Genomic DNA, 72,089 nt, shown 5'->3' on the forward strand with positions numbered 1-72,089 from the left:
TGACATCGTGAAGAAGGTGACGGAGACGTTGAACACCAGTGAAGAACCTATTGCTCATGAGGATGTTGTAGTCAACAAAAATTTGATGGTGGTAACGCCATCAGTTGAATGTCCCCGTTGACGTTAAACATGGACATATGTATGTTAGTTGACAATTTGGCATGTGAGGTGGATAGTTCTGAAAAGGTTGACAAAGTATTTACAATGTCCGATGTCACTGTTGTTAGCTTTCAAAAAGAGCTAATTTTATGTCCTTAATCCTACTTATTTGAATAATCCTTATGCTTTGATTGTCTTATTTATAGGTAAATGATCCCAGAGAGCAAGTGTGTTGTTGGGATGAAAACTAAGCTAAAATGTAGCAAAACCAGGAGTTGGATGCAACATATTGAATAAACACGCCAAAATGACCAAACTGCCCTTGAAGGCAGTGTTGCAACCCTCCCTTGACCATTGCATCATGCTAAAAAGCAGTAGGCATCGCATTCTGGACAAGTAGTCAATGTCGCAAAGCCCCTCCCCCTCCGATGCTCTAGCTCGGCGCTATTAGACAGTAGCTATCGAACAGGGCAACGTTACAATGCTGCGAATTTTAACAAACAATTGCTTCCGCGCACTCGCAACTGAGTATCGAAGTAGCGTTGCATCGCCTCCCTAACGCTTGAGGTTTTATTCAACTGTAGTGTTGAAATGCTCTTTGTAGCGTTGTGATGCTGCAATCGTTCTACAAATAGAAAGCTTTGCTTGCAACTGGATGTGTGAAGGAAAATACAAAAAATGAGGACGATTTGGGTGACGATTGGGATGATTTTTGGGCTATTTCTCACCAGATTCATCATTCTTCCATCCTCATTCTTTGATTCTTTCATGTATCTATGCAAGGCTAGGTAAATTCTTCCTTGGATTTAGTTGTATGTCCAATTTCTTTAAGATTTCTAGTTAATTGTACTGAATTATGTGAGCTCTTTGGGTTGATTTGGCTTAAATTTAATGGAATTTTATTGAATTGACCTGAAAAATTGATTGTATTAAAATTCTTGCTTGCAAAATCTTCATGTCGCTATGCATAATTGACGATTTAGCTTCACAAACTAGGATTGCATGTGTTGGCTAAGATTGTTTCTAATCTTATGCATGTTTACCCTAGTTTAATCTTACCCAAATCAATCGTGCTATAAGATTAGGATTTCCAACTTGTAGTACGTCTCAACATGTGGACCCTTTCGTAATGCAATTTAATTTTAACTTGGATTTTACTGAGAAAGAAGAGTTTTAAGTTAAATTAGGGCCAATTTGGTTTAATATCGAATTTGGTTAATTGGGCTATTAGTATCTATAATAGGTTGTGGAGTTCATAGATTAAGTGTTGTTAATTAGTATCTAATAATTGAAATTGACATACATACTATTCCCAAGCTCCCTCTTATTATTTAACTCTAACCCAATCGTTTACTCACTATCATTCGAACTTTTTTTCTTTACATGTTACTTTTTTAAATTATGTTTTCACAAAACAAATCAAAACCCCCGTCACATGAATTCTTTAATCGACCTAGCTAGTCAATAGTTTTCCTATGGATTCAACCCCATCCTTACTGCTTTTATTGCATTTTTTGTATAAGTCTTAGGATCGGTGATTATATTTCTTTATTTAGGGTCACTGATTGTATGAGACAACGTTTCTTTCTTCTTTTTTTTTATTTGTTTAGCGTCATTGCCAAAGAAATTTGATAACTAGCATAGGGAAATTTTAGGATTCTTAATAAAAACAAAAGGAAAAAAAAGAGTACTATTATTCTCTTTTGGTTTATGACCCACTTTTCTGGGAGTGCAAAGCTTGCTTTTTTTGTAGATATTTCTCAAGAGGAGAGGTGAATCTGAAGGGAATGCATAAGAGAGAGTCTGGAAGAAGAAAACCATCGAGTTACTAACAATTCAATAGAAGTCATGGTGATAAAGGTTCAGGAGAAAACTCTACGGGAGCTAGCTGAACCAGACATGGATCAATAACCTCTGTGCATATTCTTTCCTCTAACTGCCATGCCATTCAAACTCAAGCCCAGTTTGATTAACCTGTTGCTAATCTTCAAGGCAATTTCAGGAGAGAACCCCCACAAATATATAAAAGACTTTTGTATGGTTTGCGTAATTATGTGACCCCATGAGGTTACTGTGTAAAAAGAGGAAAGAGCTTCTTAAATAGAAGAAACACCCAATTATAAATAAGGGAATAATAAAAAATAGAAAATAAAATACAACAAATCTAAAACAATAAATACAATAAAAAATTTCACAACAAAGGAAATAATCAACACTCCTCCTCAAGCTAGTTTGAAGATATCATTCATGGCCAACTATCAATCAACTTGTTGAATTGTCACTTTGGAAGACCTTTAGTTAACACATCTGCAACTTGCTCTATTGTCGGAAGAAAGGGAATGCATATTATTCCATTATTAATCTTCTCCTTTATGAAGTGTTTATCAACCTAAATATGTTTCGTTCTATCATGAAGGAATGGATTGTGTACGATGGAAATTGCTGACTTGTTACTACAATAATTGCGCATGGGCATTGTCTGAGAGAATTTCAATTCTTCCAATAGTCTTTTTATCCATATATCCTCACAAATACCATGAGCTAATGCCCTAAATTCTACTTCAACACTATTTCTCGCAACCACACTTTGTTTTTTACTTCTCCAAGTAACTAGATTGCCTCCAACAAAAGAGCAATAACCCGAAATGGATCTTCTATCAGTCATACTGCCTGCCCAATCAGCATCAGTATAAACTTCAACATGTAGGTGATTATGCTTCTTAAATAGTATACCTTTTCCTGGAGTACCTTTCAAATATCTCAAGATTCTATAAACTACTTCAAAGTGTACTGACTCGGGAGCATGCATGAATTGACTCACCATACTAGCTGCAAAAGTGATACCAGAACGTGTGTAAGAGAGGTATATGAGTCTCCCCACAAGTCTCTGGTAATTTTCTTTTTCTTTTACCTATTTTTCTGTTGCAGCTACTAATTTTAAATTCTGCTTGATAGGAGTTTTAGCTATTTTGCAACCAAGTAAACCTATGTCATTAAGTAGGTTAAGAATATACTTCCTTTGGTTGACAAGAATGTCACCTTTAGACCTGGCAAATTCCATGCCAAGGAAATATTTTAAGGTTCCCAAGTCCTTGATTTGAAAATCATTTGGAAGGTTTTTCTTTAAGATATTCAGTCTTGTCTTATCATTACCTGTAAGTATAATATCATCAACATACACTATCCGAACAACCACCTTACCACTTCTCGTATGTTTATAAAACATAGTATGATCAGCTTGACTTTGACTGAATCCATAGCTCTCGACTACTTTTTTCAAATCGTCCAAACCATGCTCTCGGAGATTTTTTAAGCTCATATAATGATTATTTAACTTGCACACTTTGTTAACCTGGAGGTCCACCTCAAAACCAGGTGGCAAGTCCACAAATACCTCTTTTTTAAGATCCCCATTGAGAAAAGCGTTCTTAACATCAAATTGATAAAGAAGCTAATCAAAATTAACCGCGACAGATAATAGAATTCTAATAGAATTAATTTTAGCTACTGTAGCAAATATTTCTCGATAATTAATTCCATAGGTCTGAGAGAACCCCTTGGCAACCAATCTGGCCTTGTACCTTTCAATACTACCATCAGCTTTACATTTTATAGTGAACACTCATTTGCATCGCACTGTTTTCTTATTTTTTGGTAGTTTGACTATGTCCCATGTACAATTTTGTTTCAGTGCATTAATCTCTTCCATCACTGTTAATTTCCAATTCAAATCATTTAGAACCTCGTGTATATTCTTTGGAACAAATAGGTTGGTTATTCTAAATGTGAAGACTTTATGATAGTCAGACAATCTATTATAATAAAGATAGTTTGCAATGGGATATTTGGTACATTTACATGTACCTTTCCTATGGGAAATTGGAATATCAAGATCAAAGACCTCAGGTAAAGGATTAGAAGGAGATGAAGAACTAGAAGAAGGAGTAGAGTGTCTAATTCTTGGATCTTCATAATCATTCATCGAAGTATTTGATTGGTCCTGTGATAAGCAATTGGAACATTCATAAAAAACATAAGGGCACAAGCAACTTCAAGCAAGTGTCTATTTTTTCGCTCAGCAATGTCATTCTGCTGTGGCGTGTCATGAACGTAGCTTGATGAAAAATATATTTTTCTTGCAAAAAAATTAATTAATTGGTCATTGAAGTATTTAGTATCATTATTAGAGTGAAGAATTCAAATTTTAGTTTGAAATTGAGTCTCAATCATATTGTAAAACCAAACAAAAACCTCTTTTACCTTTGACTTTTTTGTTAACAAATAAAGCCAAGTTAAATGAGTGTGATCATCTATAAAGGTAACAAACCAACGGTTACTACTATGAGTCAATACTTTAGACGGACCCAAATATCAGTATGAATTAAGGAAAAAGGTGATGAGGCCTTATAAGGTTTATTAAATAAATGGATCGATGATATTTAGCAAAAATGTAACTTTCACACTGAAAAATGAAACAATCACATCCTTTAAATAAATTGAAAAACATATACTTTAAGTAGAAGAAATTTAGATGTCATAATCTACGATGCTAAAGCATTACAGTTTCTTTAACAGATGAGAACTGATACTACTCAAGCCTTGAACTTTTTTATGACTAATTGAAATGTCATCAAAGTAATAGAGATCATCAATCATCCTAGTACGTCCAATCATCCTTTCCCCCTCCTGAGTCCTGATACTAAAGGATACAATGAGTTTCACAAAAGATAACACGACAGTCAGCATCCCTAGAGATCTTACCAATAGATAATAAATTACAAGCTAATTTTGGAACATGAAAAACATAACGTAATGTAAGTTTTGTAGTCAAAGGGATAGTTCCTTTTCCTGCAATGGGGGTGAAGCTACCATTGGAAATGCAAATTTTTTCATTGCAATACACAAGAGAATATGATTCAAATAAACAAGAGGAACTAGCCATATGATTAGAGGCTCTGGAATCTATAATCCACGGAGATGAATTAAGGCAAGAGAGTGCTTGAGGACAAATACCTTATTTTGCCAAGGAAATACTAGGATTACCAAATGATGAAGTGGTCTTTAGTAGCTTCAGGATTTGATCAATTTGCTCTTACTAAACGGGCTGGAGTCAACAACATTAGTATTAAAGGTATGCAGATGAGAATTTTGCTCACCTTGCTTAGAACTTTTCCAATTCGTAGGTTTTCCATGAAGTTTCCAACAAGTTTCACGCATATGTTGAGGTTTATTGCAATGGTCGCACCAAACACGAGGCTTTTCATGTAGTTTTTTGGATTGATCAGAAGCTTTCATTGCAATATTCTCAGTCACCAACGCAGAGCGTCCAACTAAATCAATAGTTTTTTTTGCAAATCATAACATTCCTACAACTTTCTTCCTTGCGAACTTCAGAAAAAACATCATTAATAGTTGGAATAGTAGTTTTTCTAAGTATTCTACCCCTAACTTCATCAAACTCAATGTTGAGGCCAACAAGAAACTTGTAAATACGACCATCTTCAACAATTTTCCTATAGTGCTTTTGGTCCTCTGTGGACTTCCACTCATACGTGTCAAAAAGGTCAAGATCGTGCTAAATCCGTTTTAGGGAGTGAAAGTATTGTGTAACTAAATTGGTTCCTTGTCGTATATCACCCAATTTCAGGTTCAACTCGAACACTTGTGATTGGTTGCCCATATCATAATATATTTGAGTTACACTATACTATAATTCCTTGGCCGTAGAGAAACACATGTAGTTACAGCCGATGTCTTCAACCATGGAATTGACAAGCCAAGTCATAACCATGGAATTTTTAGCGTCCCACCCAGCGAATGAAGGGTCATTTGGACTAGAGGCATTTTTTCTCCTGTGATGTAGCCAATCTTCACTTGATCACGAATATACATCCAAACACTTTGATACCAACGAAGAAAATTTTTTCCATTAAGTTGAATGGTGGTTATTTAGACTGTGGGATTGGTTAAATAGATAATATTGTCGCAAACATTAGCAATGAGTACCTTAGTGTTTGACATATTACTAAAAAACCCCAAAGAGAAAAAATGGTAGATCTGGAAAGAAAAAACCAAAAGAATTAGAGAGAAAAAAAAACAGTGATGGCGGTAGGAGGCGGGGGCCGACGGTTGAACACAAAGGTGAACGACAGAACGCGGCGACAATGGCTGCATACTTGACCAGCCGGCATAGACGAAGGCGAACGATGAAGCAAAGGCGCCTGACGGTTGATTGCTCCTAAAAAATATGGTGATGTCTGACAAATTGACTACGAGGCGTCGATAGTGATGTGACATCTAAAAAGCTCTGAGGGGTTAACGACAGCGACAAATGAGGAAGAGCTCGATAGCAGTGGCGACAGTGGTGGCACACAACTATGGTTTTTAGGTTTAACAAAAAAAAAGGGTTTTTCTTTTTAGGGTTTCAGTATAATTTAATGCTTTGGTACTATGTGTAAAAAATATTTTTCACTCTAATTTCTCTTAGGAGGAAAGGGCTTCTTAAATAGAAGAAACACCCAATTATAAATAAGGAAAGAATAAAAATTAGCAAATAAAATACAGCAATTCTAAAACAATAAATACAATAAAGAGTTTCACAACAAAGGAAATAATCAACAGTTACAAAAGAACAATTAAACCCTAGAGCCTTTCCTTTCTCATTATAGAATGGCGTTAAGGATTGGTTGTACTACTTAGCCCCTAGTTCAATAACTATCTGAAATGAACTGAGTTAAAGGATCTCTCTAATAATTTGAAGTACGTGTACCTGGGCGAAGGAAACACCTTTCCTGTGATAATCACCAGAGAACTAACGCCGACCCAAGAGTGCTCTTTAGTAGAGACTTTGAAAACTTATAAAAAAAAAGCCATTGGGTGGACCCTTGATGACATTGTAGGGATAAACCCTTCTCTCTACATGCATAGAATAACCTTGGAGGACGAAGCCAAAGCCACAATTCAACATCAAAGAAGGCTTAATCCCATAATGAAGGAAGTTGTGCTTAAGGAAATCATCAAGTTCAACAAGATCGACATTATTTACCCAGTTCTTGACAGTAAGTGGGTAAGTCCGATCACGAGGTACCAAAGAAAATCGATATGACAATTGTGGAAAACAATAAAGGTGAGATGGTGCCAATGCGCGTTCAAAACAGATGGAGGATGTGCATCGACTTTCGAAAGCTTACTGAGGTAACGAAAAAGATCATTTTCCTATTCCTTTTCTTGCCATTGAACATATCACTGTCCCAACTCATTTTCGTAATTGCTAAATCTGATGGGTTACATGGCATGGTGACGATTCGATTAATATAGAGAAAATAATAAAGGACACTTGATCTTCCCATTAAAGGATAGAGATCCTCCCATTCAATGAGCCCTGTCTCGAAATGATTAGTTTTTTTATACTCAAATTAACTTCTAATCGGTTCTTAACACTTAGAATGCGAACACTTAGAATGACTATTAGCTACGAATAGTCAATAACACTTAGAATCAAAAGGTTTCCAGAGTAAGCTCAATAATATTTTCAAATTTTATGGAATGACGTCATTAAAAAGGTCTATAAATGCGAACTTCATGTTGTATTATAATTTTTTTTCCTTTGTGTAAAATGAATTAACCATTTTCAATGTAAAATCATAGGAAAAACCTTATACATTCGGTTTGGCAGTAAGTGGAACATTTATGAGACCACCTACATTGGGGGAATAGTGAAGGGTATACTCATTCTGATAAACTCAACATACTACGAGCTTGTAGTTTGAATATACAATGTGTCGAACATAGACCCAAATATTTATGACCTTGATATTGCCTTGAAGGAAAACTTCACTCAACCTTCCCACTGGTGTATATCAAGGATGACGACAACATGGAGTTCATATTGGTGCATGAACACCTGACGAATTTACAAGTATGTATTATAGTGAAACTTAAAGAATACCACAATAATAACACCAATGATGATGACGCGGATGGAAATGACAATGCTGATGACTTTGCGTACACATACGAGGAAAGATATAGCCTATACATGGAAGAAACATTCTGATTGGGTGACAAAAACAGAAATAATTCATGAGATGCTCACATTCAACATACAGAAAATAATACACACCATTATTAGGGTGATACACGCAGTTGGGAATTAGCATACAACTATACAATATATGAACCTACATACGAAGCCGAGACTTCAAATAGAGCCACAAAACGTGTCACACATACAAATGCGCCATCAAGCAAACTGTATGATAACCATCCCACCGTCATACTGCTCTCACATTCTAACGTTCCATCCATTTCACAGTCGGGACCAGGAATAGACGAGAATAGATTTTTAATTTCTAATAGTGCGTTGAAAGATGAACTGTCGATGTATGCCATCAAAGAAAATTTTGAATGTCGTGCGTTAAATTCATCTAAGAAATTGCTAGTTGTTGCCTGTAAAGTGGGAAGGTTGTAATTGGAGTTTACATGCAATTAAAATTGGTACAAGCAAAATATTTAAAATCTCCAAGTGCTGTAACGTTCATACATGCTCCTGATCGCTAATAAGTCATAATCACAAGCATGCAGGCGCGTCTGTCGTTGGTCGGTTGATAGTGGACAAAGTTAAAGGTTTCGGTCGAGTATACAAACCAAAACACATTATGGATGACTCTAGAAGAGAATATGGGGTCAACATTAGCTACGATAAGGCATGACATGCACGTAAGATACGTATGCAATACGTATGGGCTCACTGGAGGAATCATATGCTATGTTACATGCATACGGTGAGGCCTTGAAGATAGCGAACCTAGGTACCGTATTCGAGATTCAACTAAAAGATACGGTATATTTTAAATACTTGTTCATGGCATTACGTCCTTCAATACATGGGTATACAAGCTGTCATCCTATTGTTGTAGTTAACGACTCACTGTTGAAGGGTAAATATAAAGGATGTATGTTGGTCACTATATCTTTCGATGGTGATAACGGACTATACCCACTCGCATATGGAATAGTAAACAAATAATTTAATGCATCATGGACATACTTCATGACCCAACTATGTCGGTGCGTAGAAGACGACCCAAATATGATTATTATTTCTTACCAACATCAAAGCATCTCCAACGCAGGTGAGAAGGCCTTCCCAAGTAACTTCCACGCATTGTGTACATATCACTTGAGGAACAATCTACTAAAAAATTTTAAGGATAGTTCGATCATCCTAGTTTTCCTAGATATGGCAAGAGCATTTAGAGAATCCAAATTTAATAGGTATTAAGAAAAACTCCGTGTATTCGAGGATGAGGTTGTTACACAATACCTAAAGAAAGTTGGCTTAGAGCGATGGACCCATGTCTATCAGATTTCGAAATGATACGACAACATGACAAGCAATGGTGTAGAGTGCTTCAACTCATTTACCATTAAAGCCAAAAAAACTGCCAATTATACCATTGCTTGAATTTGTCAAAGAGAAACTCCAAGAATGGTTCTTCCAACGAAGAAACGAGTGATTCATCTGCACGTCTCAATATTTGGACTATGCATAAAAACATGTAGCTAATGAGTTCGAGAAAGGTCGATGGTACCAAGTAAGCCCAATTAATTGTTATAAATCCATCGTGAAGGATGGTCAATTGGACAGGATAGTCGACATGAACGTTTGTCAGTGCACATGCAAAGCGTTCAACGATTTGGAAATTTCTTACTCTCATGAAATAGTCGCTGCAAGGTCAAGGAACGTTAACCCATATACTCTTTCTACTAAAGCATATAGCATGAAGTCCCTGATCCTATCCTATGCAGAACCAATATTCTCAGTTGGACATGTATCTAAATGGAATAAACCATTAGGATCCGTGGAGTGTGTGATCCTGTCACTAAAGATAGCAATATGTGTTGGTAGGCCATGTATGAATAAGATTCCATCTGCCGGAGAACACCGCCCAACCCAAAAGTGTAGTAGGTGTGGCCAGTCAGGACACAATAGGTTAACATACACCTAGCCTTTAACTTATAATACAAATACCGACCAACGAGGATAGAGGTAACAATCGTACAATAGTATATCCAAATTTCTTAAAATCGCGCTTTTGCATAAAATCGGGTCAGGGCTTTGCAAGTTTCATTGGGCTAAATGGGGTATCCCTATCACGATCAGAAGAAACTTCCAGCTTGAACAAATTTAATTATTGAGTTGTGTTAGAAATTGGGCCAGGGCTTCACTAAATGTGTCAGGCTCGCGTAATCATCCCTATCGCGAATGACGGTGTTAAAATGTGAAGTTTGTAAAGTGTCATCATGCTAGGGACGATCCACCGTCGGGTTGGGCATATCAACCCAAACACGAGGTCATCTTGAATAAGAAAAATGCCATATGAAATCAATGGAAGATTATAAAACATACTTTTGTGAGAGGGAGTTAAAAATCAAAAGTGCATTGAAGGAAGGTCATCCATATAAAATCTCCTAAGTTTATATGCGAGAAAAGCTTGACATAAATTTTAAAGACAAACATTTTCATCAATTTTCTTGTACTTTCATTTCGAAAACATAAATTCAAAAAAAGGGAAAAAAAGGGGGAAAAAAAAGAAAGAAAGAAGCATAAAACAGATGGACCTTGACATCTTTAATCAATAGATCAATGATTCTAATCTTCAAGAATCACGTACTCAATAATCCTATCATTTATTCCATAATCTAGTTCAATTCTAGGATGAATGCCCAACATGAGCATAGCTGGTATGATTATGTCCAAAAAAAAAAAAATTGTGAGCTGAATGATTTTTTCAGGGAAAAAAAAAGAGAAAAGAATAGATAAAAAGACTATCCAAAATTCCATGATTGGGCTATGGGCCTAAATGGCCCAATTAGGCATCACCTATTCGGCCCAAAAACAAATAAAACAAGAAATTGAAGGAGGTGCTCCTCTGAAATTGCATATTTCCTCTTTTATTTTCTTTCCCGTCATTTCGAACAGCCTCCAGTCTCTGCGATAGCTTTCAATTTTGCAGTTTCGACGAAAAAAGGAAAGTCATGGAGAAAATGGTGATTCTTAGATCACTATTGCGTTCTGTTCGCGCCAGATCTTACGCCATCGCCGGAGTCACATACCGGAATTTACTGCAAAGTAACCATCAGGCTGCTCGAAGTTTCTTCTATCTGTCATCCCATCGTTCTTCTTTCTCAGATTCTCCACAGAAAGTTTCTTCTGGTACGTCTCCTAATTAGTTATTTTGTAATAGATTTAAATCTCTTTCTACTGATTAATTTTGGAAAGAAGCGGAATTTCCGCTGATGTTATTTGCCGTTCTTTATTCAACTTAATTAATGCTAACTATTAAGTTTTCTTCTCAGTTGATTGCCGATATGCTTGTGTGTTATTGGTGATTAGTTAAATGTATGGTTCTTCTTCCATGAAGTACACATACAGTTGTAGCTCTCCAATTTAAAATTTTGCTTGCTGTATTTGTAGAGTAAATTGTTACATTCTTTTCTGTATTAGAATTTATCGTCAAGTCAATTGTGTGATGAGTCTTCATAGTGCGCGTAATGTTTGGTAAGTTTTTTTGTGAAATGGCAAATTTCTCCTTATTGTTAGTTTAAGCAATGCCTATGTCCCAAAAAATTGTAACAAAATCAATCCCATATTGGAGACCAAGGAATATGAACTAAATTTTTAGAATTCATTTACCTTTGTATTTTATTGTTTCAGCTCGCCACGGTGATCTGAAGTGTATGAACAATGTAGATAAACTCAATTAAATTCTTATTTCAGTATTATAATGTTTGCATATTCCTGTCTCTTCTGGTAAATTTCTGCAGATTGTGGCTATCTATCTGGGGTAGGGCACGCTAGATTTTTTAGTGTTGATGTGGTTAGTATGCCTACAATTGGAGATTCCAATCTTCGGAATGCTTTCAAGGATTTGATGGCTGCAAGTTGGGATAAGCTTCCTGAGTCACTTGTCTATGATGTAAAGGCTGCTTTAACTGGAAGCACTGATGACAAGGCTGGAAAGGAAATTGTGGAAAATGTTTTCCGAGCAGCTGAAGCCGCCGAGGAGTTTGGTGGTATACTTATCAGCATGAAAATGGAAATTGATGATAGCATTGGTCTTAGTGGGGAGGTATTGGAATCATAGATTTATCAATTTTAAATATTTTTTTTGCCAGTTGTTTATAAAGTAAAAACTTCTGAGTCAATCTGCAGGATGTTAAGCCTGTATCCGATGAGCTTAAGAATGCACTACGTACAGTTCACGATCGCTATGTAACCTACTTGGATTCATTTGGTCCTGAGGAAAACTATCTGCGGAAGAAAGTGGAAACAGAGTTAGGAACAAAGATGATATACTTGAAAATGAGATGCAGTGGCCTTGGATCTGAGTGGGGAAAGGTAAAGCCTCTCTGCTATGTAGTTTGTTAGTTTCTCAAACATTTAAGTGGGTGAATTAAATATGGACCATTAGGCAATTTCTGCAGTAGAATTGCCGTCTTAGAATCCTTACACCATTGCATTATGAAAGAGTGGAGTCTTTTGATCAACCTATGTTAATTTTAAACTGAAAAGGAAGCTTATATGTGAACACTGGGCTAGGAGTTCGGTGACTCATCCTTTTTTATTTTGCTAAGCACTGTAGATTAATACATGTTCAGCTACAATAATTTTATCATATCCTTGCTTTGGAAAGTGTCCACACTTCTGTTATTCTAATAAAGGAATTTGATCATTTGTTTTGTTAACCATGTCTTCTTTTTTTGTTTTACAACAGGTATCTGTCCTGGGAACATCTGGTCTATCGGGGTCATATGTTGAGCAAAGAGCATAAATTTGGCACCTTTGAAAGTTTGTGTGTAACTGCGAGCTTCCTTTAGTTTGGGTGTATGTTCTTCAATGTTTTGTTGTCTATCTTCTCTCAAAACCTATTAACGTGGAGTTAATGGCAATTGAATAAGATCTCACATCGACAAATGAGTTTTCAGAATTTAACATCCTTACTTGTTTGCCAATTATTGAGTTCCTTTTACCTTTAATTATCCATTTATGAGAAGTTCCTTTTACAAGTTTATATCATCCATTTCTAGTTTTCTGCATTTATGTGTTCTTATATTGTTCTGTGTGATCTGCTGAGGGGCCAACCTTCACTATGACTATCGCTACTGTAACTGCGTATTAGCGGTAAATAGCTTAGAGGGTTAAAAAAAACATATGTTTATGAAGTAAATAAGAGTTGAAAGTTGGATTTAATCAGATCAATAGCTTGATGAATTTTGTTACCAAGAGGAGCTATGTTGGACTCTTCAATCCCAACATTGCTGCAGGCTGAAGCAAAATACAAAAATAGAACGTAGCACTGAATTCGGACATCAATATGTCTTTACAATTTTGGTGCCTTTATTCCATGACCAAGATTCAGATGGCGACTTGGGCAGAGGTGGAAGTAACACTGCCTTCCTGCAAAGACCGAATGGCCATCCTTCACAATGAAAAACTTCCTGCAAGATGGTGCGCCTCTTGAGATCTTCATCTAGAAAATTAAGACCATTTAAGCTTGAACATCGGGAAAAGTTGGCCTCCACAGAAAAGAATGCTTCATTTGTTGCTGCAGTTGAACAACATGTGAGAAAACTCTGAACAGAGTAGAACTCATCTCCTGTGTTATCTTCATTTCCAGATTCATCCATCTTCTCTATCTCCATTGAAGTAACATATAATTCTTTGGTTGCAGGTGAGAAAACCCAGGAAAAGCTGTCCGACAGGTTAGTTTTTCGCTTCAACTTTTCCATTGCTCGACTTCTGATTTCTGATACAATTTCCTGAGAAGTAGATCGAAAACTTAGAAACAGATTTCATATAATAAGAAATAGAAAACAAAAGGATACTATGTCCGTTGATATGCCAAGATAAGTTGGTGAGTACTTCCTCTTGATCATCAAAGTCACTTGTAGAATATTCGTCCTTGTCGTTAGAATTCGGTAGTTGTTTGCTAAAAGTATGGCAGTTGCAGAATGCATCCTTCAACGCACCTGCTAGAAAGCATTTCCTGGAAGGATTTGGTGGGTCTTCTTGATAAAAGACGCCCATATTGGAGAAGCAAGATTTTCTGGTTGGTTTATGAGCCAGTGAACTATATAAAGAATTAATTGCCCCTTACTGCTTGACTTTAGGGTTCAAAATGGCTCTATTTTTGACAGTGCCTTCACATCTTATTGAAAATAACGTTCTTTAATCCTTAGGTGTAAAGACAAAGTTAGAAGAGAGCACAAGACACTCCAACTAATGATGTTGAACTGCACTAGAGATTCCAGCACAAAGCTCACGCTGTATTCACATTCCATTACTTTGAAAATTAATTGGCATGCGATAAGCTAATCTAACACCTACTTTTCTAGGTGCTTGGATTCTCACTTAATGCTCAAGATTTGAGAAAATTGATACTTTGGCAAATTGCAAAATCCATCTCTAAAGTATGGTTGTAGTTGCAATTATATCCTCAAACTATTCATTGTAAAAATTGGGTCTTCAAACTTTTATTAGTGTTAATATTGGACCTTTAAACTTAAAATAGTTGTAGAAATTGGATACCAAATGATAAAAATTGAACTCTCAAACTTATACACTCATTATGAGTTCTACAATTATGTAAGTTTGAAGGTTCAATTTTAACACTTCATAAGTTTGAGGATATAATTGCAACTACCACTATATTTTAGGGTGATTTTTGCAATTTGTCGTTGATACTTTTAAACCAACCATTATCTCTTACTTTTGGCAACTTGACCAGAGTTGCACTTCCACCATTAAAGCTCATGGGAGGAGAAGAGAGCGAAAGACAAACAGGTGATCTTTTAAAAGTTTGGTCTCAATCAGGTATGCTGTCCACATACAAAGTTCGCCCGTTTTAAATGAAGAAGTTGATCAGTCTGCTTCTTTTCTTAAATGCCCTATTTACTACCTTGAGGATCCTTTTGAGTTTAAATCAGTTCCACCTGATTTCTTTTTCTTCTTTTAATCAAAATTGGTATTGAACCAAAGTCTCTATGAAAAGAGAACTGAAAATTGATATCGAGGCTATTACTATCAAGAGGGGAAAAAACCATACTTAACCAATTTTTTTTTTTTTTTTTTTCGAAATCGAGCTCATTATATCTCTTCCCGAATTGGGTCTGCACTTCCACCATTGGATTAGAAATGGTGTTAGTGGTGGGTGGTGCGCAATAAAGGTGAGACTCACTTTTTAGAAATTAATTTTTGTTAAAATATTATTTTGGTTCTTATACTTGAAATTTGTTCAATTTTAGTTCGTAATATTTTTAATTGTCTAATTTTAATTCATATACTTTCAATAAATTTTAAATAGTCTTCAATGCTAGTTTATTATTTTTTATCTATAACATTTTTGCTATAAATTTTGAAAACATATTCACATTTTTTTCATGAAAATATTATTATATTTCAAACAAAATAAATAAATAAATAAATAAAAATTAAATTCTGGAGAACTAAATTTAAGATTTATTTAAAATGACTAAAATTAAACCATTGAAAGTATAAAGACTAAAATTAAACAAATTTGAAAATATGGGATCAAAATGGTACTTTAACCTAATTTTTATAACATTTTATGTTGTCCATTTGGTTTGTAATTTTGAACATGTTTGAGAGTGATTCTAAAATAGTAAGAATCACTATTGTCATTTTTAAACTTACCATCAAACATGCTTTTAATTGTTTAAACTCAATTTTGATGTTATGAAATTACATATAAAAGTGTAAAAATTAGATATTAAATTAATTTTAAGTGATTAAATACATAATTGGGTAGTTTTAAACATGATACAAAGTGATTTTGACAATTTCAAAATCATTAATATCTTTCGTTATGTTTATTGATGTCGATCGAAATCATGAAGGCACAACTGGAGGAGAAATTAGAGGGTTATAGTTTGACTTTTTAAGCTTTAACAGTGTCATAAAATTGATTGCTAGCCATCCAATTTGACTTGTTCTTCATATTGCCTGTTATGCGAGGCAAAGCATATTCATCCGGCTGCTTAAAGGCAAAGATGATACTGCCGAGAAATTATTCCTACAAGATGGGATTGAGACCCCTCATCTTAAATAAGTTGTGAAGTATTTATTAAAATATTACTTCCATTTTCACGTTTAGTTCGGTACAAAAGCATTTTATCTGATTAATTATCTCATAATTTTTTAGAAAAATGCTGTTTGTTTGTTACGAGTGGTTTTTCGTTATCTTGTCCATTATCTTTGTATACCAACTATTTTTCCAATGTTAGACGAAAAATACAGATATTTCAATTTTTTTAGACATGATGAAAATAATGATAAAATGTCAACGTAGGATTTTTGTTTTAGGGATTTTTAAAAATAGAAAAATAAAGGAAATAATTTACACAAAATAACAAAATTTTGATCTTCTTTCATAGAGACTAATAGAAGTCTATCAGTGATAGAAACTGATAGTCGTTGATAAATGCTGATAGAAGTCTATCAGTGTCTATCAATATTTTTTTTTGCTATTTCTATAAATAGTTTGACATTTTTTTATCTGTGAAAATTTTCTTATTGTTTTTTAAATAATTTATAATAAAATATAATAGATATTTAAGTTAAAAGTATAAAAATTTTACAACTTTTTGAATAAGTTAAAATGTCTGTTAAGTAAATTACATTCACATTTGTAATGTTTCATCAATCCTTTTTTCTTTTCCAATAGAATGGTAATGCGGACTCAATATTTAGGTTGGTGTCAAACTCATGAACATACAGAAATATCAACATATCGACAAAAATTAAAATCCTCGGAGGTTGAGTGGAGAGAACCTCGAGCTAGAAGGAACAGTGTTCCAATGGTAATGATTATAACAATAAGATTAATTATAATTATAAGATTAAAATTACAAAAGAACTTTGTATGGTTAGAACATTACCACGAGACATTGTACTGCACACTATTACAAAAAGAATAAAAAGACCTCTTTAATTTGATCCATCCAAAGATGCTTAAGAAAACCCTAACCTCATATTCTATAGAATCTTCAAAACTCGCCTTTAAGGCACCAACCTCCCAAGGGCTCTCTTAGCTAATCCTTTACCCGTCTAGGAAGGCATCTAACAAATTCAAAAAATGATTACCTCCTTTAACCAATTTTCCTCAAAATGAAAGATTACCACCAACAGCAAAAGGGACAGTAAAGGAGAAAATGATCAAGGATCCATCCCCTCCCTCTTGTAACAAAAGCAACAATCCAAGGGTGCAAAGGACCGGTTTGGGAATTTTCTTGGCAGTTCGTCACGTGTTTTCTCGTGATGTTGACATTAAAGACATGTTTATTTATCGTCCCTTTGGGGACATCCGAAAAAAGACATGTTTATTTCATAAATATTGTCATAAAATTTCAGACAAATATTTAATATCATAAATTTCACTTTTTAAAACTCAAGATATTATTATCCAGAAAATTTTAAAGCCCATCCGACAAGAGTTTTTTAATAGCCTCCATACTTGTAGAATTTTTATATCTAGAGATTAATAGAACCTAATTAATTAATAAATCAATATCAATTAATCATTAAGATTATTCTTAATTATTATTAATATTATTTAGATTTAATAAAACTTAACTAATATAATTACCATTGATATTTTATGTTATCCTAACTATTTAATATAAAAATTTATTGTAATTATTAACATTCTAATTAATTTATATTTATTTATTTTATTTTTAGTAATTAAATAAAATGATTTAAATAATATTTTAAAAAATATTCATTTATTAATACTTTAAGTGATTAAATAATTAATCAATATAAAAATATGTTGAATAATTAAATTTTAGTTTTGATACATGATTAAATTATTATTTATTTTTGGTTTTTTTATATAAAATTGATAAATCACACACATTCTTTTAACTTCCAAATATTAATTATCAAACACATCCAAACCCGGACATTAATTATCTCATACATTTAAAACTCTTCGTCACTCATAAAAGAAAAGAAAACAAAAAATTTCAGACATTTAATATCTATACCCATGAAATAATATCTACAATCCAAACCACCCCTAACGCGAACAAATCAAATCATTTAATTGATATGCTACCTTGAGAATGAACTAACCAAGGCTCCGAGGGAGAAGGGGGGAAATCTCTCTTCCCATCTTTATATTACACAGCACCACAAATTGCTAGCAGTCAGTTCAGAGAAGGAAGCTGTAATGCATTTTTCCCCATCTCAATGGTATCAAAAGCAGGTAGAATTGTTACATCAAAACACACTCTGGTTATACTTCTCTCAAATCTTGATTAATTCAGTCGATAGACAAAATCTTCAAGCTGATGTCTTTCAGATGCCTATAATACCCCACAATCCACAAGTCCAAAATTGAACCAAATAGCCTAGGAAAGTTGTTCAACTTCACTCAACAAAGTTGCATAATTGCATTAAAGAAGTTAGAACAGCTCACTGAAGTGGTTGGGGTAGCAGCTTCTTAAGTCTCCATGTGTGCACTTCTATGCCCTACATGTGTCAACATCTCAGCCTCAATCCTCAAGTACAAACATATAACTAAAATAACTAAGAACTTTTACCCTATCAAACCTGTTTTTTTCTCTGTTTTGACGAATGTTTGTGGTCAATCCTACCCCAACAAACACAAATGCTTCTTCCACCTCACAGAGTTTGTCCAACTCTTCATTTGGACATCCCCTGGGAACTGTTCTATCTTAACCCAAGGAAACTCTACCCAAGAAAGAGCACAACACACTCGAGCTCTCTAAAACATCGAAATCATTCAAGAAAGAAATGCCAAGGTTCTTAAAGAAGTCAGTGTGATTTTAATCATTCAAATTCATCAATCAATCGAAACACTTGAATTCGAATCAATTAGCAAACGAACCTTCAAAGAGCAAGAACCACAAGGTAAAACAACGGAAGCAGGTAAAGCATCCAGAGTCCTTAAAGAAACCTTACTTCCATTCCTCAACAATGGATATCCCATTTCATCCAACTCCCCCGAATCAATAAAGAAGTAATCCCCACAACGGCACTGATAAAAAAGTTCTACAACTTCACCTTTATCTTCCACAACCATATCCTCTAAACTTATGCTCTCTGCACCAATTGCATCCCCTTTGGCAGCTTGGAGCTCTCTGTCATAAGATGCACGGGACATTGAGCTGCCAAGGACTTCCCAAGCCTTCTGCACCTTGAAGTATCTTTCCAACGCAATGTCGTCTGGATGAGATTTATGGCACATAGCTTGTAACTTATCAGGGTGGAAATTAAGGAGAGCAGACCGATAGCTGGCTCGAATTTCGTCGTAGCTAGCATCTTCTTTCAAAGACAGTACATCATAATAAGTTTCACCAATGGAGCCACTGCTTGAACTCATTGTGGGATAGAATCAATTTCCAACAACCTTGAGATATATGCAATGGAAACTATAAGCTAATTACAGTGGTGCCTGTTAAAAAGGGGTAAATTGTAAAGATACTGAAAGTGCTAATTGCACGCTTAATGGAAAAGATGATATCAAATTCCTAGAACAAATGAAATAGTTACCAGAATCCCAAAAGTATGAGATATTAAGGTATTGTGGGGAAGTTTCCTTCTAGTTTGTCCTTATAGATAGCTTACTTTTCTTGAGTTACTGAACTCATAAGATTACAGGGCTGTCAACGATTTCAAAACACACAATTTCAATCTCTACAAACCACAGAACCGCAGCGTAGCGCAATAAAACATACAGCTACAGGATATTCAACTGAAGCTCTTCCATTACATAAAAAACATCATTTAGCACAAGCTTCGGTTCTATGTTTTTTTGCTAAACCGATATCTAAACCAATAATCTCTATTGTAAGAATGAACAACCAAAAGAATGTCCAAAGTCCTTGATTAGAAAAAGTTAATTCACAAATCGAACCGATCTTCCCGTTCGTTTGAGCTTACAGACGTTCATCCATTGTAAGGAATGAAACTCAAAAGATATATATGTAATGTAGAAAATACCTGAGACCAACGAAGGGGAGAAGATCGGCGAAGAAAGGATGCGGCACTGAGCACGACGGAGATGGCGGCGGCGGGATGGTGCGACGCAACGGGAACAGGCGTGAAAATCGAGAGGCATAAAGACGGAGGGATTGTAATCTTTTTTCTTTTATTTATTTTTGTTTAAATCAAGTGCGTTTGGGCCGTTGGATTGGCAAGGTGGGCTGCTGAAAGGTGGGCTTGGTTATATTACAGAAGTTTAGGCCCGTTTGATACAATTCCCATTTTTTTTTTAATTTATGTTTTGTTTCTGATAAATACATTTGAATTCAAAAGCTAAATTTCAAAAGTTAAATTATATTCTCATAAAATAAGTTTTTTTTTTTTTTTTTTAAAATTAAACTAAGCAAGAAACTTAGAGGTAAAACAAGTGTTTTAAGCTTAACTTTCAAAAATAGAAAATCAATAAGAAAATGATCATTAAAGAGTACTTAAAAATAGAGACTCAATTATTACAAATATGAAACTATAAAGATTAAAATGTAACAAATAAAAGTTCAAAGATTGAATTGTTATCTTCTTTTAAAAGTATTTATTTAAATAAAAAAGTTGTTAAAAGAGATATCCCCTTATTGAGTTGTCATTTTATAAATTTGAAATTCCATTGTTTTAGTTTTACCCTTCTCATGTAGAGATCAATAGTAAAAGTATTTAGCTCAACTGACATCTTTATATATTGAGAACCAAGAGGTCCGTGGTTCAAAACCTCCACCCTCAATTTGTAATAAAAAAAATAATTTTCATAGAAGAGAACAATGGAAATAACCAAATCTAATAGTACGACCGAGTATTCATACAGGCTGTTAAATCGACAGTGAGAACATATTAGTTGGCAGTTTTCAACCATGGTTGGTTTGGGATGTTACTAAGTTGGTTAGATCAAGTTAATATGTAGGATAAATTATCTTGAAGTTGTCATTTATTTTAGAATAACGAAAAAATAATAATAATTTGAAATTTTAATTACGTATGAATTCCCATTGGTTTGAAGAGCTATAGACTTCCTAGATAGAAGAGAAAAAGGTTGCTAGCTCCACACATTTTCATTAAAGAAAAGTAAACCGTTAGTAAAGGTAGTTGTAATTGCAATAGATAGTACTTTTAGAGTTAATAATTAAGCGTACAACAACCTTTTCAAAGAATTACAAATATAGCAAAATCTATCGGTGATAGACTCCAATTGGCAACATGATCTATCATTGATACTCTGAGTTGAATCTAAATTTTGTTATATTTATAAATTATTTTATATTGTGCTATATTTGCTAATACTTTGAATTTGATTGCTATATTTATAATTCTCTTATAATTATCAGCAAATATTCATAAAAATTCTTCATAGGAAGGCAGAGAGAGAGTAAGCTCAGAGCTCAGAAACTGTCATCCTGAGCGTAATGAATAAAATTTAAAAAGTTAATAGTCAACAAAATGGCCTTTCCTTTTCATGTTACTTCTAAGATCAATCTCATCTCAGCGCCAGACTTGTAATCTGAAGTCATGGGCACCAGGATTGCCAACCCGTGTTAAATCTTACATGAGATGTAAGACAGATATGATTCAAACAGATTCAATCAAATGCTAGTCACCCTAAACACCTAACAACCCTCAAAATTTTCATTCGTGCAACTCTATGAACAGCAAAGCCATAAACATTTTGGTAGTAATTCCTTGCCTGATTTGTTGTACAATTACGCACTGACAACACCAGAGACCCAAGGGACAACCAGCGGCGCAGTCGGGTGTGAGTTTCTGTAAGATTGCGGATAGTTGGTCTTGAAATTCAGTTTGGGATTTTCTGCCTGCATTTGGATTTGAAGATGAGAAAAGTTAGACTCAAGTGAGCCTACAAAAGAGATTAACAACCACAAAATCAATTTCGTGCTTACATATTTCAGCCAGCATTCCATATGTTTATGTTCGTAGATATCAGGAGAGTGGCATCCAGTCTCAGATGGACAGTAAACCCAGATGTTGCATTTCCTATCACCTGGTTGCGCACGTTTTGCATGATCCAAGCATGCCTGACAGCAATCGGCTGCACTTTCTTTATGATGAGTTAGACCCCATCTTACCGCAGCACCATCGTAATCTGTGTGGAGCTCAGCATGACATTCAGGTGGAACTGGTCTGCCAGGTAAAATCTCATCATCTACATAGAGAGGGGGAACGGAGACCTTAGTGAAATATAAACTGAGATTTCGCTAGAAGAAATTGAATCATCTGGTGCATAGAATGTTGCTATTAAAAGTTGCAAAAATTTACCGAATTCATCTATGCCCTCAGGCTTATCATCATGTTCCGTGTGGAAGATCTCTGCAGGTATCCACAGACCAATTGCTTCAGACAGCACTGCCCAATCAGTCTCCAAGGCTTTTACTAGAATCCCTACCAGAAGAGGAAAAATGGGCAACTAAGATACAGCATCATATATATGATTTTCTAACACAATACTGCCAAAAAGAAGAGCAAACATACACTACTAATATAAAGATTCCATACCAGCATCTTCAAAAGAAAGAGTTGAATTTTCAACCATTTGCTCTGTGATCAACTTATTTGCTTCTTCCAGTTTTTCCTTTCTCCAGCTTTCTACTGCTTCTGATCATATAAGAAATGGAAGATTATAACAACTTACAAGAAATATCATGCACCGTTAAATATTGCAGCAACGATCGTGTAAATGGGGTATAGAATATTCAACACATTTTTAATGTATATGAAGTCAGAGGCACTTGGACATATCGGCAACTAAAGACTAAATTTGTGATACCAACAGGGTTATTAAAGTAAATAAGAAGCTAAACCCATTTAAAATATTACCATCCCCTTCTTGTTTTTCTCATTGTTACTGTTGTTTTTTTAAAAGGATTATTATCGTCGTTGTTATTGTTATAAGCTTACAATATAGGAATTGTTATTTTATATTTCTAGATAGCATATAGGTGGGTGACATTCAATATGACCTGTATGTTAAATTTAATCGACCGGTAACTGGTAACAGGAGAATGATCTCAGTGAAAGAACACAGGAAAAAACAGAACCATCGCTTTCTATTGGCTCTAGCACTTGAGTGATCCCTTTCTATGGTCTAAGGCACAGAAAGACCGCATCCCCCACCAAAGCAAAGGGGTGGGCTAAAAAGCTTTTCTTAAAAAAAAAAAAAAAAGAACAATTGAATATATTAGAGAATGATAATCCAGTTTTCCTACTTGAATCATCAAACACTTCTAGCCTTGGGTTAAAAGACTGGAAAAAACTGGTTTCCTAAGAGATTTGTAGCTTCTTTTCAGAGTGCTCCATAGTTCGCAGTTTTTCTAGGAGGCTTCAACTGTTCAGTCATCAAAATTCCAGAAAGGACTTCATTTATCAATTCTTGTGTCACCCTCTTAAGAGAGAGTAGCATGATTTTATGGATAAATGATCCAAACGGCCATTTCTAGTTAAACCTAGTTGAAAAGGAACAGTAGCACTTTCAATGGAAAAGAGGTTTCTTCTGATGTAGTACGGGGACCTTCTCGGGTTCTTTTTTCTCTCTTCAGTATTTCTAAAAGTTCTTGTGTAGTCATTATATATATATGATTGAGGGCCAACTGGAGAGCTCTTTAGTAATTCCTAGACTGGCTAGATTGAGGAGTTTGTCTCCTTTTGTATTTCCGTTCTTCCTATGAAAGTATAGGTTTTTGCTTCTTTTCAAGGGAATGCAAAATCATGATAATAACCTAACGGTTGATCTGAATGAAATTGGTTGTATGCACCATGGACTTCAAAAGTCATGACCATATTATGTAGCCCTTTACATGTCATGTTAAGCGCCAAAGTGACAACACTGTGGCTATAATGAATCTAGTATATTCAATTCCACAAGTAACAGTGTTAGATCAATAGCAACTCTATGACAAATTGAACGGTAAATGAGTTTCTAGTCAACTAGTTTACTACATACTCAATCCTAGGAATATCATCTTATGATTTTAGATACAATACACACAGTTATATAAGAAGAGAAAAATTTATGAATTCTCTGTCTCTCTGAAGTGACGCAGCTGCTATATAGCCTCTTTGGCTCCGACTCTACGTCACACTGTCATACACTCAAATCACCTGACAAAATAAACTGCATCTCCTAGCTGTAAACCTGTGGTACGATAGAATGAGAGGGAAACACATGCTTGAAACATCATAACCATGATACAGAATGCATCGGGCATGGCCCAAGGTGACAATACTTGAAAATTTGAGTTATCAGTATATCAAATATCAAGTTCCTTTTGTGAAAAGATGAATGAAAAAAAACAGTTAGTCTATGATCCCTTGAAACCTAAGTGAAACTTGAAAGATTAACCAATATGAATGCTTAAAGTAATTCCTATCCAATATTTTTGCTCTCTGACAATGAGAATGCTTGGAAACAGAAACCAGCGAGAAGAATAGTTGAGAATAGTTAGATTTTAACTGGGCGATAATAATAGTAGCTAAGGAACAAAGGTATGAAGAAGTGATAAGTAAAGCAAGGAAATCATAAGATTGTACTGACCTCTCTGATCAGTACTATTTGAGCTAGCATTCAAGCTTCTCAACTTCAGAAGAATTTCCTCGGTTATCTTCTGTTTCAATGGACGAGGTAATTCATCCATCGTCTGTTCTTGGGAGAATTCTTTAAGCTCCTTGACCTTTACGCCAGAAGAATAATCTTCACTAAACAAATTTAAAGCCGTAATGCCCAGAAATGGTGCTTAAACCAGAAATCGTTCTCCTAAAACAGATCTGTCTCATACATAGTATATTGAACATACAGCCAATTTAATCAGTCTTACCAATTTAATGAGCTCTACCGGCTCCGAGGCCCTCCGAATCCGAATAAACTCCTCCATTTTTCTAATCTGATCCGGAGTGTACTTTACAACTGGCTCAGAAGAAAGAAAATATACCGAATAAATACATACAACCAAATCGAGAATAAAATGAAATCATAATGTCAAAAAAACGCAAAGATATTAAACAGGATTTTTCAATAATCTGCACATCAAACGCGAATCAAGAAAACAAAAAGGAAATGCAACTAGCCCAGACACTAACCACTTCGTGAATCATTATCCGTATAGAGGTAGAGGGAAGCATATAGAGATCGAAAAACATAGAGAGCAACGATAATGTTGATAGAGCAAATGATGAGAGTGGTTTTCTTGTACGAGCACGCCCATTTACCTCTTCCTTGATAACCCCACTCTACCCTCGCCATATCCCTTCTTCTCCACCTTCATCCCACCACCATATCTCCTCTCTCAATATATTAATACCTCGCACCAGAAACAAAACAGGAAAATGAAAGCAAAATTTCAACGCCTCTCCTCCACTCTCTCACCCTCGAAGCAGATCGATCCGATGGATGTTCACGCCAAATCCGTAAATCGCTTTTTCGGAAATCAGTAACGAGCGGAATCGCTCTGACAATTATATTTGTTTTCCTGATAACACAGAACTAACCAATACAATAATTGAATTCGGTCAAGATTTTCCGCGCTATTGTGCGCCGTATCTTGTCGCCGCTTTGCCGCTGCAGGTGATTTCAACAATGCAATTGGACAGAGAGCTCGGTCGCGTCCGGCGATTCCGACGATGGTGGTGGAGCTAACGTGCACCGGAGGTTTTGTAAGCTAACTGACAAATTTCACATAGCCGTCCGAAGCCGACATTTTGTTAAAGTGAGCCGGAGCATCAAAGCTTTCCTCTTGTCGATGGTTAAATGCCTAACCAACTGTGGCACTATTTCTTTTTTGGGACATAAAAATGAAAACAGAGATGAATTAAATTATAATCTCGCTTTCTTAGACTTGATTGAAAATGATTACCTACTAAATTGTACTTTGTTAAAAACGACGCCGTGTTATTATTCAGTTGGAGATTAATTATGAACGGAACCTCTCAGTTTTTCGCTTTCTTAAACTCTAACTTTGGTCGCTAATAGATTTGTATGTCATGTGAATTAAACAATACTCATTTTGATGATTAATTCATAAATATTTATGTATGTGTATAATCACTTCTTAATTTTTAAGAGTATTTAATAAGTTTCACTTTCTCGTATCTAATAGATCTCTAAATTTCAAAAATATCAATAGCTTTTATGAAGTTTAAGTCATGATCTAATACATTCCAGCATAATTTAACATTTTAAAAATATAAATGCTATATATATTAGGATCTTAAAATTTTAAATTGTGTCTAATAGGTAATAGATTCATAGATTTACGATGTACATACTAGAAAGTTTGAACTTTGAAAGTTTAGTGCCTATTTAACTTCTATTTTAACCATTAATATAAATTTTGTGATTTATACTAAGTTATTTAAACTAAAGTTGTCCAATCATGCGACAATTTTGTTGCATTTTCATTTAATTTTAAAAAGTAAAGCGTTTTTGGTATGCAATTTAAATTATGTTTTATATTTTTAAATTTACTATAGTGAATTTATGTTCGATAGATAATTTGGATTATGTTTTTAAAACAAATAATGACAATTATAAAAATAATATCACTATGTCTTTAATTTATCCATATTTTCAATTTGAAATTTTATAATGCATAATTATGTTAAAAAAGATAAAAATGTTAATAAAAATGATATTTTATAACGTAAGCTCGATTCATATTGCACAATGTATCATTAACCATATGATATTACAAAATAATAATTGTATGATTTTTTCAACACAAAGCATGCTCATAAATTAATAATTAATAGTTCATATTTACTCTACTATTTAATGAGTAACTAGTTATGGTGTTTATAAGTATATTATCTATTCATATCCAATCTTGATCAAGGGAAAACACATCTAACCTCCAAGTGAAAACAACGGTAAATTTGTAATTTAAAGAAGAGAATGAAGGGAACTGTGAGGTCTGCAGCGGAAGCGGGATCGTTCCCAATTTTTAACTTTTAACAGAACTAAACATAGAGAAGAATAATTATGCATTTTATGATTCTACAGCATGCTTATCACAGAAGGAATTAGGGAAGAAATTTGCTTACCTTTGAAGAATAACTTCGCATAAATCCTTCTCGAACCGGTCACAAACTCTCCTCAAAACTCGATCTTCCAAAATATTCCAGCAAAACCAAGTGGCCACCACCAAGAAGTCAACCTCTGTATTCTTTACAGGGAATGAGAATCAAAGGAGGTGTTGTTGGGTTTTATGTCCTAAAACTTGTGGTTTGTAAACAATAAAACTTATTCTGAAAATTCAATAAGTTGTTATTGAATATATGTATTGCTTATTTTGTCTTAGAAATCCAATAAACTAAAAGACCCATGACTATTATATGAGTACTTGAACTTTATTTGGAAACATAAAAGTGATCAGGTTCAAGTAAAAAGTCAAAATGATCTATAGTATATGAATGAGGATGGGTGCCTTATTGTAGAAACACTATTGAATGCGGCCTACTTTGTAGTTGTTACAAAGAGTTGTAAAGTGCTACAACTGATGTGATCCTAATCAACACATGTTATGACACGAGGAGTGGGGGCGTCCTGTGCAATGGGTTTGTACAAGATCGGACCACGAAATCAGTCACTCTTACTTTATAACGTTGTTTATTGTTTAAAACTGATTATTTCAAAGCGATGACCTAGGTAGCTTGACCTTAATCCTGAACTAACTATGAACTCCTATTTATTCAGGATTATCCTTAGATTTACATAGGTGAGAGTTGGCTCAACAACCCCGGCTCAATAAACCTACATTTCAAGGGTAAGACCGGGTAGATAGCTGGGGACATAGGGTGCAAGATGGAACTCACTCTTACCCACTTTCAAGGATAGCAGAGAGGCTATTCCCTTAAGTGCTGACTTCAGGTCTTGAACAAGGGGCCCTACCCTCTCTTGGCTCGAGAGGGACTCGGTTTATTGATTGGATCACAAATCAATTGTTCATTAGAGGATTAATGGGACTTAAGGAACAAGAGGTAATCTATGAAGGAACTCTTATTCAAGAGTACCTACAAGCGGAAGTGGATCTTTCCAATTCATTATGACAGAATTACCACATATACATTCAAACATACTAATATGCATTCATAATGCTAAAGAGATCAAGAGATCATACTAGTTGAAGATTTCTTCTTCACAGCGACTCTAAAACCCAACCATCTACCTAGAACAATCACCACTCGAACAGAAGGAAACAGAGATGACACCACCACTCAGAGCCCTTAGTATTCTTGGAGTGAGAATCCAAAGTGTGGGTTTTGTTCGGATTTTGTAGAAGGAAAGAGGAAGAGAGACCGTACACAACGATCAAGCAAGTGGGAGATGAGGTCACCTATCGCATAGACAAGATGCTTGATCATTTAGGTGAAGTATACGATCGTGTAGGAAAGGGTGAGCGATCATCTAAACGATCGTGTAGGAAAAATTAAGCGATCGTCTATACGATCGTTTAGTAAATATCAGGAGCTAAACGATCGCTTAGGAAAAGGTAAATGACTGTTTAGTAAATAGCACGCGAAGGTGTAATCGGTAAGCGATCGCTTAGCAATATCATATATGTAAGCGATCGTGCAGGTACTATCGTATAGGCATTGATTTTCTAAGCGATGACACATTCTTTAACACAATGTCCGTGCATCTCATGCTTAACACACCGTAAGCTATTTATGCATCTCAAAATGATCTTTCAATACATTCATCCGTTATTAGAACATAAGAGACGTCGTTCCATTGTTGGGATTGGTGTCCTAATTCTCCCGGAGTCTCGTTGTTTTGTAAAGATACACATTGTTTAATGAATAAAATAAATGTTATTTAATTTTGGCATTTACTCATATCCAATAAACAAAGCTCCTTGGTTACCTTATGTGAACTTAAGCATGTATATGTGATATACAAGTGGATCATGCCTTAAGTGATAACCTACGACCCGCTTTGTAGAGGTTTGCAAGTGTTGTAAACTACTATAGATGGTAGATCCTAACCATTCATATAGAGACGTGCGAGTGGGGGTGTCCTATACAAAAAGTTTGTATAAGACTTGGACCACGAAATGACTAAACTCTGTATATAATGCGGTTGATACTAGAGACTTGCATCTCACCTAAACGACCATAGGTGACACGACCTCAATCATGAATGTTTTGTGAACTTCTGCCTTTGAAGACGGTCCTTTGATTAGTATGGGTGAAAGTGATCAGATTGCCAACTCAACATGGCTACCTTTTTGGGGACTTGTCTGATCTGGGAGTTGGAAACTCAATCCACAAGATGGAATTCACTCCTTTCCCAATGCAGGGATAAGTAGAGAGATTGCTCCCTTAAAGGCTGATTCCGGGGCTTGAACATAGTAGCCACAGCTTCCCTTTAGAAGAGAAGACTCAGTCATAGTAGGACTATGACTTATGTTCATTAGAGGGATCAGTGGTACTTAAGGAGACAGATGTAACTACAGGGGCGTAACGGTTGTTGACCCAACTGTACTTACGAGCGATCTATGAAGGGTTGTCACACTGTTGATTGGTTAAGATGGACACATAATATATCTGTGGTAAGGAGAGTTCAGTTGTCGATCTTTAGTAGAGTGCCTAGCAGTTAACGGATGATGGATCCTGTGACTAAAGAGTTTAGTCAGTTATTTACGTACCGTTGGGGCTTCGAGCTACAGGTCTATAAGGTCCCCTTAGTAGCTCAATGGATTCAGTTGAGGATCAGTTTTTGGTGTTGATTTGAAATGTTCAAATTGACAAGAGGTATTTTGATTATATATGATATAATCGGTATGATGTATGAGATACATCTAGTGGAGGATTGATGTAAATGAGATTTACATTAAGTACCATGGAATAGAAAAAGAACTATGGTTTATATGTTTCATAAGATGAAATATTAAAACTATAGGTTATAAATATAGTATGATAAGTTGGTTATCATTTATATCTATAATAATATTAATTAGTGGGTGGTTATTAGATTCATGGTAACCGTGAGTTTAAAAGGAAAATGGTTTTCCTAATTTTAGTAAGTTTTTACAAACTGTTGAAAAGTTTTCATAAAAAGTTTTGAGATTTCTCTCGGCGAAAAAGGGATCTCACGGTAGTCGTCAAGTAAATACAGATTTATTAAATGACAGCCAGGACGAGCTAAATGATAGTACAATATTTACCAAACGAACTTTTACTAGACGATTGCTTGTCCAAAGTAAACGATCATGTAGTGTTTGTAGGCGACAGACCGAGCTAAACGATGAGCTAAACCATCGCATAGCTTTTGCTAGACGATCGCTTAGTTTTATCTAAACGATTGGGCATCGACCTATACGATAAGTCTCCGCCATCTCTCACTTGCCCAGTCGTGTACATGATCGGTGTTTCCTCATTCGTCTACCTCATACCAAGTCTGAACAAAGCCCACCCTCTAGATTCTCACACCGAGAATACCGAGGTAGCCTTGTTGGTGGGTCTTACTCAATTCGACACTATCGAAGTTCTGTGGAGGCCGTTCGTGCTGTTGCTGAGGAGTTCGTGGCCGAGGTGATCATTGAGGACGAGCGCGAAGTATTCGTACTGTGTTGCGGTCGTGTAGATCGAGCATTTGAGGTTGCTACTGTTCGAGCGGTCATGCACAAAGGAGCGTGGAGACGCATCTTCAAATGTTCGTAGAGTTTGCTCTTTGTTCATTTGGGTTATTCATGTTGTAGTTTTTGTTTGTTTATATAACCATTTGTTTTGAAGTCGACTGTAAATGTAATGTTCATTCATGATTGTGATTTGGAATAATCTTATTTCCGCTGCTCATGGAAATCTCGAATTCGATTTCCTTCATTCATTTCCTCTATAACCGTCCAATGAATGTGATCTCATCATATTCATAACATATAAATTAATATCATATATTAATTATAATATTTTCCTCCACTAGATATAAATCATATTTATATCTAATTTCCTCCAAATTAATGTATCTCATATATAAAGTTAATTATATCATATTTAATTAACTCGTTCAATTATATCACATATAATCGAACACTCTCTTGTCAATTTGAACATTTCAAACTGACCCAAAAACTGACTCTCAACTTGTAACCAAGCTTCCAAAGAGACCTTATGAACCTATGGCTTAAAGCTCCAACGGTACGTGAATAGCTGACTAAACTCTTTAGTCACGATATCCACCATCCGTTAACTGTCAGACATTCCACTAAAGACCGAAAATTGAACTCTTCTTGCCATAGATATATTTCTATGTCCATTGGATATAACCAATCATCAGTACGATGACCCTTCACATATACTCGTAATTACAGCAGACCAATTCACAAGAGCTAAAGATGTATTTCAGAGCCTCATGCTTGAGCTGTCCAGACGACTGTCCGAATATTCCCCACAGGGACTCCATGATCTCACGAGCTGAGACCATGGACTCGTGTTTCTTGGCCAACACGTCATTAAGACTGACTAAGATATAGGCTCGGGCCTTCTCGTTTGCCCATTTTCAATGCTTGTACGCCGTCTGAACATTTCGAGTAGCGTCTTAAGGTGGAATAGGAGGACATTCCTCCATAAGGACAAACATCAGATCCTCAATGATGAGTGTCGTCGTGAACATATGTTTCCAACATGAATAGTTTTGGCCATTCAGTTTTTCGGTGCTAAGTAAATTGATAGTGCTAAAGCCATTAAAAACTGTTGCTAAAAAAAGCGAATAACCTTTTATAAGACTTTGCAAAAAACCAAAATTTTTAACTAATTAGTTTTAGCAAAACAGATTCCAAGTACCCTAAGTGAAAAGATTTTTATTTTGCAATGATGCCTCAGCGAGGCAGGACAAACGTCACTGGTGGGGTGATCAGATGTCCCTTCACTGGGATGAGACATTTTCAACTATTAGGCAGAAACAACTCTTGGAACTAAACCTAATAGCCACCATTTATTCGGTCCAGAATAGTTAACCCTTAACAATCCTGCTGTAAGTGTAACCCCTCGTTTTCAGCCCCTAAGTCCCGCCCTAATGCACCCACCATAGGGAAAAAGTAGATTAGGACAAGAAACTAAGTAACCTTATCCTCTTATAGGAGATTAAATAAAGAAACGCGCAAAACAACCATTCTTTAGGGGGACACACCCAGGGTGCCACGAGGCGATGTGCAGAAACTTTATTCAATTCAACGAGAGAGAACGAGGGATATGCTGTCACACTTGATATTGACTTACCCAAACACCATCCATTAGGGGGACACGCCAAAGGTGCCTCGAGGCTGAGGGTAGATATCACGGTGTGGACTATGAGGGAGAAACGCGATAGGTGAAAATGAAGCATCAAATGCCTCAAGTACCTCCCACTGAATGTTCTACCTAAGGGTTTATTAACCTAGACTATCCGACTACTAATAATAATCTAATTCATTTATTAAGTTTTCTTAAAAACAACTTTTGTATTTGAAATTAAAAAAAAAAAATCCAAGTAGTCACATTAAACTCTTTAATGGACTAGCCTTAATTTGCATGCATGCATCAAATCTATCTAAATTACCTTTCTAGGTAGGGGTGTTCTGTTGCCGTCATCTTAAATACCCCAACCTAGACAGAACCCGCCTTAGACAAAAGGTCTATTATAGATAAATTTGCTACAATATTAATCTTTTGCTAATTATTTTAGTTCTAATTTCATTTTATAACCATTTATAAAATAAACAACTAAAACACTCATGCCACATAACGAAGTATTTATAACGCTTATAAATATTACGTTAAATAAATAAAGCATACATAAATATAACCCTATATTATGCGATACATGAGCATGCACTTATGTAAATTAAATCATGCTTCGCTAAATCATAACACTTATAAGAAAGAGAATAAGCATGATCTAACGTGAGATTTTTCTATATATGCATATCAAATGACAAAAAATATATATATATACATCACATGTATAAAACCATGGATTAATGGACCAGGAACCAAAACAAAACAAAAATGAGAAAACAATCTATTTACATAATTCAGTTGAGCACACCGGTTCACAAGCGAATCAGGTCTTGAACCACTGGGCGAAGCTCCCATCGTTTAGTAAACGCCTTTAGGTAAACGATCATGTAGCGCACACTAGACGATAGCGTAAAAGCTAAACGATCGCATAGACAATAATGAGGCCGTGAAGCCTGATCGTCTAGACGATCGCTTAGCACGTGAAAGGTAAACGATTTACCATTCAATTACTCCGCGATCGTATAGTCAGTAACTAAGTGATAAGGCTTGCTGAGCTATACGATCGTCTAATGCGCGCGACGTTAAACGACAACCGAGCATCCGATACTCAGCGATCGTCTACCTCATCGTCTACACGACACGACCAACACTTACTCGTCTTCTGATAACTTGTAGAAATACAAGTTATTTATACTGTTTATTTAAATATTGCTGCAAAAAGAAAGAAAAGTTGTGTCGATAGTATAGAAATTGGCTAAGAAATGCAAAAATTATAAAATGTCGTAAATACACCCACTAACACCATTGCGATGGTAGAATAGAATGTTTCAGTTTCTGTTTTGCAAGAAATTAGTCACCACATGCGTTCATGGCTCAAAGATAAAGTGAACAACGCATCTACGTCGCATTGCGCCTATCAATCAAGAACGAAGAGATGATCAACGCAATGATGGCACATGCGACAATCGATCAAGAGCTCTAGCGATCAACGCAATTTCAACTGCATGCGATAATAAAAAATAACACCGCATGCGGCGATCGATCGAAGATGTGAAGAGCAACGCATTTGCGGAAGATTCTAACAAGTGTACAACTTTCAGTTGTGCATTTCTGACGGGTTGATTGCGTAACAGAAGGAATTTTCCATTCCGCCATTTCAGGAACTACCATAACTATATAGTGGGAAGCACAAATTCAAAGAGCCAAGACCTCGCCTATAAATAGCATCTTCAAATTCGCTGAAAAGATATACAGATACAGATACTGGTACATACATGAATACATAGAGATGTGCATATACTGATTCGGAGAGAGAGGCTGATTTGAAGCGACTGTCCAGAGTAGATTGGGGAGAACCACAAGACAAGGCCGAGTCTCCGAGTAGAGAATCCTTCTAATTCCCGTAGCTGAAGCTCTGTGCGAAGGTCAATTCTACCAGGAAAGCAAGCCTGAGAGGGAAACTTTCCTCTCCACCACTTTCACACGCCGGCAAACATAATATCCGTTTGGGATCTATGTCAAGACGTTGACACTCTTTCTGTATTTGTTTCTAATCTCTATTTTATCATTTGTATTCATCTTCTGTAATCTCTCATTCACAACATGTATCGAACGCTTAATTTTAGAATTAAATGTTATGATAATTTCCATTGTCATCTCTCTGTCCTTTTCCGTACATCCATAATCCATTTTCTCCATGATGTGTTCTTAATCCCATGGGTAAATAGCAAGAATTAAGCGAGTGAGTTAATTTGTGTTAAGGAAATAATTAAGTTTAGCTAAAGCATGCTCGACGACATCTTCACCTGTGAGAGCAGAAGTGAATATGTTATTCCGCCTATCGAGAGAAGGTTGAAAGAATGCGTTAACTAAAGCAAGAAGTATTTCCAGAGATGGAAACAACCTTGCATTCATCACGTTCATCCCTGTTTCACCATAGAGATATGGGGATGCTGCCGATCACTGAGAGGTATACGCCAAGGGAAAACGGAACCTTAGTTGCATCTTTAACGCAATTGACAAAATTGCGATGTTTTTACTATTTACTCTTTCTCTTTCTGCTTCATTCATAAAGACTTGCCATCGCATACATCGATTCTTTGTACAACTTCACAGTCAGTTCTCGACCTCAGTATCATGTAACATGTATATTGTATCTTGTATCGTGTATCATATTAGTTTACGATTTATTTTATTAACGCATTTTTACTTTCCTCGCAATTTATATTTCTGTATAAACCACCATTCTTTATTCATTGTTAAAAACCAGTCGCATGTATCACTTAAGTAACGCATTAACAAAAATAATCCCTATGTTCGACCTCGGATCATTCTGAGAAACTTGTGTTAGAATTATACTTGGGTTCAGTGCAAGGAAACTTGTGACACGCACTACTCCATCGCATACTACGAGCATAGCATTAACAACGCATATATTTAGACGTAGTATCGCATAAAAAAATGTCTTTATCACAAAAGAACTTAAGCACAATTAGAGCATTCATTCATTCATCAACGCATTAGATAGACAACATTACATGTTGTATCCTTACAAGTTTATGGCAGCATGAGCTTGTATCATTCATATTCATCATTGTCTATATGCATAAAGATAAAGGCATTCAAATCCATGTCATCAAGTTTATGGCGCCATTGCCGGGGATTGGTAACGGTTAGTGTTAAATACTTTTGTGGTATGTTGCAGGACAGATCTATTTGTACTGTCTGTTTAACGCAAAGAATAGGCTGGCAGTTTATGAGTACTGGAATTGATCCAGAAATTCTAAGTTGACCTAGAAATCAAGTGTATTTTTTGCGCAGGAACACATCAAAACCAAATTAAGCGCCGAAATTTCAAGACCCACAGTTGCGGAGAATGCAAAGTTTGAGATAAGGCCAGTCATGCTTCAAATGATCCAAAATGTGGGACGAGTCGGAGGTCTACGAGAAGAAGACCCGCATGCTCATTTGACCAGCTTCGTAGAAATGTGCAACGCATTCTCCATACCTGGTGTGACTCCCGAAGGAATTAGATTGTATCTCTTCCCGTATACACTGCGAGATGAGGCAAGGAGGTGAACAATGTCCTTGATGACATTGTGCAAGAAAGTTTGACCGCCTGCAGAGGTGTGGATTGTGGAACCATGAGAAATTTCTTTCAATCAACATCTCTAAAATCTATGCTTAATTGCTTCCTTTATTGCTTTATGCATTATGTATTTATTGTTTTCTTAAACTAGCTTTTATTGCTTTATGAATTTACTCTTCATTTAATTCAATTGCGTTCATTTCTGTGCGATTATTTCAATTTCCTTACTTTTTGAATTAATTGCGTTGTTCTAAATTCTCTGTGAATGATTGTTTAAAATAAAATGAATACCGCAAAGTCCTAGCGACTTGCGTTGATGAAAAAATAAAAAAACAATATAACAATCAACATCCGGTATGCATTGCGATGATGGGTGCATCTTGTGCTAACAAGATACACTTTGTGTCCATCCTACCCAAATGCATTGTGCTAAGGGGTGTGATGCGCTCGTATGTATTTTTCGCCCGTCCTTAGCGAAAACGCACTATGTCGAGGTAGTGTTGCGTCAGTAGAAATATAGTGCGCCCGTCCTCCAGAAATGCGTTGAGTTAGAGGGTGTGTTGCGCTGATACATGCGTTGTTGCCCGTCCTCTGCAAATATGCATTTGCGTTAATGGAGTCATTGTGTTAATCTTAACCTTGCGCCCATCCGAATAAAACACAAAAGATAAATTCTTTTTGCAAATAGAGTAGTCCAATCGTTTAGGCTTCCAAGGAAATGATGATTTAGCAGATGAAAGGACGTACTTCTCTGCTAAATTATAAATGTGAGGAGCGTGGCGGTAGGCTTTTTGAGTACCTCGAGGCCTGCCACTGCAGAATTTGCATTGGGCCCATCAAGGCCCAACTTATAAATTCCGTCCTCCCCCTTCTTAGATCGTTTATTTGAGTCTTTTGTGAAAATGAAACCCTAACAGATCCTTTGCATACCCAGACTTCAAACTTTTTTCCTAAAACCCTAAGAACCTTCCCAACTCTTTCACTCAGTACGACCATGGCCGATCAATCTTCCCATTCATCTTCTTTACCCTCATCACCCTCACCAACCCAAATCACTGCAAGAGAGGCGACGTTCCTCGCAACAAGCCGCCGCCTCGCCACCCAGCCAAAACCCATCACACAAATCGTCGGAAAACCTCGGCAAAAGCCTTTAGCAGCCAGACCACTCCAAATCAGAGAGGGGCAGAGCACGGAGAGTGCCCCACTCCCAACACTGTCATCTGAAAGCAAAAAGAAGAGAAGAGACGACAGAGAAGTGTTTGGGAGTATACTAAGTAATATGGAAAAGGAATGAGGGCTACCCGGGTTGTAAATCAGCCATTACCTTCGGAGGAAGAGATGAAGGAAGCTTCACAGAGAAGCGCCCTAGTCGTTTTGGATCCTAAGGAAACTGTTCAAACAGAATCCTATGAAAAACCTATCAGGGTTGCTTTGGAGGAGGTGGAAGCAAAGAAGCTACCTAAAATGGCTGAGGAGAAGAACGAGGAGAAGAGAGCCGAAGGTGATGAAGAAGCCCAACCAAGGAAGGAAAAGAAAGAAAAAAAATCGAGTGAGAAGAAGGAACGCAGGCGAGAAGGAAAGCGCCTGAAGAAGAAGGAAGAAAAGAGAAAGAGGGCTGAGAGCCCAGAAGTCGACGAAGAATCAACCACCGCAAAGGTGGATGAGGGGATGTCAACGCAACAAAGAGAATCAGCGCAACCTAAAAAGGAATCAACGCAAATAAGAATGGTTATGACTGACGATGGAGAGGATCCAGACATCACCCCTCTTATGCGGCTTCGCAAGGAGAATGCGCCGTAGGGGTCAACAATCGACCCACCAATTTTGCAAAGTGCAGTAGAAGAGAAGGAAAGAAAAAGAAGAGAGGAGGAAGAAAAACAAGAGAAGATGTTGCGAGCATAATAAATCATCGTAGAAGGAAATTTAAGAAGAAAATTACACAATGAAGAAGTACGCCGTAACAACGCAATCTCGGCAGAAGAAGAGAGAATAAGGCTGGAGGAAGAACAACGCATATTACTGGACTCAGAGCAGTTTGAAAGAGAAATGAGAGAAGAAGAAGAGGAAGAAAAGAAGAAGAAGGAAGATAAGAAGAAGAGGTGCAGAACAAATGTTCAGCGCATAAGAGAAAATAAAAGTAAAGAAATTGCAGAGTGGGAAAAGGAAGAACAGCACAAGGAATGAGAAAAGAGACAAAAACAAAGATCTTGCCTTGCGTTGACAAAAGAAAAGGGCAAAGCAAAAGTGGAAAGTAGTGAGCCTACGTTGGCCAAAGGACGCCCATCCAGGAAGAAAGAGAATGACGACATGATGATGGAGATGGGGTTCTTTCTTATGCCAACACCACTACCGGACTTAATCACAAGTGTTGTACTGGAACATGGATGGGAAACATTCTGCCAGTGCCCATCCATTATAGTCCCAACGATAGTGAGAGCTTTTTATAATGGACGACTTCATGGCACCAAAGATGCAGTGATCATGAAAGGGGAGGTAGTGCCTTTCAGCACAAAAGACATCAATGAGTTATATCAGATGAAGGACATCCCGGAGGCGCCAGGTAATAAAATCATTGATGATCCCATAGAAGAACAAATGGAAGATGCACTGAAGATATTAACGCAACTGGGCACGCATCAGTATCTATGAAAGGCATTAAAACCCTTGCGTCCAATAAACTGCTTCCGAAGGCGCGATTTAGGGTGTATTTGGTGAAACGGCGACTCATCCCGACTTCTCATGACAAAACAGTTTCAAGGGATAGAGTCATGACTGCATACTGCATAGCACGCGGCATTCCAATATATGTGGGCCAATTGATTGCAAGGTAGATTCGAGGTTTTGTGGGGCATATAAGAGGCCAGTATTTCTTCCCTTGGACAATTTCAAGCTTATGCCTTTTATTGGGTGTAGGTATTGAGAAAGAACCAATGACAGAAGTCCATGGCCTCATCAACGTCAAGATTTTGATAATGTTTCTCAAAGATTCCCCTCATTGCCCCGAGTTTCCACTGAAAAGGCCCATTATCGACTTAAATGCGCTGCAGCAGCCAAAGCCCAAGAAACAGCGTAAGGTTGACAAAGGCAAGGAAAAAGTTCAAGAGCCATCACCACAAGATCAAGAACCCTTGGACCCTTTGCCTTTGATCATTCGCCCTCCAAGTCCTCCTACAGAACCCTTTTTCCCACTTCCCGAACATTTTACTAACCTCCTCCTCGCTCCTACTTCACCCAACGCATATCCAACAGCTCTCTCCTCCCCTTCATCTTCATCGTAATTTTCTCCTCCACCGCCGCATGTTAACGACCCATATGATTTGGGTGAAGGCACTTCTACCCAACCCCAAAACATTGATGGTGAAACATCGCAGGCGCAGCCCACCATTGCCACCTTAGTTGTTGACCTTGCTAATATGCGTTCTCTTCTCTCTCATCAACATGACTTTTTCTGCCAGCAAATAACGGAGTTACACGAGTGACAAGCAGAGTTGCAACGCAGTGTTGCGATGACAAGGCTAGTGTTGATCAACATTCAACGCAATATCTACACGATCCATCCGAACCAAAAACAAGTGGCAGAGTGCAACCATGAGTACTTCAACTTTTTGACAGCCTATCTAGATGGTCCCATGGTGCCTCCGCATTTACAGCAACATCTGCACTTTGAAGAAGCCCCTTGTGTTCCTCCACAAAATCCTCCTCCTAAGCCTCCTAAACCTTCTCCTCAATAATTCTACAATTGTTTTTGTTGCGGTCATTCTTTCATTTTTAATTCATTCATTATTTCTATGTATAGAAGCTATTCCTTGATTCTTTGAACATGCTCAAAATTTTGTATTGCGATAATTGTAATTCTTTGTATACTTGGTTAATTTTTAATACAACTAAGTAGCTATTCTTTCCGTATGCGTTAGCCTCTTATTTATCATCCTTTGTCAATTATTGCGATGTTCTTTATCTTATATTTTGCATTATTCATTGTGCTACCATGATGAGTATTATGTATACCCTTAGCAACATGTCCCACATTTTGTATTTTCTGACTAACACTTAGATAATTCGTAGCAATAGCACTGCTTTACTTTTTACCCTTCAAGACTCTACTCAAACCTTCTTTTCAAAATTTTAACTAAGTGTTTTGTCTATTCTGTCCAAAACAACGCAATGAGAACCATGCGCATCTCTAAATTTGGGAGTGGGGAAGGTCTGAGCAAATACGATAAAGCGGATGCGGTTATCATTAGAAAAATACGTTCATTGTCAGAAAAAAAATTCATATAAACTCCAACCTGATAAGAGTTAAGTCATGAAAAGAACCTGCTCGTAGTTGGATGTTCGCATGACACCTGCGGGAGTTTCCAAGATCGAGCAATATGAAAAGAAAAGAAAGAAAAAAAATGATAAGAAAAATAAGTATATAAGGGACAACTCCTCTGACTAGCAAAAGATAAACTTAGCTGAAAATCAAGAGTTGAAGTTGAGATTGACACACAACCGTAGTTGGATGTTCGCATGACACCCGTGGGAACAAGCCAAAACAAAGGGTGTAACCATGATCAACAGTCTTTAATAAAATGATGCAAATTAGACCATCGCATACAGACGCACCAAGTTGTTTTTGCAAGAAGAGGTAAACATTCTTTTCAAAACAAGAAAGGAATTTTTTAGTAGAGATTTGTTGTATAAAAGAATAAAGTATGGCATGTTTAAGAATTATTAAGGGATAGAAGGAAATTGCATTGTTAATTAATGTTGTATAGGTGGAGCATTTAGAGCAACCAATCGACGAAAAGTTAGGATAAGAATTGAACAATATTTCCTTAATGGAAGATATGCTTGAGGACAAGCATATATCTAAATTTGGAGGTGTGATAACTTGTAGAAATACAAGTTATTTATACTGTTTTATTTAGATATTGCGGCAAAAAGAAAGAAAAGTTGCGTCGATAGTATAGAAATTGGCTAAGAAATGTGAAAATTATAAAATGTCATAAATACACCAACTAACACCATTGCGATGGTAGAATAGAATGTTTCAATTTCTATTTTGCAGGAAATCAATCACCGCATGCGTTCATGGCTCAAAGATAAAGTGAACAATGCATCTACGTCGCATTGGGCCCATCAATCAAGAACAAAGAGATGATCAACGCAATGACGGTGCATGCGACAATCGATCAAGAGTGCTAGCGATCAATGTAATTTCAACCGCAGGCGATAATAAAAAATAACACCGCATGCGGTGATCGATCGAAGATGTGAAGAGCAATGCATTTGCGGAACATTCTGACAAGTGTACAACTTTCAGTTGTGCATTTCTAACGGGTTGATTGCATAACAGAAGGAATCTTCCATTCCGCCATTTCAGGAACTACCATTACTATACAGTGGGGACTATAAATTCAAAGAGCCAAGGCCTCGCCTATAAATAACTTATTCAAATTCGCTGAAAAGATATACAGATACAAATACTGGTACATACATGAATACATAGAGACGTGCATATACTGATTCTGAGAGAGAGGTTGGACTAAAGCGACTATCCAGAGTAGATCCGGGAGAACTACGAGACAAGGCCGAGAGGTGAGTCTCCAAGCAGAGAATCCTTCCAATTCCCGTAGCTGAAGCTCTGTGCGAAGGTCAATTCTATCAGGAAAGCAAGCCTGAGAGAGAAGCTTTCCTCTCCACCACTTCCACAATCTCTGTTCGGGATCTGTGTCAAGACGTTGACACTCTTTTTGTATTTGTTTCTAATCTCTATTTCATCATTTGTATTCATCTTCCGTAATCTCTCATTCACAACATGTATCGAACGCTTAATTTTAGAATTAAATGTTATGATAATTTCCATTGTCATCTCTCTGTCCCTTTCTGTACATCCATAATCCATTTTCTTCATGATGTGTTCTTAATCCCATGGGTAAATAGCAAGAATTAAGCGAGTGAGTTAATTTGTGTTAAAGAAATAATTAAGTTTAGCTAAAGCATGCTCGATGGCATCTTCACCTGTGAGAGCAGAAGTGAAGATGTTACTCCGCCTATCGAGAGAAGGTTGGAAGAATGCGTTAACTAAAGCAAGAAGTATTTCCAGAGATGGTAACAACCTTGCGTCCATCACGTTCATCTCTATTTCACCATAGAGATATGGGGACGCAACCGATCACCGAGAGGTGTATGCCAAGGGAAAGCGGAACCTTAGTTGCATCTTTAACACAATTGACAAAATTGCGATATTTTTACTATTTACTCTTTCTCTTGTTGCTTCATTCATAAAGACTTGCCATCGCATATATCGATTCTTTGTGCAACTTCACAGTCAGTTCTCGACCTCAGTATCATGTATCTTGTATCGTGTATCATATTAGTTTAGGATTTATTTTATTAACGCATTTTTACTTTCCTTGCAATTTATATTTCTGTATAAACCACCATTCTTTATTCATTATTAAAAACCGGTCGCATGTATCACTTAAGTAACGCATTAACGAAAATAATCCCTGTTTCGACCTCGGATCATTTTGAGAAACTTGCGTTGGAATTATACTTGGGTTTAGCATAAGGAAACTTGTGACATGCACTACTCCATTGCATACTATGAGCATATCATTAACAACGCATATATTTAGACGTAGTATTGCATAAAAAAATGTGTTTATCGCAAAAGAACTTAGGCGTAATTAGAGCATTCATTCATTCATCAGCGTATCAGATAGACAACATTACATGTCGTATCCTTACAAGTTTATGGCAGCATGAGCTTGTATCATTCATATTCATCATTGTCTATATGCATAAAGATAAAGGCATTCAAATCTATGTCATCATCTTCTTCCACGAAGAATAGCAACCCTTGCTCCGAACTTCATCACGAACGACTCAAGATTCAAACTAACTTTGAATTACAGACTCGAAAGCAATTAATTATGCCCAAAAAACGCAGTGGCCTTTACAATTAACTAGAGAATTCAAAAAATCGAGGTTACATCCCAGAATTTTCCATTAATCCATACATCCACAAATGAATTAACAATTAAAACAGAGAGTAGACATGTTGCACCCACTGTGAATGTAAATGCAATTCTTTTGCAGCAATGAATTGGAATATCAAAAATCTGAGGCTCTGATATCAATTGAAGGAGCTCTTATTCAAGAGTACCTACGAGCGAAAGCAGATCTTTCCAATTCATTGTGATAGAATTACCACATATACATTCAAACATACTAATATACATTCATAATGCTAAAGAGATCAAGAGATCATACCAGTTGAAGATTTCTTCTTCACAGGGACTCTAAAACCCAATTGTCTACCTTGAACAATCACCACTCGAACAGTAGGAAACAAAGATGAAACCACCACTCAGAGCCCTTAGTATTCTTGGAGTGAGAATCCAAAGTGTGGGCTTTGTTCAGATTTGGTAGAAGGAAAGAGGAAGAGAGACGTACACAACGATCAAGCAAGTGGGAGATGAGGTCGTCTATCGCATAGACAAGATGCTTGATCGTTTAGGTGAAGTATATGATCGTGTAGGAAAAAATAAACGATCGTCTAAACGATCGTGTAGGAAAAACTAAGCAATCGTCTATACGATCGTTTAGTAAATATCGGGAGCTAAACGAACGCTTAGGAAAAGGTAAACGATCGTTTAGTAAATAGCGCGCGAAGGTGCAACCGGTAAGTGATCACTTAGCAATATCGTATATGTAAGTGATCGTGCAAACACTATCGTATAGACACTGATTTTCTAAGCGATGACACACTCTTTAACACAATGTCCGTGCATCTCATGCTTAACACACCGTCAGCTATTTGTGCATCTCAAAATGATCTTTCAATACATTTATCCATTATTAGAGTGTGTCATCATTTAGAAAATTCACCGCAAAATTTCAATATAGCAGACCAATTTACCATTTTGCCCCTGTAATACATCTTCCTTCTTAAGTACCATTAATCCCTCTAATGAACAATACAACATAGTCCTACTATGTGTGAATACCTCTCGGGCCATGAGAAGATGTTGGTGCCACATCGTTCAAGCCTCGGGATCTCAACCCTTAAGAGAGCCATCTATCTACTTACTCCTACTTTGGGGAAGGAGTGAACTCCATCTTGTGAAGCTGAGTTCCCAGCTCCCAAATCAGATGAATCCCCAAAATGGTAGGTTTGAGTTGGCGCTCTGGCCACTCGTACCCATGGAAATCAAGGACCGCTCTCAATGGCAGGAGTTCCCAACTCACTCAGGATTGAGGTCATGTTACCTATGGTCATCCTAGTGAAGTGAAGTCTCAGTCACAAACGGAGTTATATGACAAGACATTAACATTTTGAGGTCAGGTTTTATACAAACTCTTTGTATAGGACGCCCGCACTCGCATGTACACTACACAAATAATCAGGATCAGATCATCTGTGACAAGTCATAACATTTGTAACAATTCCACAAAGCGGGTCGCGTCCGTAGTGTTACCAGGATAAGGTTTCTCTTCTATATCCATATACTACAGACTATTTTTGGTTGTCACTTAAGACATGATCCACTTGTAAGTCACTACATACATGCTCAAGTTACATAAAGACAACCAGGGATAGTAAGTTTATTGGTTTGTGGTAAATAAAAAACCATCTAAATGTGCAAAGTCAAGAGGTGAAGTAAATATCATATATATTATACATCACAAATGTTCGTACAAAATTGTTTATAAACTACAGAACACAAGACTTTAGGGCACAAACCCCAACAATCTCGAGGGTAAAACAGACATTTGACCCACCGTTATTACGAACAACCTGTGAAGGGTTAACTTACTAATCATGGTTATATCGAGTGGACAAAATATGTCTACAGTGAGGGGATTGAACCTATGGGCTTTGGAATGATCCATTAGTTAACGAATGAGGGTTAATTCGGTGTAATGAGTTTAGCCAATTAATCTCGGATCGTTGGAGGCCATGATCTATAGGTCCACGAGGTCCCCCTACTAGCTCGTAAATGGATTAGCTTTAGAGTAGCGTGATAAGTTAATTTGAAACGTTCAAATTAGAATTAAAGGAATTAGTAATTATATAAGATATAATTACACGTTTAATTTAGAATTGAACGGAACTGGAGAATTAATTAATATTTAAATATGATTTCAATATTAAATTCATGAAGGTGAAATTTGTGTAAAGTTAATTTAATATTTTATATTAAATTAATTAGAATTAATTAAATGTTTAGTTAATTTTATTTAGAAAATTAAATTGTGAAATTAAATTTTATAAAATTAATAAAGTTTTCAATTTTCAAATCAAATTGATTTTTTTATATCATTTTTATATTTGAAAAAATTGAAAAACACAAACTTTTTGGAAAGATAGATTTCTCCAATATCATGAAGAAGCTCACTTAAAACCCACTTGACTCAAGCTTCAATACTTCTAGCATGAGCTGCATCTCATGCAACCATCTTCTTTGCTTGGATGTCCTGCAATAAATAGAGAAGATGGAAGTGGAATTGAGGCATGCATCAATAGAGTTTTTGCTGAAAAATTCGAGTTGAAAAAGTTGTTCTTCAAGTGCGTTATTGTAGTAAGTTCTCCAAGTTTCCTTCATTCAAGCTTATTTTGAGTCCCATAACTCAATCTAAAGCTCCAAGAGAATAGTGGAGAAGATCTTAAGGTGGTTCACTACGAGATTTGGAGAAGTTTTGCAGTTGAGAATCGAGTTTTTAAAGGTTCTACAAAGGTATTGCTTGAAACCTTCTTATTATTATATGAGCATGCTTTAGTTACAGCCAAAATTAATGAATTAGAATGTTTATTGATCCTTGTTGCTTCCATTGCATGTTGATATACTCCTATAGGTGTGGGTTCTGTATAATTTTTGGGAAGAGGGAGAGTAGAGGATTTTTAGAAGAGAGGAATTTTCTGACGCACAGCCTAAAAAACTCTATAACCTTCTTGTGAAGGAGAAGAAGACGATCTGAAAAAAAAATTCCACCTTCCTCTTTTGGCCCCACGATTGAATTAAAGAAAATTAGGGGAAGGAGTTATTACTCCCTCCTTAAATGAATTATTTATTATATTCAAATAATTTAATAAATAGATAAAATTCAATATAGATATGATAACCAACTTATCATATACTATATATTAAACTATATGTTATATCAAATATAACAAATAACCTATAGTTTTTATATTGTATCGAATACAATATAATCTATAGTTTAAATTTTCTCAATCAATCATGGTATTTAATATAAATCTAATTCATATTAAATTCAATTATATGAATCTCATCCATACAAGTAGTATTTGAAGCATATTCAAATATTTAATTCCTCTCTAAATAAACTTTCTATTATAATGTATCGAATACATTATATTAATTATATCACATATAATTCATTCATTCAATTAATTTGAATAATTCAAACTAATCCAAAATTAATTCTCAATAATCACTGTTGAGCTACAGAAAAGACCTTATGGACCTGTAGATTGAAGCTTCAATGATACTTGAATAATTTATTAAACTTCTTTAATTAAATTATTCAACATTCATTAACTACCGGTCACTCCACTAAAGACTGACAGCTGCACTCTTTGTACTACAGATATATTTATGTGTCCATTAGATATAATCGGTCAACAGTGCGATGACCCTTCACAAAATTGCTCTTAAGTACAGCTTGCCAAATTACCATTTTGTCCCTGTAGTTACATCTAACTCCTTAAGTACCACTGATCCCACTAATGAACAATAAGTCATAGTCCAACTATGACCAAATCCCTCTCGGACCAAGAGAGGGTGTGGCTACATTGTTCAAACCCCGAAATTAGCCCTTAAGAGAGCAACTTATCTACTTACCCTAACATCAGAGAATGAGTGAATTTCGGCTCAAGCAGTGGAAGATCTCAAGTTATTTGTTTGGAGATACTTAAATTTTATTGGAAAAATGTATATTATGTATCTAAAATGAAAAGGAACTTAATTTCTATCTCCTATTTATTAGAACATATATACAAAGTTTCTTTTGATATAAATGAAGTGTTCATTAGTTCAAAAGATGTTCAAATGTGTTTTGCTAAACTTGAAAATAACTTATATACGTTAAAACCAACCGAGATAAATGTTATTTTAAATATAGAGATGTTTAAAACAACTGAAACTCAAAATAAGAAACAAAAAGTTTCTCCTAACACCTTTCTTTGGCACTTAAGACTTGGATACATCAACAAGGTTGAGAGATTAGTAAAGAATGGACTTCTAAATCAGTTACAATTCTTTACCTCCATGTGAATCGTGTCTTGAGGGAAAAATGACCAAAAGATCTTTTTCAAGAAAAGGTCATAGAGCTAAAGAACTTCAGAGTTTGTATATTCAGATCTTTGTGGTCCGATGAATGTTAGAGCTCGAGGAGGATCTGAGTATTTCATTAGTTTTATTGATGACTATTCAAGATATGACTATGTTTACCTGATGCATCATAAGTCTAAAACTCTTGAAAAGTTCAAATAGTATAAGGCAGAAGTTGAGAACTTATTAGGTAAAAAGATTAAAACACTTCGATCAAATTGAGATGGTGAGTATTTGGATTTATAATTTAAGAACTATCTAGTAGAACATGGAATTCAATCCCAACTTACTGCACCTGGTACACCACAATAAAACGATATAGCAAAAAGGAGAAATAGAACCCCGTTAGACATGGTTCGTTCAATGATGAGTTATGCCCAGTTACCTCTGTCCTTTTGGGGGTATGCAGTGAAGGAACTCTAAATCTAGAGAACCAGTGAGTAGAAGCAAATTGTTCCAAATCCCATTGTGAAAGAACAAGAACATTTACAATCAAACAGAACAGTTATGCATCAAGGATAAAATTACAGCATGCTTCAAAGAATAAACACAAAGGGATCAAGTACAATACTTTTGAAGAACCCTATTCTTCTAGTATTCCCTCGATCAAACACCAATGCGTCCAACAACACGAATGCAACAATCAAACCAGCAAACAACACGAACTGGAAAAACCTTGATCACAACCAAGTAAAACTCGATCCTCGACCCTCGAACGGAACTCGACACTACCACGAGGCTACCTTGGTATTCTCGGTGTGAGAATCTAGGAGGTGTGGGCTCTGTATGGATTTGAGTAGAGGGATGAAGGAACTAGACGATTGAGTAGGCGACAGAATGAATAAGCCTATCATATAGACTTGAAAACTCAATCGTTTAGTCATGAGTAAATATCATATAGTAAACTCATGACAATCGTTTACTCTCTTAAATAGTAATATGATAACTTTTAGTCGTGTAGCGTGCGGTATGACAAAATGAAAACGATTTTCATCTTTATCCATCAGTTGCCATAAATCATGCATAACCAACCACTAAGTCGGTTATTGGAGAAAAACTAAAATCAATTATCTCATAACTAATTTATTATAATAAATATAATAGCTAATTTATCATATTATATTTATAACCTATAGTTTTAATATTACATCATATGCAACAAATAAACCATAGTTCTTTTTGTCCTTTATGGCATTTAATATAAATCATATTTATATTAATTCTTCCAATCAAATAATAATGTATCAAATACACTAAATCAATTATATCTCATATAATTGAATTAATTTAATTATATCATATATAATCAATTTCTCTTTTGTTAATTTGAACACTTCAAACTAACCCAAAAACTTATTCTCAACATGAATCTATTGAGCTACCAAGGGGACCTTATGGACGTCTAGCTTGAAGCTCCAACGGTACGTGAATAACTGACTAAACTTTTTAATCACGATATCCACCATCCATTAACTACCGGGCACTCCACTAAAGATCGACAGCTACACTCTTCGCATATAATATATTTCTATGTCTATCGGATATAACCAATAACTGTATGATGACCCTTCACAAATCGCTCGTAAGTACAGCTGGGCCAATTTGTCATTTTTCCCCTATAGTTACATCTAACTCTCTAAGTACCACTAATTCTTCTAATGAACAATACATCATAGTCCTACTATGAGTAAATAATTCTTGAGCCAAGAGAAGGTGTGGCGCCACATTGTTCAAGCCCGGAATCAGCCCTTAAAGGAGCAATTTATCTACTTACCCCTGCTTCAAGGAAGAAGTGAATTCCATCTTGTGTAGCTGAGTTTCCAACTCTTCAATCACATGAATCTCCAAAGTGATAAGTATGAGTAAACGATCAGGCCACTCGCACCCATGCAAATCAAAGAACCGCTCTCATAGGCAGAAGTTCACAGCTCATTCAGGATTAAGGTCATATTACCTATAGTCATCCTAGTAAAATGAAAGTCTCTATCATGAACGGCGTTATATACCGAGACTAAACATTTTGTGGGCCATCTTATACAAACTCTTTTGAATAGAGCATCCTCGCTCGCATGTCTAATACACGAATGATTAGGATCATACCATTTGTAGCACTTTACAACATTTGTAACACCTATAAAGCAGGCCAAACTCGTAGTGTCACCAGGATAAGGTTTCCCTCCTTTATCCATATACTACAGACCATTTAGGTTATCACTTAAAGCACGATCCACTTGTATGTCTCCACATACATGCTTAAGTTACAACGATAACCAGGGATCTTAGTTTATTGGTTTGTGGTTAATGCAACTAAAATATCTCATATTTCATAGATTGAAGTGAATAAAATATCTCATATTATATATCACAAAACTATTTGTTCATAAAAGTGTTTACAAACTACAGAACCCTACGAGATTTAAGGCATCAACCTCAACATGTAGTACAGACCATAGTATATATTTTAAGCATGGTTCCCTCGAAGAGTGTTTCAGAAACACCGTATGAGTTATGGAGAGGACATAAAGTAGTTTATATCACTTTAAAGTCTGGGGATGTCCGACACGCGTGTTGGTGCAAAATCCTAAGAAATTGGAACAACATTCTAAAGTATGTTGTTTGTTGCTATCGTGGTTTGCTCTAGGAGTGTATTTTATAAAATAAATTGGAGAAATAAGTTCTAAGTATAAGTGACGCGTTTAAATAATTGTAAAGCATTAGGCGTTAGATATATGCACAGAACGCACACAACTCCTAATGATGTTCAAGTTTTCCTAAACCAGACCCAAGTATAAATCTAATTTAGGTTCCTGGTAAGTCCAGGATCGAACTCAGGGATTCAATTAACCAAACGCAGACCTCACGTTGTATCTACTGTAGGGGTTTTCCTAAATAAATGTGAGAAATGTGTTATTTACACTAAATTGCTGTGCTTGTGTAAGAGATGCAAAAGAGTTAAGTAGTTAGTGATGGATCATTTGAGAATGAAGTTTAATGTAAGTGGACACGTCGGTCTAAGATGAGTGTACACAACTAGGATGTGATGTGAATGAGATGAGATGGTTTGCTTATCTTCTGTTTATGTGTTAGACTTCATTCAACATTTCTCAATGCGATTAACATACAAAGCCTATCTCTAGGATGCATGCGTCTAACACAAAATGCAATAGACACTAGTAAGTCTATCTCTAGCTGTACTAGGTGTCCTACTTAATGCAACTTAGTTATTCTTTCGAACAATCTAAGTTAAAGATGCTTTTACCAATTTGTCAAGTTGGCTTGAGCTTTAGAATGAAGTTGTGCATAAAGTATTAATGCATTCAACATAAACAAGAAATAAACAATGGCAAGTATGATGGATCAAACATATGAATTTTATAAAGAAACAGAGAGTCTTTACAAAAGCAATATTTAATCAAATGGAATGAAAGTGATAAATGAGAAGAAGGAAACTGAGTCAAACCAAAGAATACAATCTCTTGTATTTCTTTGGCTCAATCTCGTTGTGTACAATCACTTGTTTAGGAATTGGATGAAGTGTCTTTCTCAAGATTAGCTTCCTCTGCTCCCTGACTGGCAGTGGTGGTGGTTCTCAACCTTTATAATCGTCTAGCACCACAGCACAGCCTCTACAGAACTAGGATTATGACTACAATATACAGAGAGTAAGGATCTTTATAATTTCTGAACTTCTTAACTCTGGAGGGACTTCATCTATTTATAGGCGTTGGTTACATCCACTTGGTGAATGGGCAACATTAAAGTCCATGTCCTGGTTAGCATTAAAGTCCATGCCCTGATTAGTTGCCTGACTCTCGGAAGCTTTTCAGACGCCGCCTACTGCAAGTGCCCATACTTGCAAGTGGTGATGTGACACAATCAGCCTAGAGCAATGAATCTTCTCTGCGTTGAACTCCCTTCGACGCATGGTCCATGCGTTAGAGCTTTTCCTGCGGCACTTGTTTAATGCATTAGCGTTAGTCCTTACGTTGAAATCCTGCAATACAATGCGTTAGTGCCGCGATGTTTAGTAATAAAACTTCTTTTGCATGAGTTTGCTAATGTTTGAATAAATCCATGCGTTTTTTCTAAAAATGAGGAGAATCTATCATTAAAAACCTTAGTTGTTCCAACTTAAAAGCAAAAATAACTTGTATTTCTACAAGTTATCATATGCATATTTGTAGGCTACCTCAAAGAAACAAAACGTGGTCTATTTATGATCCTCAATAAGACAAAGTGTTTATATCGACAAATGCTACATTCTTAAAGGTAGACCGCGTAAGAAATCATCAACCTCGCAATAAACTAGTATTAAGTGAGATGTCCAAATAATCTATAGATACATCAATAAAAGTTGTTGATCAAGCTGGTCCTTCAACAAGAGTTGTTGATGAAACTAGTCCATCGTGTCATTTTCAAGAATTGAGAATACCTCGACATAGGTTATTCAACAGCCTGACCGATACATGGTTTTAACAGAAACTCAGATCGTCATACCTGATGATGTCTTAAAGGATCCATTGACCTTTAAACAGGCAATGGAAGATGTAGATAAAGACTAATGGATAAAAGCCATGGACCTTGAAATGGAGTCTATGTATTTCAATTCTATATGGGAACTTGTATATCTACCAAGTGGGGTAAAACCTATTGGTTATAAATGGATTTACAAGAGAAAACGAGACCAAGCTAGTAAGGTACAGACCTACAAAGCTAAACTAGTGGTAGAGGGTTTTACTCAAAGAGAGGGGGTAGACTATGAGGAAACCTTCTCTCCTGTTGCATGATCAAGTCTATCATAATACTTTTATGTTTATCCATTGCCGCCTTTTATGATTATGAAATATGGCAGATTGATTTCAAGACAACTTTTTCGAAGGTTATCTTGAAGAAAGTATTTATATCTCAACCAGAAGAGTTCATTGTACAAAGTCAAGAGCAAAAAGTTTGCAAGCTTAATAGATCCATCTATGGGTTAAAACAAGCATCTCAGTCCTAGAATATAAGGTTTGATGTTGCGATCAAATCTTATGGCTTTGAAAAGAACATTGATGAACCTTGTGTTTTCAAGAAAATAGTCAACAAGACTGTAACATTTTTGGTACTATATATTGATAATATCCTGCTCATTGGGAATAAAGTAGGATTCCTTGCTGACATCAAGAGATGACTAGCATCACAATTTCAAATGAAAGATTTAGGAGATGCACAGTATGTTCTTGGAATCCAAATAGTTCGAAATAAGAATATAATGCTAGCACTATCTCAAGCATCTTATATTGAAAAAATGTTCTCAAGATATAAAATGCAAAATTCCAAAGAGGTTTATTACCTTTTAGACATGAAATTCATTTGTCTAAGGAACAGTGTCCTAAGACACTTCAAGAAGTTGAGGATATGAAAAGAATCCCTAATGTATCAGCATTCGAGAGCTTGATGTACACTATGTTGTACACATGCCCAGACATATGCTTTCTTGTCGGAATTGTCAGCAGGTTCTAATCCAACCCTAGATATAGTCATTGGACTGTTGTTCAGAATATCCTCAAGTATCTTCGAAGAACGAGGGACTATATGCTCGTGTATAGGACTAAGGATTTGATCCTTATTGGATACGTCGATTCTGATTTTCAAACTGATGTAGATTCTATGAAATCTACTTCAGGATCAGTATTCACTCTTAACGGAGGAGCTACAATATGGAGAAGCATTAAAAAAAAGTTGTATTACTGACTCCACCATGGAAACTGAATATGTAGCTACATGCGAAGAAGCCAAAGAAACAGTATGGCTTAGAAAGTTCTTGACAGATTTGGAAGTGGTTCCAAATATGCACTACCAATCACCATATATTGTGATAATAGTGGAGTAGTTGCCAACTCAAGAAAACCAAGAAGCCATAAACGAGGAAAGCACATCGAACATAAGTCCCATCTCATCAGGGAGATAGTATACAGAGGAGAAGTGATCTTCATGTAAATAGCTTCAAAAGACAATTTAGTTGATCCATTTACCAAAACTCTCATGGCTAAAGTGTTCGAGGGTCACCTAGTGGGACTAGGATTACGAGCTTCATGAATCTAGGGCAAGTGAGAGAATTCATGGGTATATAGATGTCTTGGTTCATTGTATTTTTTCTCTCATACTCAATATTATAAATATGTAAATATTTAAACTCGCTGGAGTTTTAGTCTAAGTGAAAGTTGTTGGGAATATCCTAAAACTCACAGTTTGTAAACATTAAACATATTATATTCACAATAAAGATATTATTGAGATTTCTTTCATTATTGAAAAATTTATTGAATTGCATTCATTACTAAATCCAATAAACTAACCCATGGTTATAATATGAATACCTAAACTTTATGAAGAGACATAAAAGAGGATCAAGTTTTAGTATATAGCCAAAAAAGATCTATAAGTATATGGATAAGGTTGGATACCTTATTCTAGGGACACTATGGATATGGCTCGCTTTGTATATTAATACAAACAATGTGATCTCAAAGTTGTTCATGTGGAGACATGTGAGTGGGGACGTCCTATGCAAAAGATGTTTGCATAAGACCGGATCACGAAATAGTCACTTTTTCTTTATGATAAACATATACTGTTAAAACTGACTATTTCAATTCGATTACCTAAGGTAACTCGATCTTAATCCTGAGCTAACTATGAACTCCTGTTTATTTGGGATTATCCTTTAATCTGCATAGGTGAGAGTGGTTCAACATCACCGTTCAATTAGCCTCCCATTTTAAGAGTAAGTTCGGATAGTGAAGGAACTCTTATCAAAGAGAACCCATGAGCGGAAGCACGATCGATCCAAATTCATTGTGATAGAATTACAAGAATTCACAAACATACAAACCAATGATGACTTGGATCAGAAACCTCTCGTTGTCTCTACGATCGTCTAGTCAATTGTCTGGTCAAATATGAACAATCTTCTCCACAAACAAGTAACCTCTCGGACACCACTACTCAGTAACCTTGGTACTCTTGGTACTCTTGGAGTTAGAGTCCAGGAGGTGTGGGCTCTATAGGATTTGGTAGAGGGTTGGAGGAAACAACAATCGAACTAAGCGACCAAGTAAATGGGAGAGTGAATTGTCTATCGTATAGACTTTGTACTTGATCGTTTAGTAAAAATTAGCAGGTACACGATCGTTTAGTGAATCTCGCTTGCCACACGATTGTTTAGTAAAATGCTACACGATCGTTTAGTCGAAGGTATTAGTACACGATTGTTTAGGCTCTCGCTTAGAAGGTTGTCGTACAGTCTCTAGTTTGCTAAACGATTGATAATGTACTTAATGAAGCGATCCTTTCAAAATGAAAACATTTTTCATTTTATCCTTCAGTTATGAAAAGTGAACATAACCTCCCACTTCATGTATGGTTAAAGGAGAAACTGCCTACAATTATTGTATAATTGTTTTAATTATAAATAAATATAATAACTAACTTATTATATTATATTTATAACCTATAGTTTTAATATCACATCATATGTAACATTTAAACAATAGTCCTTTTCTCCTTTACTTAATATAAATCATATGTATATCAAAATCCTCCAAATAATGTATCTAATACATCATGTCAACTATATCACATATAATTGAACCAGTTTAATTATATCATATATAATCAAACTCCCTCTTGTCAATTTGAACACTTCAAGCTGACCCAAAAGCTGATTCTCAACTTGAATCCATTAAGATACGAAGGGAACCTTATGAACCTGTAGCTTGAAGCTCCAATGGTACGTGAATAGATGACTAAACTCTTTAGTCACGAGATCCACCATCTGTTAACTGTCGGGCACTCCACTAAAGACCGATAAGTGCACTCTTCTCACTACAAATATATTTCTGTGTCCATCGGATATAACCAATCAACAATATGATGACCCTTCACATATCGCTCGTAAGTATAGTTGGGCCAATTTACCACTTTGCCCCTGTAGTTACATAACTCCTTAAGTACCACTGATCCCTCTAATGAATAATACATCATAGTCCTAGTATGAGTGGACACCTCTCGGGTCATGAGAAGGTGTGTGGCGCCACATCTTTCAAGCCCCAGAATCAGTCCTTAAAGGAGTAATATATCTACTTATCCATGCCTTATAGAAAGAGTGAATTCCTTCTTGTATAGCTGAGTTCCCACCTCCCCAATCAGACGAATCCCCAAAGTGGTAGATTTCAGTTGGCAATCTAACCACTCGCACCTATGCAAATCAAAAGACCACTCTCATAGGCTGAAGTTCCCAACTCACTCAGGATTAAGGTCATGTTACCTATGTTCATCCTAGTGAAATGAAGTCTCTGTCATGAACGACATTATATAACGAGACTAAACACTTCATGGTTCGATCTTATACAAACTCCTTTGTATAGGACACCCCCTCTTGCATGTCTCCACATGAGTGATCAGGATCAGATCATCTATAGCACGTCACAACACTGATAACTATCTACAAAGCGAGCCATATCCGTAGTGTCACAAGGATAAGGTTTCCCTCCTATATCCATATACTACAGACCATTTAGGTTATCACTTAAGGCATGATCCACTTGTATATCTCCACATATATGCTTAAGTTACAATGACAACCAGGGATCTTAGTTTATTGGTTTGTGGTAAATGCAAATAAAATATATCATATTTCATAGACAACAATGAAGAAAATATCTTATATTATTACATCACAAGTGTTTGTTCATACAAGTGTTTATAAACTACAGGACCCTACGAGAGTTTAGGGCATCAACCCCAACAAATAGATAGCTAAGAACATAGTTCTGCAAGATGGAATTCACTCCTACCGTTTTAGGGTTAGTAGATAGATTGTTTTCTTAAGTGTTGACTCCTGGTCTTGAACAAAGAAGCCCCGCCCTCTCGTAACTGAGAAGGATTCAATTTATTGGTAGGATGTATTACAGAGGTAGAGACTTAAGAAGCAAGATGTATTACAGAGGTAAAACGGTAATTTTAACCTAGTTATGAATATGAACAACCTATGAAGGATCGACTTACTGATTATAGTTAAATCAAGTTGACAGAAATATATCTACAGTAAGAAGAGTGCAACTACTGAGCTATAATGGTATGTCTCGGTAGTTAACAAATATTGATTAATTCGATTTAAAGAGTTTAGCCAATTAATTTCAAATCGTTGGAGCTCATGATCTGTAGGTCCATTAGGTCCCTCTATTAGCTCATAATAGGATTAAACCTTAGCTCATAATAGGATTAAACCTTAGAATAGCTTGTTGAGAGAATTTACAATATTCAAACTCGGTTTAGAGTTTGGATTATTATATTTAATATAATTGATGTTTAGTTATCGAATTAAACATTACGATTTTAGAGAGTTGACAATATTTAAATATGATTTAAATATTTAATGAGATGTTGTATTAATTTAATATTTTATATTAAATTAAATTAATTAAATTGGTTTAATAAATAATCCAAATTAGTTTATTAAATTTTGAACTTATGAAATTCAAAATTATTAAATTTGTATATTTGATTTTGAATTTAAGAATTTCATATTTATAATTTTGGTTTTAATATCAATTAACTCAATTTCACATTTAAGATTGGATTAAAGGGAAGTGGAATAATCCCACATTTTCCTTTAAACACCTTATGCCACTTAATTTTAATGGAAAAGTAAGTGGCATTATCTCATTTAATCTGATCTGCATGATTAACAATTATAAATTGAGGTTTTAAGTTTAGATTTGGGATTGATGAAACATGAAATCAGAAAAAGAAAAAACAGTTTTTCCTTTCTACCTCAACTCCAAAAAAAAAAAAAAAAAACACATCAATTCCTTTCAATTTGAGTTCCACCACTCAATCTAAAACCTGAGATTAGTGGATAAAACTCTTGTGGTGGTCTATTGTAGAGATCAAAGAAGAAATTCGTGGTGAATTCAAGTAATTTGGAGGTATCATCAAAGGTATTCACTAGAAACCCTAAAATATTGAAAACTATGAACATGCATACTAGTTAACTAAAATTGATGTAGTTAGAGTGCTTAGATCCTTAAATGCTTCCGCATGTTGAATGTCAACTCCATCAAATTTGAACCTGCTAGGGGGTTGTCGGGCCTATTAAGCCAAACATTTTTTAGGTCCTACCTATTTTCCAACGTGTTTGTCCATCTCATGACGAAGTTATGTGCCAAATCGTGTCAGATTTACCTCCAGGATAGGCCCGACAACAAGTTATTTACTCAACTAATCTTGAGTGGTCAGTGGACCAGAAGTTGGCTTGGAATATTACTCAGTTAAATCCTAGCTTCCTGGCATTCTTTTTTCTTTTTTTTTTTTTAATCGTAGCTTGCTAACTATTATCTCTTTCCTATCGTTTTCCTTGACTTATTGTCGCTTCTCGTCTCAATCTGTTATGTAGCTCTTCCTTCATCTGATTTTTATTGTTTATTCCAGCCATTTTGAAGCTCCCTATGTGAAGCCCCTCGTGATGTTAAGCTCACTATTTTCTTAAAAAATTCCCTTTTTTTTTTTGGCTAGATTGTAGCTTCTTTGCATCAATCTTCCTTGTTGCCTCACCTTTCCAGCTACAGCTATATTGCCACCATCGATTGAGTTGCTTGCACTTTTACTGCTATTCATGAAATTTGCTTTCAATCCTTCTGGCGACACATGTCACCCTCTCCCTAGTCGACTGTAAACCAAGGCCGACCAGACTTAGTTGTCTTCAAACTTGCATCTTTAGAATTGAACTCTCCTCTCTTTACCTATTGCATTGTCCCTCGTGATGTTCTTGAACTATTATGTTATGTTTTCTCTTGCCTCATATGCTTAGGCATTGTTGTATTACATCACTTTGGAAGTTAGATTTTTATATTGTCTTGCTATGTTTTAGGGAGTATTTACTAGACTTCTTCCTCGGCTTTAATATTTGATTTCTCACATTTTTCTTCTTTTTTCCTTTTCTTGAAACAAAGTTGTCTTCATTCTCATCTTCGGCCTTGGTTTTAAGGCCGACCTCTTACTTCTTCAATTCTCTATATTACCACCCTAAGCCCCAATTCGCACATACCTCATCTCTTCATTCATCTCGAGTCCAGTTTTCTTAATGTGGGCTTTTTTCCTTTGCACTTTTTTTTTTTTTTTTTTTTTTTTTGTATCTTGCTATTTGAAATTCCTTTCCCATGGCTAGTGATGATAACTATTGCTTAAGTATCTATGATTATTTTGATGGAAGTCAAATGGACTTTTCCTCTAAATTTTCCTGGCATTGGTTCAATTAGCCCCAGCTCACATTGTTCCTAACAAGTGGAGTTGTTATAAATGGTCCCTTCTCTATAAATAACTAGAAAAACGACTGGTTTTGAATTAGTGGGAACTGACTCTTTCTTGGCCAGAAGGCTCCCGTTATGCAGTTTCAATAAGGTTTAGGGAATACAGTAAGTTGAGACTGTTTCTTTTCTTTTGTTGGAGTCACCTTGCTTGATTCCTCAACTTTCTAATCCTACTGTTTTTTATGTGCAGTACCTCATACATATAGAGGATCTTTCAGCTTAGCTTCTTTCTTGGACTCTGTTTGTCACCTTGATGAATCTCGTCGTTTTGGTCTTACTTTGGTTCAGCATCACATACTAGTTTCTTTTGGACTCGCTTCTTCTCATGGTTTCATCATCTTCTGTCTTTTAAGTTCTTCCATCAATCTCGGCCTCGGCCCCCTTTTGTTTTTCGACCATCTTCGTCTTTTGTTAAGGGAGGGTGAACCATTTTAGGTTGTTAACTTTGAATGGCCTCCCTTGTCTTTCCTTCCTCAGTCATTCTCTCGTATTGCTACTTTGACCATGAGCATGGCTAACTGTATCAACTATTTGATGGAATCTTGCGTACCTTGTGAATAATTTAACCCATGCTCAATCTAACATTGCTTGCCTCAACCATTTTTTTATAACTCTTAGGCAGATCTTCAATCTTCCAAAGCCAACGTATCATCTCTTCAGTCTAAACTTACGATAGTTGAGTATTTTTTTTCTGACACTGTGTGTCTTGAATAAAAATTTATGGAAACTAAAACCTATTCCAAAATGCAGGATTCTGACTCAGGATTTTGGATCCTTTATGCTTTTCACTCTCTTGATAATAATGTTGATGCTGATGCTTGAGGCTCTTCTCGACTAATATGTGGTTCTATTTTTGTTTCGTGTTTGTTATTTCTTTGGATGTTTAGTTTCTCCTTTCTTGTACTTGTTGTATGGCTTTATCAATAAATGAGTGGATCTTTATTTTGTTGCTTGATCGGGTCGGCCTTAACCTTCATTTTATTTGGATCGGCATCGGCTTCTATTTGACTTGGGTTGGCCTCAGATTCCCTTTGACTTAGGTCGACCTCAGCTTTCTTATTCATAGAGTCGCCCTTGACCTCCTATTTTGTATAGTCCGAAGTCAAAACTTCATGAATTGACATAGTTTTGATATGATATGGTATAATATTTGTTGGCATCAACTTGATTCAAATATATTCCTATCATTAGTGAAGCATATATTTATTCAAGATTGTCCACAAAAATTGCTAAATGTTGCCGACGTATTTATGTTATCACGATAATATTCAATCCACATTATACTCATATTAAACCATTTGAAGTAGAAATTCCCCGATGTAAAAAGCTAGATAATTCCATCCTACTGAAACCTTTTGCCTCTTTTGGTTCAATAGGTGCCCCAATATATCTCAACTAGGTTGACACTGAAGAAACTCTAAACAAAGAGAACCAATGAGCGAAAGCAAATCGTTCCATATCCCATTATAAAAGAACATACACAATTACAATCAAACAGCAACAATTATGCATAAACTTTAAATTACATCATTATTCAATAAGAAAATACAACAGATTGAGTGAACATACCCTTGAAGAACTTTTTCTTCTTGTACTTCCTCGATCCAACAACACTAACGCTCAACAGCACGAATGCAATGCCTTTGGAATAACCTCGAACACAATCGAATAACACTCGCCCTCAACCCTCGAACAGTAAGTAGACACTACCAAGAGGCTACCTTGGTATTCTCGGTGTGAGAATCCAGGAGTTGTGGGCTCTGTATGGATTTGGTAGAGGGAAGAAGGAATTGAATGATCGTGTAGACGATTGCGTAAGTGGTAGAAGACAAGGGTCTATCGTATAGACTTGGGTACTCGATCGTGTAGTAGCGAGCGACTATCGTATAAAAAAACTCAATGCATGATCGTTTACTCTCTCAAGGCTATCGTATAACTTTTTCTTTATGCGCATTCACTTATGAAAAAATGAAACCGATTTTCATTGTATCCATCAGTTGCCATAACTAATTACAACTTCCCACTAAGTTGGTTATTAGGAGAAAAAACCGAAACCAATTATCTCATAATTGATTTAATTATAAATAAATATTCTATTTATAACCTATAGTTTTAATATCACATCTCATGCAGTATATAAACCATAATTATTTTTCTCCTATATGGCATTTAATATTAATTCCTCCAATTAATGTATCTAATACATCAAATCAATTATATCACAGAATCAATTTGATTATATATAATAAAATTTCCTCTTGTTAATTTGAACACTTCAAATTAACCTAAAAACTGATTCTCAACATGAATTCATTAAGCTACCAAGGGGACCTTATGAACCTGTAGCTTGAAGCTCCAATAGTACGTGAATAACTGACTAAACTCTATAATCACGATATCCACCATCAGCTAAATGTCGGGCACTTCACTAAAGATCGACAATGAACAATACATCATAGTCCTACTATGAGTAAACCCTTCTCGGGCCAAGAGAAGGGTGGCATCACATTGTTCAAGCCCCGAAATCAGCCCTTAAGAGAGCAATTTATCTACTTACCCCTGCTTCGAGGAAGAAGTGAATTTTGTCTTATGTAGCTGAGTTCCCAGCTCCCCAATCAGATGAATCCCCAAAGTGGTAGGTTGAGCCGGCGATCTGGCCACTCGCACCAATGCAAATCAAAGGACCGCCTTCATAGGCAGGAGTTTCCAACTCACTCAGGATTAAGGTCATGTTACCTGTGGTCATCCTAGTGAAATGAAAGTCTCTGTCATGAACGGCGTTATATAACGAGACTAAACATTTCGTGGTCTGGTCTTATTCAAACTTCTTTGTATAGATCATCCCCGCTCGCATGTCTAATACATGAATGGTCAGGATCAGACCATTTGTAGCATTTTATAACATTTGTAATATCTACAAAGTGGGCCAAACTTGTAGCGTCACCAGGATAAGGTTTCTCTCCTTTATCCATATACTACATACCATTTAGGTTATCACTTAAAGCACGATCCACTTGTATGTCTCTACATACATGCTTAAGTTACAATGACAACTAGGGATCTTAGTTTATTGGTTTGTGGTTAATGCAACTAAAATATCTCATATTTCATATGCTGTAGTGAATAAAATATCTTGTATTATTACATCACAAAGAGTTTTTTCATACAGGTGTTTACAAACTACAGGACCCTACGAGATTTAGGGCATCAACCCTAACAATCTCCCACTTGTCCTAAAGCTAGTGGGGTGTACAAGATAATTACAAGTACAAAACAATAAAGTAGAGCACAAAAGCCCAGTATAAACATCTTCCACTTGCCCTAGTCCAGTCGTAGATGGTTCCGTAGACCCATGCTTTATAAGTGACCCTCAAACACTATAGCCATGAGAGCCTTCATAAAAGAATCAACAACGTTGTGCTTCAAAGCTATCTTCGTGACAATCATGTCCCCTCGATGCACAATCTCTCTGATGAGATGGTATTTCTGCTCTATATGCTTGTCGCGCTTGTGACTTTGGGGCTTTCTTGAATTCGCCACAGCACCACTATTATAACAATAAAGGCAATGGTTCTAGACATGTCTGGAACAACTTCCAGATCAGTTAGGAACTTCCTGAGCCAAACGGCTTCCTTAGCAGGTTCACAAGCCGTTACATACTTGGCCTCCATAGTGGAGTCAGCGATGCACCTCTGCTTAGTGCTTCGCCATACTACAGCTCCTCCATTAAAAGTGAACATTGATCCTGAAGTGGATTTTCGAGAATCCTTATCAGTCTGAAAATCAGAGTCTATGTATCTTGTAAGGACCAAATCCTTAGAACCATACACAAGCATGTAGTCCCTCGTTCTCCGAAGATAATTGAGGATATTCTTGACGGCTGTCCAGTGATCCTATCCTGGATTAGACTGATATCTACTGACTATCCCCATGTAGCAAATGTCAGGTCTAGTACATAACATCCCGTACATCAAACTGCCAACGGTATATACATAGGGGACCCGTATAATTTCCTCAACCTCTTAAGGTGTCTTAGGACACTGCTTCTTAGACAATGTAACTCCAAGCTGAAAAGGCAAAAGGCCCCATTTGGAGTTCTACATCGAGTACTTGATCAACATCTTGTCAATGACGATGCTTGAGACAATGCTAGCTCATTGTTCTTTCGATCCCCAAAGATCTAAATCCCAAGAACAAACTGAGTCTCTCCCAAATCTTTCATTTAGAAATGGGTCGCTAGCCAGTTCTTAACTGATGTCAGTAAACCTATGTCATTCCCAATGAGTAGGATATCATCTATATATAACATTATGAAAACTACTAAATTGTTGATGATTTTCTTGTAGACACAAGGTTTATCAATATTTTGGTCAAAGCCATAAGATTTGATCGTAATATCAAACCTTATGTTCCAAGATCGAGATGCCTGTTTCAGTCTATAAATGGATCAATTCAGTTTGCAAACCATTGCTCCTGACCTTGGGCTATGAATCCCTCGGGCTGCACCATGTAAATGGTCTCCTCAAGAGTACCATTCAGAAGGCAGTCTTGACATCCATTTGCTATATTTTATAGTCATAATATGAGGCAATTGACAGGAGGATGCGAACAGACTTAAGCATGGCAACAGACGAGAAAGTCTCCTTATAGTTAACTCCCTCCACCTAGGTATAACCCTTTGTCACAAGTCTAGCTTTAAAGGTTTGCACCTTCCCATCAGTACCCCAATTCCTCTTATAGATCCATTTATAACCTATAGGTGTAACCCCATCAGGTTGATCTACAAGACCTTATACTGAGTTGAAGTACATAGACTCCATCTCGAGATCCATGGCTTTGACCCATTCATCTCTATCAACATCCTCCATTGTTTTCTTGTAAGGCAACAAATCCCCAACCTCGCATCGGCTACCATAGCCAGGATTTCAGTTAAACCTATATAATGAACAGGTGGGTTTGCAACCCTCCCACTACGTCGAGGTTCCCTCAACTCTTGAGGTGGATTTGACCTACTAGATGAACGTCCATCAACAACTTTTGTTGATGTAGCAGGCTTTTCAACAATTCTTGTTGAAGTTTCAGTAGTTTCTTTGGAAAGTTCACTCAATACAATTTTACTTTTTAGACTGTGCTCCTGTATATGATCCTCCTCAAAGAAGGTAGCATTTGTCGACACAAACACCTTGTTTTCCTTAGGATCATAAAAGTAACCTCCTCATGTGTTGGAATGTACCATCGTGCAGCAGAAGTGACCAGGATTCATAAGCACTCTAATTCATTAATTTTGGCAGAAATGAAAGCATGCTTCAGCAGAAATAAATGGGTTTCGTGACATACCTTTGTAGAACTTCCTCAAAGCTTGAATTCAACTGCAAATCTCCTCTGAATCTTGTTGTAGACCACCCCAAGATCTTCTCTACTATCCTCTTGGTGCTCTAGATTGAGTTGTGTGACTTAAAATAAGCCTGAATTAAGGGAATTCAGAGACAAGCTCACAGCTGCAACCCGAATGAAGAATACCCTTCTTCTCTCGAATTTTTCAGAAAAATTTGATCGGTTGCATTACTTCAAAATCACTCCAATCTCTTCAATATATTGCAAACATTCATGCAAAGAGATTTGCTGCATGAGTTGCAGCTCATGCTGGGAGTTAATGAAGACTTAAGAAGATGGGTTGTTAGTGAGCTACTTGGAAGAAGACAATGGAGAAAATAAATTTTCAATTATGTGTTTTTTCTTTCTTTTTCAATTTTGATAAATATGGATTTCACAAATCAATTCTTTTAATAAAATTGAAAATTATTATTAATTTTACAAAATTAATTTCATAAATTAATTTTCTTAACAAAATTAATAAATAATTATTTAAACAATTTAAATAATTCTAATTAATTTAATATCAAATATTAAATTAATTTTTACACAATTCCATCTTCAAATATTTAAATCATATTTAAATATTATTTCTCCAATTTCATTTAATTTTAATTTGAACACTTTAAATTAACTTATCACGCTATTCTAGAGCTAATCCATTTATGAGCTAGTAGGAGGACCTCACGGACCTACATATCATGGGCTCCAACGATCTGAGATTAATCAACTAAACTCATTAAATCGATCTAACCCCCATTTGTTAACTAATGGGTGATTTCACTAAAGTCCATAGCTGAACTCCCCTCATTGTAGATATATTATGTCCACTCGATATAACCATGATTAGTAAGTTAACCCTTCACAGGTTGTTCGTAATAACGGCTAGGTCGAATCTTTATTTACCCCCGAAATTACCTCTTGTTCCTTAAGTCCCACTGATCCCCTAATGAACGATTGATTTGTGATCCAATCAACAAATCGAATCCTTCTAAGGCCATTGAGAGGGCGAGACCTCTTGTTCAAGACCTAGAATCAGCACTTGAAGGGAACAACCTATCTATTAACCCTAATCGGGTAGGAGTAACTTCCGTTTTGCACCCTATGTCCCCAGCTATTCATCCGATCTTATCCCCAAAATGAGAGGCTTATTGAGTAGAGACAATTGGTCTACTCTCACCGTTTGCAGATCAAAGAATAATCCCAAACAAACAGAAATTCATAGTTAGCTCAGAATTAAGGTCAAGTTAACTAGGTCATCGCTTTGAAATAGTCAGTCTTAAACATAAACAACGTTATAAAGTAAGAGTGACTGGTTTCGTGGTCCGATCTTGCAAAAAACTCATTTGCACAGGACACCCCCACTTCTCATATCCCAACATGAACGAATTAGGATCACTTCGCTTGTAGCACTTTACAATTCTTTGTAACAACTACAGAGTAGGCTGCATCCAATAGTGTTACCAGAATAAGGCACCCAACCTTATTCATATACTATAGATCATTTGACTATTTACTCGAACCTGATCCACTTGTTGTCTCCACATAAAGTTCAAGTACTCATATAATAGTCTAGGGACTTAGGTTTATTGGATTTCGGAAAAAAAAACAATATATTCAATAACAACTTATTGAATTTTCAGAATAAGTTCTATTGTTTACAAACCACGAGTTTTAGGACATAAAACCCAGCATCGTGTCCCTTTGGGGTAGCCTACAAATAGGCACAGCCTCGAACGAGGTTCCATTTTCTTAGGATTAGCCTCAAGCATAAATGTTGGCAATCCCGGTTGCGGAAGTGACGCAAACTAACTTTATGCCCATTCCACAACTCCAAAAGTGTTCTGGCAACACTCTTGGAAGGAACACAGTTGAGGATATAAGCTGCAGTCTCTACTGCAAAACCCCAAAATGAGTCCGGTAAGGAAGCGTAACTCATCATCGACCAAACCATGTCTAACAAGGTTTCATTTCTCCTCTCTGATACACCATTCTACTGAGGTGTACCAGGTGCTGAGAGTTGAGAAACGATTCCATGTACTAACGAATTGTTCTGGAACTCAGAATCTAAAAACTCTCCACTCTGATTAGATCGAATTGTCTTAATCCATTTATTTAATGCATTTTCAACTTCAACCTTGAACTCTTTGAACTTTTCAAAGAATTTTGACTTATGTTGCATCAAATAAACATACTCATACCTCGAATAATCATTAGTAAAAGTGATGAAATACTTGTAGCCTCCCCTAGCTCACACATTCATTGGACCACAAAGGTTTAAATGCACTAACTCTAGAGGCACTTTGGCTCGATAACCTTTTTGAGTAAAAGGTCTTTTAGTCATCTTGCTTTCAAGGCATGACTCGCACACAGGTAAATAACTTTCTTCTAACTCGTTTAGAAGTCCATTCTTCACCAACCTCTTAATCTTATTGAGATTGATGTGCCCTAATCGAACGTGCCAATGTTGGGCATTTTCTTTAGGAGAAACTTTAAGTCGTTTGTTTTGAGTTACGACATTTTTAAACATCTCTATGTTATGGAAGAAATTTGTTGCTAACGGCCTTAGCACATACAAATTATTTTCCAGTAAAGGGGAACATATCTCAACACCATCTTTCAAAGTACATATCTCAACACCATCTTTCAGAATAAACACTTTATTAACTGAAAAAGTAAGAGTTTATTTACATTCTAGCAAGGACTTTATAGAAATTAAGTTCCTTTTTAACTCGAGAACAACATACATATCATTTAAAATGATAAATCTATTCTATAAAGTCAACCGGAGGCCCCCAACTACCACAGTTTAGACGACGTGGCCGGTGCCTACTCACATCGTCATCTCACCAGCCTCAAACTGCCGCCAGGATCTAATCTCGTGAAAAGAAGAACAAACATGGTTAGTGGCCCCAGAGTCTATTGAAGAAAATCAGACATGAGGATTTCCATGAGCAGTGGAAGGATCTTTCCAAATTTCAATCGTATATGAACAACAACAATTACAGTCACAAACGGAAACATACAATTATGCATAAATTGAAATTATAACCTACTTTACTACACGATCAAGGGAAGAATTCATGATGGCGGGAAATTAGGAGGTCCATTTTACTCGACAACCAAAATCCTGTGGATGCGGTATGCGATGCATGTTCCTAAGATATGCATTGATAGTCATGCGTCTATAGTCGTGCGTTGGACTGATAATGCGTTAGTGAATGTATGTGATGACCATGCGTCCTGCCACAAGTTTTCTTGCGCTCACGCCAAGTATAATGCGAACGCAAGTTTCTCGAGTAATCTGGGGTCGAACACAAGGACTTGTAGCTATATGTTTGCAGTGATGTGCATGCAGTGGTATAAATAAAAGAATGGAGGGGATGTTGTTAAGTTAATCCTACTCCTACTCCTATCTAACAGACAACGCAATGAGAATATGCATGAAAGGTAAAGATACGACAAACCTTGACATGAAATAAATGTGTGGGAAAATAGATAAAATGTGGAGATGTTCTCATTGCAACCCTTAAGAGTGACTGCGAGGGCAACCCTAGTCAACGCAAGCCAATGCAATCATGCTACACTCATGCACAACAAATCATTTTCCAATGCAAATGCGATGCTCCTAAGTCTAGGACGTATGTGTTGAATGCAAAAGTGTCCATAGAATTTCTTCCTAAGTCTCTATTCTTTTCCTATGCGATGATGCAAAATGCACACAACTCTGCGGTGACCGCACACAATCGTATCTTATCTCTAGGATGCATGTGATGGGTTAATAACAAACAGTGCTTATTTCTAAGCTCCTATATCTTATGTTATGCATTCTAATCTGACTCTCTCGAGCCAAGATTCTGACCTGACCTTCTCAAGACTAGATTCTGCCCTTAGACTACCCTCCCGAGTATCCCTAATAGACGAATGAAGCATATATACTACAAGACAATTGCACAAACTTGGTTGATGCAAGATTGTTACTATCCTTAGTGAACAACGCATACATTGCTTAATGCGTCCAACCACTTACCCTCCCGAGCAGTTGATTGTTGCTGAATTTACTCATAAAAAAGCAATGCATTAGCCTATAGACAGGTGTTGCAGCAGCTTCATACTAAGCAAATAAGGTTACTCGCACACTCACGCAACACACACCTCTCGATGGGTTACTACATGTTTCATATCCCTACTCCACATGACTAAGTATGCAATACCCAAGCAATCCCACTAAGCGTTGCAATGAAAGTAAAGATGCTTAGAAAAGAAGATGGAGATGGAGTTGAAGGAAACAAAGAAGTGCTTTGAAAACAAGTTGTATTAATTCCTTAATCACAAATTGTCATACAATACAATATAGGAAAAAGAAATGACTGGCTGGAAGCAAAACTTTGCTTCCAGCGGATGTGCGTCAAGGCTGCCGGTGGTGCCATGGATGGGCGTAGAAGCTGACTCTCTCGAGATCTAGCTCCGGTCGAAGGCTCCGGTCGTCACTCGGAATGGATGAAGGAGGTGAAGAACTCTCAAGCGTCTTCTCACGCATTTTGTTTAGATCGCGGGGAAAGTCCCCGGTTCACAAGGATCCTCCCCGGGATAACTTGAATTTTAGCTCATCGGCCTCTATTTATAGAGCTTGGGTCGTCGACAGCATTAATTGGACTGCTCTAAGTCTGACATTCGGCACGTTAGTCCTTTCTGAACCTCTGCCACCAACGGCGTGGTAGGTGAAATGTCAGCATCAGCTTTGGCTTTTCTCGAGGTAGATGCGTTGATGCATTCATTCCACCTATCTTGCGTTGATCCCATTAGTTTTTGTTGCCGTGCAGTCGCAATCATTCAAGAGCGCATTCGCTTAATGCCGCAACTCTACACAATGACCGCAATCGCCTGACGAGCGCACTCTCATGTGATGGATGCATACGGCTGATTATCGCAACATCCATGCATTAATCGACGCGTTCGACTTTGCGATGGAGTGTTTCTCCGCATGCAGTCGTCTATGTGGTAGTCTGTTTTCTACGTTTGCGTTCATTTCCTGCATTAGCTACAAAAATAGAACATTGAACGCATAACAGATGCAAAATAATGGGTTAGTTGAGATTCATCATGCTGATCGATGCAAGCTCACTTTCTCGTGAATTTCTATCATGATTGCTGCATATTCTGCCTAACAACCTTCATAATTCTAAATAAAAGGCCTAAGATGACATGCATTTCTGCATGCATCACACCCCCAAACTTAAAATCATGCTTGTCCTCAAGCATGCGTTATACTCAAGAAATTCTACCTCACCTTCATGCTTTCCTTTGCGATGACCAGCTTCTCAGAATATAATTTACACACACCTTTGACCATCACCGCAATGCTCTCCTCCACTTTGGCTGCTTCTTAAAAAAGATCTTGTCTAAGTTTAGATCCGGCAAGCCTTTACTCAAAAGCTTTTATTCATTCACCGCAATTTTGTGTTTAGCTTTTGAGAATGCGTTCATTCAAAAAGACTTCAAAACTTTGCGATGGCTTATTCATATGCGGCGTTGAACCTAGTTACGCCCTTCATTTTGGCTTACCCCCACATGTGTCATGCGGGCATCCAACTTTGGCTGCGTTCCATATTCAATTCAACTCTTTTCTTGTTTGTTTTGGCTTGCGCCGGACAGAGAAGTTACGCTTATGCGCTGATCCTGGCGAATTGCCTACGTTTTGGCTTGCCCGCACGTGTGTCATGCGGACATCCAACTTCGAGCATGTGGCTTTCACAACTTAACTCTTGTCAACATGGGTTTTCCCATTGCGTTGACAGTGGAGTTATTATTCTCAAAAGCTCACTTCACTTTTTTTTTTTTTTTTTTCAAATCATCGCAATATAATGAACGCAATTCTCCGAGACCGCTGCCACCCTCAAACTTAGAGGTTGGTAGCGTTCTCACTGCAAAGCTAAAAACAGAATTACAAGAATGCAATAATAAATATTTGAACAAAGGTTTGAACAAAATAAAACTTAAGACTTTCAAATTTTGAAGAAGCTAATGAAAGTAAAGAATGCCTTGCGTTGATCAGTTAGAAAATGCGGTGAACTATACGTACCATCATAGAAACATCGCAAAACAGTACAATCGGAAAAAAGAGAATTTCAAAAGGATAAGGCATACAAGATAACAAGAAAAGACCTTAGGCGGAACAACACATGTGATTATGTGTTGGAATCCACGTGATTGAAGCCATGCATTGAAGGGTGAAAGGAATTCTTCTGTTGAACTACGAACCGAGGAGACTTATTGTTGTACCTACAAGAGCAAACGTACCACATCCAAGGAAGTATCCATATATCCAAAATAACAATGAAAAAAAAAAACCTATACTAAGAAAGCAAAGTAAAGATAGAGTAGAAGATATCCCTGGAAAGATTGGAGTATTGTCATCGCAAGGAGTCTTCCATGCAAGAGATGGCTCTCAACTGCTCGGGTCAAGCTGCCTTGACCATTGAAACTTCCAGAAATTGTTGGGTGCATTAAGCCGTCATGTGCTTAGAATCACCTTCAGCTCTTTTTCGACTGATTGCCCTTCTACCTTGGGGCCAACATTGGCTTTCAGCGTATCGCCTACACTTCAATATTGTTTGCAACCTGGTTGCACAAGTTGCAATACTCCCAAGATAAAAAGTTTGCTTGCAGAGACACAAAACTTAACAAACATTTAGCTACCAAATCCCCTGCAACAACGCCAAAAACCTGATGGCGGGAAATTAGGAGGTCAATTTTACTCAACAACCAAAATCCCGTGGATGCGATATGTGATGCATGTTTCTAAGATATGCATTGATAGTCATGCGTCGATGGTCATGTGTTGGACTGATAATGCGTTAATGAATGTATGCGATGACCATGCGTTCTGCCACAAGTTTTCTTGTGCTCACACCAAGTATAACACGAACGCAGGTTTCTCAGGTAATCCGAGGTCGAACACAAGGACTTGTAGCTATATGTCTGTGGTGATGTGCATGCGGCGGTATAAATAAAAGAATGGAAGGGATGTTGCTAAGTTAATCCTACTTGATGTTGCTAAGTTAATCCTACTCCTACTCCTATCTAACAGACAACGCAATGAGAATATGCATGAAAGTTAGAGATACGACAAACCTTGACATGAAATAAATGTGTGGGAAAATAGATAAAATGCGAAGATGTTCTCATTGCAACCCTAGTCAACGCAAGCCAATGCGATCATGCTACACTCATGCACAGCAAATCATTTTCCAATGCAAATACGGTGCTCCTAAGTCTAGGATGCATGTGTTGAATGCAAAAGTGTCCATAGAGCTTCTTCCTAAGTCTCTACTCTTTTCCTATGCGATGATGTAAAATGCACACAACACTGCGGTGACCGCACACAATCGTATCCTATATCTAGGATGCATGCGATGGGTTAATAACAAACAGTGCTTATTCCTAAGCTCCTATCTCTTGTGTTATGCGTTCTAATCTGACTCTCGAGCCGAGATTCTGACCTGACCTTCCCAAGCCTAGATCTTGCCCTTAGACTACCCTCTCGAGTATCCATAATGGACGAATGAAGCATACATACTATAAGACAATCGCATGAACTTGGTTGACGCAAGATTGTTACTATCTCTAGTGAACAACGCATACATTGCTTAATGCGTCCAACCACTTACCCTCCCGGGCAGTTGATTTTTGCTGACTTTACTCATAGAAAAGCAATATGTTAGCCTATAGACAGGTGTTGCAGCAGCTTCATACTAAGAAAATAAGGTTACTCCACACTCATGTAACGCACACCTCTCGATGGGTTGTTACATGTTTCATATCTCTACTCCACATGACTAAGTACGCAATACCCAAGTAATCCCACTAAGTGTTGCAATGAAAGTAAAAATGCTAAGCAAAGAAGATGGAGATAGAGTTGAAGGAAACAAAGAAGTGCATTGAAAACAAGTTGTATTAATTCCTTAACCACAAAATGTCATACAATACAATATAGGAAAAGAAAGGAAAAAGAAATGACCGGCTGG

At 36.5% G+C, this 72,089-nt stretch overlaps 4 protein-coding genes and 1 long non-coding RNA gene across 8 annotated transcripts; 2 read left to right on the forward strand and 3 right to left on the reverse strand.

Moving 5' to 3' along the window:
• Positions 1–11,072: 11,072 nt before the first annotated feature.
• On the forward strand, positions 11,073–13,116 carry SDH5 (succinate dehydrogenase 5). The gene is made up of 4 exons (XM_039028958.2): positions 11,073–11,317; positions 11,929–12,233; positions 12,317–12,502; positions 12,879–13,116. The coding sequence occupies exons 1-4, from the start codon at positions 11,140–11,142 to the stop codon at positions 12,933–12,935; spliced, it is 726 nt and encodes a 241-aa protein (XP_038884886.1). The 5' UTR covers positions 11,073–11,139; the 3' UTR covers positions 12,936–13,116.
• A 202-nt stretch (positions 13,117–13,318) lies between these two features.
• LOC120075509 (uncharacterized) lies at positions 13,319–14,404 on the reverse strand. The gene is made up of 2 exons (XM_039028963.2): positions 14,027–14,404; positions 13,319–13,923 (listed from the first exon to the last, which is right to left on the reverse strand). The coding sequence occupies exons 1-2, from the start codon at positions 14,189–14,191 to the stop codon at positions 13,474–13,476; spliced, it is 615 nt and encodes a 204-aa protein (XP_038884891.1). The 5' UTR covers positions 14,192–14,404; the 3' UTR covers positions 13,319–13,473.
• A 2,440-nt stretch (positions 14,405–16,844) lies between these two features.
• LOC120075510 (uncharacterized) lies at positions 16,845–20,287 on the forward strand. The gene is made up of 2 exons (XR_016529442.1): positions 16,845–16,983; positions 20,146–20,287. It is a non-coding gene; the product is annotated as an uncharacterized LOC120075510 (long non-coding RNA).
• Positions 18,041–20,280, reverse strand: LOC120075508 (DNAJ heat shock N-terminal domain-containing protein). Of its 4 annotated transcripts, none has more exons than XM_090313414.1 (4): positions 20,153–20,277; positions 19,038–19,604; positions 18,740–18,914; positions 18,041–18,658 (listed from the first exon to the last, which is right to left on the reverse strand). In XM_090313414.1, exons 2-3 carry the CDS (start codon positions 19,530–19,532, stop codon positions 18,780–18,782), a joined length of 630 nt encoding a protein of 209 aa, XP_090169540.1. In that variant the 5' UTR covers positions 19,533–19,604; positions 20,153–20,277; the 3' UTR covers positions 18,041–18,658; positions 18,740–18,779. The 4 variants fall into 4 exon arrangements, with proteins under 4 accessions (XP_090169540.1, XP_090169541.1, XP_038884889.1 ...); XM_090313415.1 differs by adding an exon at positions 19,703–19,812 and having other exon boundaries at positions 18,639–18,914; positions 20,153–20,279; XM_039028961.2 differs by lacking the exon at positions 18,041–18,658 and having other exon boundaries at positions 18,659–18,914; positions 19,038–19,559; positions 20,153–20,280.
• Positions 20,288–21,549: 1,262 nt separating the features above from the next.
• Positions 21,550–26,052, reverse strand: LOC120076725 (dimethylallyl, adenosine tRNA methylthiotransferase). The gene is made up of 7 exons (XM_039030622.2): positions 25,268–26,052; positions 25,006–25,094; positions 24,726–24,861; positions 22,691–22,789; positions 22,454–22,576; positions 22,078–22,340; positions 21,550–21,990 (listed from the first exon to the last, which is right to left on the reverse strand). Exons 1-7 carry the CDS (start codon positions 25,428–25,430, stop codon positions 21,880–21,882), a joined length of 984 nt encoding a protein of 327 aa, XP_038886550.1. The 5' UTR covers positions 25,431–26,052; the 3' UTR covers positions 21,550–21,879.
• Between the last annotated feature and the right edge of the window lie 46,037 nt (positions 26,053–72,089).

This window comes from Benincasa hispida, chromosome 4, assembly GCF_027475165.1.
Source record: "Benincasa hispida cultivar pf3 chromosome 4, pf3_genome.v1.1, whole genome shotgun sequence".
NCBI lineage: Eukaryota > Viridiplantae > Streptophyta > Magnoliopsida > Cucurbitales > Cucurbitaceae > Benincasa > Benincasa hispida.

What these genes read in the sequence shown, in the direction of transcription:
- LOC120075508 (XM_090313414.1), bottom strand. Translation starts at nt 19,532, where the DNA reads ATGAGTTCAAGCAGTGGCTCCATTGGTGAAACTTATTATGATGTACTG. An exon ending in GTGGTTCTTGCTCTTTGAAG is followed by an intron (nt 18,915 to 19,037) that starts GTTCGTTTGCTA and finishes TCGATGTTTTAG; the next exon opens with AGAGCTCGAGTGTGTTGTGC.
- LOC120076725 (XM_039030622.2), bottom strand. Translation starts at nt 25,430, where the DNA reads ATGGCGAGGGTAGAGTGGGGTTATCAAGGAAGAGGTAAATGGGCGTGC. An exon ending in AAATAGTACTGATCAGAGAG is followed by an intron (nt 22,790 to 24,725) that starts GTCAGTACAATC and finishes TTATATGATCAG; the next exon opens with AAGCAGTAGAAAGCTGGAGA. An exon ending in TGAGGGCATAGATGAATTCG is followed by an intron (nt 22,341 to 22,453) that starts GTAAATTTTTGC and finishes CTCTCTATGTAG; the next exon opens with ATGATGAGATTTTACCTGGC.
- SDH5 (XM_039028958.2), top strand. Translation starts at nt 11,140, where the DNA reads ATGGAGAAAATGGTGATTCTTAGATCACTATTGCGTTCTGTTCGCGCC. An exon ending in TCCACAGAAAGTTTCTTCTG is followed by an intron (nt 11,318 to 11,928) that starts GTACGTCTCCTA and finishes AAATTTCTGCAG; the next exon opens with ATTGTGGCTATCTATCTGGG. An exon ending in TTGGATCTGAGTGGGGAAAG is followed by an intron (nt 12,503 to 12,878) that starts GTAAAGCCTCTC and finishes GTTTTACAACAG; the next exon opens with GTATCTGTCCTGGGAACATC.
- LOC120075509 (XM_039028963.2), bottom strand. Translation starts at nt 14,191, where the DNA reads ATGGGCGTCTTTTATCAAGAAGACCCACCAAATCCTTCCAGGAAATGC. An exon ending in ACTTTGATGATCAAGAGGAA is followed by an intron (nt 13,924 to 14,026) that starts GTACTCACCAAC and finishes TCTACTTCTCAG; the next exon opens with GAAATTGTATCAGAAATCAG.